Source organism: Mytilus trossulus, chromosome 7 (genome assembly GCF_036588685.1).
Source record: "Mytilus trossulus isolate FHL-02 chromosome 7, PNRI_Mtr1.1.1.hap1, whole genome shotgun sequence".
Classification (NCBI taxonomy): domain Eukaryota; kingdom Metazoa; phylum Mollusca; class Bivalvia; order Mytilida; family Mytilidae; genus Mytilus; species Mytilus trossulus.
The window spans coordinates 62,824,390-62,891,216 of NC_086379.1; the positions used below are offsets into that span (position 1 = coordinate 62,824,390).

Consider the following 66,827-nt stretch of genomic DNA (forward strand, 5'->3'; position numbering starts at 1 on the left):
ATAGAATTAAACCAGATATGTCAGAAACTTCCATTATAAGGTTATTGCTAGTTTTATTGATTTGATGTTATTAGTTCGTTCACCAAGGAGGCTGGTAGGACAGCTCTAATTTTCTACTGGGTCTATTTGAGAGTATTGCAGTTCTTGGCAAATCAGCCATCACATTTTTTTCGTTTTTTGGGTATAAGTTTATATTAAAACGTTGATAAGTATGCAAAAAGATCTTCTAGAACCATTCATTACAAAAATTTCATGTCGATGTTGAATAAAATCTTCTTGTGAACTGCTACAGCAATGAAACCAAACCTTCCAGTATCTTGTTATATACGAGACTTCAACGCAAAATATGTAAATAAACAATTTGTTTTTATAGAACTGTGTACCAGTGAATGACTTATTATGAGGGAGAGCCTGTGGCTTTGTGTTTCATATTTACAGTGTCTTACAGACAAAAGCTACACGTCAGTTCTAGTTTAGAAAAAAAATGAGCTGTAATGAGAATTATCACCACCACTTTAATTTATTTCATCAAAGGTAAATTTAACCAATCCACGTCTTGCAGGCAGATTTAGAGATTAAGTGCACCATGTTATTCTCATCTGCAATAAAATATTACATTTAGTGGAATTTACAATAAGTCAAAATAATAGCATCCTTAAAAAAAAGTACTTAGTAAATCACTAGATTTAAATACTGTCAGAAATACTAACTATTCTGTTCTTGAAGTAACTATTCTATCTAGTACTTTAAGGCCAACTGTTGACCTCAAATAAGGTACACACATGTTTTCATTCGAAGATTTAAAGTTACACTGAAATAGATGACCATATTCAGACTCTTTTCGTCTTTGAAATTATTTTATTTCAAGAGTAATTTTCATTTTTCTCCAGAGGAAAATTTCATTATGCAATGTTATGGAAAACCCTAAGCCGACCGACAACATAATGGCAAAAGTGGAACAAAGGTCTGTGTTGTACCATTTCAATTGTCATTTGTAAAACTCAGTACTTACTATGAAGATAAAGTACACTGTCCTTTACAATATTGCTATAATCTTATAAAGTTTTTAGGTTGACCTTTTTAATTATCGTTATCATTTTCTTCTCATCGTTTTTGTATTTTTGACATTAAATTGTAAGGTGTTTTTTTTCAATTTCCCTTTGGCATCTTTCGTCTCTATTGATATCGGTATTGCTGTTGTTGTTTATCAATATAAGTATTTTACACAATATCGTTTTTCAGTTGAGTCTTGTTTGAATAAGGTTGTATTTCATTTTTTTAATTCGCAACTCGAGTTTTACTTACCGAGTTTTTTGGCATAGTCCATACGTCTGCAGTATGAGCATGGTCCAGCGTATGTATGGTGATCAGCACCGCATAGTAATTCGTGTTCTCTAGGACAGGTCCATAAATGCCCAGTGCCTCCTTCTCCTGCTATGGCCCCATGGGTCATATATGAACTACAGTCGAGCTACAAGATGTGATAGTAAATCATTGTAACTTTAATACATCATTGGCAACAGCTAGACTACGTCATCAGTAAAGGCAACATCTTTACTGCAATTTTTTCTCGAAAGAACATTCTGATTAGTAGTTATATGCTTTTAATTAAAAAAATAATAAAAACTGGTATCCACGTCTACTTCCAAAATTCACCCATTAACGGTCAAAATCAAGTACCTTTAAATCCGAATGAAAATGACATAGTTTTACTAGTTAAACTTCAGCTGACGTACAGTTAAAATACATATAAAAAGTAAATAAGGTTGTTCAGGAGTATGGAAAAGAAATCACACAAATTTCTGATACTTTGCCAAAATGAAGATTTTACTATGCTTTTTTTTTTAAATAATAAAAAGTGTGGGTCACCACGATAATTTTCAAGGTAAGAGTCGTTCAAAATTGCCAAAATTAGCCTAGAATGTACGTTCTTTAAAAAAAATAACATTTGTTTGCATAAACTGATAAAAAGAAATCTGATATACAGAATTTTGAAATTTAATATGAGAAGATCTATAAAATATTTTATGAAACCTAACTTGTTTTCTTGCTACTAGTAAGAAATGAAATATCATGAAAATTTCCCTGTATTTCCAGTATACATTTTGTACTAAAAGAATTATCTCCCCTTAAATGGCTTATTTGAAAAAAAATGATTCTAAAACACTAATATTAGGTATTTGTTAAAACATTTTCGATAGTGCAATGAATCACTAAGTTTTCATTATATAAATAAACAGTGTAACCAACAAATTGCAAATTGTTTTCCAAATTTACGTATGTGTGCAAAGATCTGCAAAGAACTAGACCGATTATGTACTGTGATTGTACAATGCAAGATGGCGGTATACTCCTGAACTACCTTAATTTACCGACCGTGCAAAGACTGTATAGCCAGTCAAGGTCGTTTAAAAATTCCATTTGTTGTTGTAACTACCTAACTAGAAAAGAGTCTACTTGTTTTCAGACTGAAACTAGGGACCTTATAGCCTACTTCTCTGTGGCATTTACAGATAATTTAAAGTTATCTACGAAGGAATAAAACACATTAAACCATCAACATTTGAAGAGGAGCTTCCTTTTTTTACACATTGAATGCAATCCAATTGAAAATGTAAGTTCTGACTGATTGATAAAAAAATACATAACATGTACCACCAAATTTGTTTTTATTCAGGAAGCAAAACCTTAATTCAATAGAAACGTGGGTCATTTTTTTTTTTTTGTGTGGGGAGGAGAACAGGGCCCTTAAATATTATTGCTTAGCTTGGGTGTTAGAAAAAGGATGTCGTCTTCCATTGCAATTGATGGAAAATCACTTGTTTTCTTGTATGCCTCGGTAACCTCAAATAGATAGTAATACAATAATAATAATACCTCAATAAAGGCATCTTCATTGCCAATATTGTTAAGTCGTCAACGACATTATTGACCCCTCTCCTTCAATAATATACATTCTGCAGCATATGTGCAGCTTTATATATTTTTTTAAAAGTTTGTATTGGTTAAATTATATATTTAAAATGTTCTATTGACTCGACAGTGCTTATATCAAAATACTTTTTGACAAAAATGAGTAAAAAAATTACTACGTTGACATTGATCAGGATTTTGGAAGAATCAATCATAAAATACCAAAATGATGGTTAAGGAAAATAAAAATTGATCCATATGCTTGTATTGGAAATATAATCATTAGCTAAAATGCAAATATTGGCATGACAAAAGATATCTGTAGATTTATCATATGAATTGTATGTGTAGAAATTAATGTTCAACTGGGTGAAAAAGTTTAGGAAAATAACACGATATTGAACTCCAGGAATGCATAAACAAATTATGTGCTACTTTTTTCACGTGTATCTTATATGCATGTTTAAAATAAAGTTTATCCTAACCATTGTTGTTGATGCATACGGGTCAGTCCCGTCACATGAACCATTATGTGCCATATGATATTTGTCTGATAAAGTACTAGATAGATGGGCGTATCTACATCCATATATGGCCAACATACAAGGATTCTCTGGAAATGAAAAAATACCAATACGATAAAAATGACAAAATAAAAACACTAAGTCTTTTTAATTATTTACGTTTAGCGTTAACAATAGATTGTGACCGCATTTCTTTCTAACCACAATTTTGTAACACGTTGTGTCGCGTTTGTTGTTGTTTTCTAAATGCTACAAAAGTAGAAACAAATACATCGTTGAATAAGTCTTTATTGACCCTGTTTGAACTTTCAATATTGAATGCACATGTTTTTGGTAAACAGACTTTTTACAAACTTAGAAACAAATACTAACTTAAATCAGGTTGAAGTTAGAAATGTTGCGTTTGTAATAAGAAACGACAAATTGCAGATGCATTTTTAGCGTGTGCACAGTTTGTCAAAGTTTATGCTAACTTTGCAAACGTATGCTTGAAAGGAATGATCAAAACCGGTGTGCGCTAAGCTGTTTGCATCGTTTGTGTTAGAAAAAAATGCACCCTGTATTTCATTATTTTTCCTTTTTTTTTGGTGTTTTATATTACAGGTATAATCAAAATGTATATTTATATTATATACAGCACAAACAACATTTTCGAAAAGACAAAAATGATGAAAAGGTATATTTGAACAAATAGCATTTGACTAAGAGGCCGAACAACTGATATTCTTAAACCCTGCTGACTGCCATTTTTTGACGATTGCCAAAAAAATTGATCCCAAGATATAACAAAATGTTTAATACCAAACAGAAAGAAAAAAAAATGCGGAAAAGATGTTATACCACAAACATGAGGTGCAAAAATAAACCCCAAGTCTAAATTGTAAACAAAGTTCAAACCTATGCCTATGATTAAGTTTGATAACAACCGCAATGTTTTATTCGTGTGCATATAAAACAATTTTCGTTGTAGAGTGGTCCAAAAACATCAAAAACATCATTTTCCAAAAAGACCAAAAGAGTGAAAAAGTATATTTTATCAAAACGCATTTGACTAACAGGTCATAACCACAAGGCATAACAATATGAATATCTATATTAATTTAATACAAAGTAGAAAACACAATAAACTTGTGGCAAAGAAGGTAAACCACAAAAAATGAGGTTCTAAAATTTGTACACCATATCCGGTTTTCGACAATCAATGTCTCTTCATTGATGTTACTGATAGAAAAGTACTTGGAAGGCAATTTAATTTACGTCAATTATGGATAGACTTGAATTTTAAACAGTCAAAATAGGATGAACGGATTTTTTTTATCTGGAGTGAAAATATAATACAATCCCAAAAGAAATAGATATAAACAAGTCTAAATTGCAAACAACGTTAAAACCTATGATTGCGTTAGATAAAAACCGAAATTTTCAAATGGTGCATATAATGAATTTCGTTGTAGAGCGGTCTAAAAACAGCATAACCAAAAGACCAAAAGACCAAAGAGAGAAAATTATATTTTTACAAAACACATTTGACTTACAGGTCGAACAACTGATGTTCTTAAACCCTGCTGACTGCCATTGACGATTGCCAAATTAAATTGTCCACAAGGTGTAACAAAAAGCATCTCTATATCAATTTAATACCAAGAAGAAAACAATTAACTTGTCACATAGATGGTAAACCACAAACATGAGGTGCTAAAATGTGTTCACCATATCCGAATTTCGACAATAAATGTCTCTGTAGTGATGTTAAGGATCGAAATGTATTTGGAAGGCCATTTATTTTGTCCCAATTAAGGATAGACTCTTGAATTTTAAAAAAAAGTCAACATAGGATGAACGGATTATATAATCCAGAGGGAGTATATTATACAAGCCCAAACGAAATAAATATAAACAAATCTAAATTGAATGATTGCGTTTGATAAACACCGCAATTTTTATACGTGTGCATGTAACACATATCGTTGTAGAGGGATCTAAATACAGCACAACCAATATTTTTCAAAAGACCATAAGAGTGAAAAAATATATTTTAACAAAACGCATTTGACTAACTGGTCGAACAAATTTGGTGGAAGTCATCAAACTTTTTTCAGTGCTCGGAGCACAAAAATCATGCTCGAAATATGAAATCCTACATTTTGATCGTTTAATTTTGGAGTATGAGTACAAAAAACCGACTCAAAAGTTGTATGACTTGAAGGCCTGATGTTTTTAAACCCTGCTGACTGCCATTGACGATTGCCAAATATATATATCAGCTAATGTAGTTTTTTACCTGGGAAAATCTTTTGATATTTTGTATATTTTTTTATATATACATTGCGTCTAGTTTGAGGCTACTTACTATATGTGACATTGCCTGTACTACACACGGGATCTAAGTGACTGTCGCAGGTGTGTGGACAGGTTTTGTCCTTTTCAGAACATTCACCAGAGTGAGCATAAACAACATGATCTCCAGTTTTAGTTGCTTCGCAATTTGCCAAGTTTAAGAAACATCTATTATCTGCAAATGTCAAAAAACATAATCACATCAAGTTTATGTTTGCATTGATATATCCAATCTACATTCCTTTTTTGTTAAAATTGTCTCCTCGTCAAATTAATTGATTTTAATATTCAATAAAACAAGTTGTCATTGTAGAAATTGATAGCTCTAAAAAATCTGTAATCCTAATCAAACTGTAGCAATTCTATCCCTAACTGAAAATTGAAGTTTGAATGAGATTGTTCCATTTACTAGTACCTACTATCCATTGTCGTGACAGACCAGACTATGTAGAAGATTTGTGTCAATAAACAAAATCATTTTTCTGTCGAAAAAGGTGTATGTAAGCTGGAGGGATTATGTAAATAAACGCTTTTTAATATGTAGCGGTACAAGAAATGCTCTTTAAGTCAAACATTGCGATTTCTTTATAATTGAGAAAATACCAAGAAGAAATTAAACATATTCAATTACCCTAGTAACTACCAAATGAATTGTTATGTTTTAACCCACTTATATGGTATTTTGAACGGACTGTCTATTCTTTATTTTACGGTTTACTCCCTCTTACTTCAACTCGTGAATTCTCGTTAACCTATTTTGACTAAATTAGAACCCCTCGCTTCACAAATGGATACAACTTACGGTATGTGTTTCCATCAGTTCCACATGTTAGCTGCAATTCTTCATCGCAGACTTCTTTACAGTTGTATGATGAATGAATTGGTGGTCTGATGGTAACGGCGTGACTACAAGATCCACGGTGTGAATAATGTAGATTAATTCCTTTTGCCTTAGAATAACATATTGCAACACTTAGGAGACATTGATTGGCTAAAAACAATAATCCATACATCAAAAGAGAGTAATTATTTGAAATACAGATTAGATAAGGGGGTAATTGAATTAAATTTGATTTCGAATTTCTTAGTACTTTTTTTTTATTCCAGACATAGATTACCATAGGCGTAATTTTTTTCATTATTTTTTGGAACTCAATTTTAGTAAACTTTATACTTGTTTAGTTTTCTAAATATTTTTATCTGTGCGTCACTGATGAGGTTTATGTAGACGAAACGTTCGTCTAGCACATCAAATTATAAGTCTGGTACCTTTTAACTATTAAATGCAAATAGGAGCAACAATTAAGCGACGTTCGTGCAATATGGATTTTTGTTTGTGTGTGTATTTACGTTTCTACTTACTGTATGTTTTGCCATCTGATCCACACACGGGTGCGTACTGGGAAGTACATACTCTGTGGCAATTGGTTTGTCCTAAAGCAACATCTGAAAAAGAATTGCTAGTGAAGAGTATTTTTAAATATTGATAAGTTGATCATCGTTATATGGTGATAAACTTGAAGAACGCCATGGCGTTGTCTGTTTATTTTTTATTTATGAGTTTGACTGTCCCTCTGATATCTTTCGTCCCTCGTTCACAGAGGCACTCCTTATTAAACTGAAGTGTTAATTTATTCTATGAGACAGATTTATACAAAAGCTTCATAAAGGAAATTAAAAGAAGCCATCATTATCGTTTAACTTCTAGTACAAAGGATTTCCTCTCCGTGAGTTATTAAATGTTTGCAATTGGTGGCTAAGCTGATCACATCTACAAAAGATAAAGTTCAGTCTGCTCATATGTTGACTTACATCTAGGAATTGGCAATAAGAGTCGGTTGTTACTATTTTTTACGACAAAAGTAGTAACTCCAGTAGCACCTTCATATGGAGGTTGTACAATATTCCACAGCTTATATTTACTATTTCGATATCCTTGTTATTTGCTTCTCATAAGCTTACGGTAGCCTTTGAATTATAAAGACATTTTAGTTCTAAAATTAAGTCATTCTTCCCAAAGTTTTATGCCGTTATCGAGATCGTGTTGAAAACTAAGGATACACGTTTTCGTATTCACAATCTAGTCCTGGATTTTGAGTCACCGAATGCTTATTATTTAAAATTTAAAATTAACTTGTCATTACCAAACGTGAAGAAGAAGGCTTGGGTTAAACATGAACCCGAATGTATCACTGGTTTTCGGTGGCGTCTAAATGAGTTGGTCAATAGTTTGTTTTGTATGTGTATCGTTTTGTGTAATGTTGTTTGTCTTTTTGCTGTCTTTATTTTAATAGAGTTATCTTTCTTCTTTTTTGATTGACCCTTGGTATCTTTTAGCTATTCATTTATAGCGTAAAAGTGGAAGATCTTCTAAATGATGGATATCATATACAATGTGTATATATGAATGACCAAACAGGAATATGAGGCATACTGATTAAACATGTAATTCTTATTATATTGTGTTAAACCCTTTAACAACACGGAGGGTCGCGAAGAGCATGTAAGAAGAACAAAGTCCACACAAATTTAATTGACATTCGTGGATCAGATATGTTTGTGCATACAGAAGTTGTTGACCCTTAAACTGATCACCGACAAAAGAGGGGCATATTCTAAAGTCTAACATTTATTTCTTGTATATTTTTTTTATTATTTTTGAACAATTATCACTTTATAGAAGTGCTCATCGGGCTATTAAATTAGCTATTTAGAGCGTAGTCAAAAGGTAAAATCACAAAATTACTCAGAGGAAAATTCAAAACGGATAGTCCCTTATCAAATGGCAAAATCAAAAGCTCGAACACATCAAACGAATGGACAACAACTGTCATATTCCTGGCTTGGTGCGGGCATTTTTTTGTTATTATTTCAGAGACTACACGAGCTACAACAAAAGCAGAAGGTTGCATTCTCAAAAAAATAATAGTTGTATGACATTTGATGGAATAAATGCAATTTGTCATTTTTAATCGGAACAGGCAAAATAAAACCACACAAATACACAAACACAAACTAAAGATCATAAATTAAACTTATAACCGGGGTTTATTAATGAATGTTGACTTACCTATGACAGCAAGAAGTAAAATTGACCACAACATGGCGCCTGTCTTTTCTGTTCTGGACTCAAGCTTATCTCTTTATCTTTACATATACTGGAATCGTGACTATCCATATTGGTTAGGTTATTTGAATTATTGACAATAATTTATTATATCTCATTACATACAGTTTATCAGAAAAAAAGGACATAAGACATGTTAGAAGGCTAGCAAAAAACAATTTAGAAATACCTTTGATACATTATATAAACGTGTATAAATTTACAGAAGATATGATGTGAATAAAAGTTGTTGAGATTTTATTTGCAGGTTTATATAAAAAGTCTGGTAAGTTGGTATTTCTAGGTTTAGATAATACAGGAAAAACTACTTTACTATATATGTTAAAAGATGATACAATTTTACAGCTTGTTTCAACATTACATCCCAGTGAGTTAAATGTGTAGCACAAATCGTAAGACATGTGAAAATCTAATTTAGAATTTGAAAGAGTCGTTTAATTCCAGTTAGGAGACATATAAAACATTTAAAAATAATCTGTTATGAAATGTAAGGGACAGAACAACGCTAGGAAATAAACGATAAGCAAAAGATACAAAATTTGGAAAACAGACTGACAATACCATGGCAAAAAAATGAAATGTGACCAAAAGATTAACAACAATATACAAAACACACAATAGAAAACTCAAGACTGAGAAATACAAATCTCACAGAAAAGTGTTGATGATCTCCAGTGCTCAGAAAGGACATGCAGATCATAGAATCAGTTTATTAAATATGAATAGATAAATGCTTATTAGATCATCAGCTATATTCATCAATAGTATGTTAACAATACAATTTCTGTAATATTTTATTATTTGTAGCATCTGAAGAACTAACCATGGGTGGTATGAGATTTACAACTTTTGATCTAGGAGGTCATCAACAAGGTATGATAGCTAAAAATTGTTTGAAAGAAAAAAATATAGAAAAAATGATCTATCCTTATGCATTGTACTTTGAGACATATAATGAGTCGTTTGCTAAATGTCCTTTTGTGTTTTATATTTATGTCGTGTACATGTTATTATTTTGTACAAGTTATTACTTGTACAAAATTTTCATACAAGTAATTACTTACTTGTATGATGCTTCCATACAGGTTATTACGTGTATGAATATAATTATACAAGTAATAACCTGTACAAATTTTGTGGAGAAAAAGGTTATAACTTGTACAAATCATTATTTTACCTTGGCCTATTTGAAGTTCACAACAAATTGTTTCTCTTTTAACACTCATTCATTCATTCATTACTTTGCCTAAAGGTATAAACTCTCAATATGTGAGTACATTTAATATATCAAATGAACAAAACTGTCCATTTAAGTAGTAAAAACTAAATTGTTAAGATGGAAAACAGTATAGAAAAGAAATTTCATGATGAAATAATTAAATTGTGTGATGACAATAAATCTTCTAGTAATTCAATATTTACACGTGAAAGATACAGAGAGATTATTGGGAATGTAAAGGAAGCAAAATTAAGTTCCAAAAAGACTGCTCTTCAAAGATATTTCTTGAGGCAATATGATGTTTTGAGTGTAGCAGGCATTGAAAAACTCATTCGCAAAGGTGACGAAATCTTTTACTATTGTACAGTAGATGAACTTTATCCGTTGATTAGAACTGCACATTCTGGAGTTAGCCATGGAGGCATCCACAAGACATATAAGGAGTTAAAAACAATTTGCCAATATCAGCAGAGAAACTATCAGAATTTTCATTCAGATGTGTGAACAGTGTATATTGAAGAAAAGTCGTACTGAAACCACAAAATTAGTTGTTCGTCCTATCACTTCTACAGACTCTAATTCCTGTTGTCAAGTATACCTTGTTGACTATCAGTCATGTCCAGATGGAGAATACAAGTGGATCATGCACTACCAAGACCACTTAACCAAATTCAGTGTACTGCGCCCTTTGAAGACAAAAAGAGCAGCTGAAGTGGCTTACCAACTCACTGACATTTTCCTACTTTTGGGAGCTCCATATATACTGCAAAGTGATAATGGAAGGGAATTTACGGCTAATGTTATTACAGAACTTAAACTCCTTTGGCCAGAGCTGAAATTAGTGCATGGTAGACCACGTCACCCTCAAAGTCAGGGGTCTGTCGAAAGAGCAAACGCTGACATAAAGAGTATGATGATTTCTTGGACACACGAAAACAACATCACACACTAGTCAGAGGGATTGAGATTTGTGCAATTCCATAAAAACAGGTATATATTTTTTTAAAGTTAAATTTTTGTTTAATCATGTAAAACAAAAAGAGCCAAAAAAAAACACCCCAAAAACAAACAGTTTTAAAATAATATAGATTATTTCTAAATAAATGGTTGACACAGAGGTATGTCTCATCTGTTCACCTTAAATTAAGAAAGGGAATCGGATGGACAGCATCATTGCTTATTAATACATGTATAATGTTACTAGAAAATAATTTCGTCGACAGTGGCTTGGAATTATCTGAGATGAACTGATTGTATTGCAACTTCATACACAATATCACTGATCGGTGATTATAGGTAGTACATATCAAAGTAACTTAAGCAGTAAAATCAACTTTGAAATTTACTAATAAATTCAAATTCACTGACTTATGCAGGGTCTCATAATAGTCGTCAAATAGATATGTAATGATGTTAAGGCCACTTCATACAAAATATCATTGACCAGTCACAAGTAGTTCATACCAAACTGACTTTAGCAGGAAACTAACATAAATGATTCAAGTTGTTGTTGTACTGGTTGTTGTTTATGTTAGATATTGAACTATTTGCACTCCCTAATTATTTTTTAAAAATTTCCCAGGTCACACCATAGAACAATTGATCTGAAATTGAACAAATACTGATTTTAGAAACCTTCAAAGCTCCAATTCATCAATGTATCCTTGCTATAAAAAAGAAGTGTGGTTCCATTTTTTTTTAAAGTTGAATATTGCCGCCCTAAAACAAATCCTATAAATTCAGAAATTAATGCGTGCATTTATTATTGTGATTTTAACATTTTAAACAAAAATGCAATTTTCATTTTTGCGATATTGAGAAAAATCCTGTTTAATGTACTTACTATATGTTTGGACAGCTGAACTACATATGGATGCCCAGTGGGGTACACGTTTTTTGGTTCTGTTACATTTGCTTTGTCAAAACGTAAAATCTGAAAAGGAGCAAAGCGTTGGTGAAGAGTATTATGAGTATTTGATATTGATGAATTGCAAATTGACTATTTTGTAAAAGCTTTTCATTTATGTAAAAAGTTTTATAGTTTTGTTATTTAAGACCCTTTGTCTAACATTTAACAAATTCAACATTCTGAGTATAACTTGAACATGACCTGGTGCATAACATTGCACTGAACCATACCAACCCCCTCCCCACCCTCCCCCACTCCAGTTTCAGTTGGGGCTCGTTTTGCTTATTTCTAAGTTTTCTATTTTGTGTTTTATATATTGTTAGTTTTTTTCTTTGATAACCATATCGTTATCCGTTAGTTTTCGACTTTGAATGTCCCTTTTGTATCGTTTGCCTTTCGTTTAAATCATATAAATTCCAAAGAATGTAACTTTGACAAGGTAATAAGTGTTATAGTAATATATCTTTTATATTAAGATTCTCACAATATTCCACATTCTATTGAAAATACCCCCTTTAAAAAAGAGGAGCTTACCCAAATCAGGGCACACAAGATAGAAAAAGAAGTTTTGAATGCACGAGCTATATAACAAGATAGATGCAAATTCGTTAACTTTATAAGATATGTTGAAATAATATAATAATAATGTGTCTTATCTTTAATACGACACTTTTATTTAAAAACCTTTTTCTGGCAAGGAAGTTGGAAAAAAAACTTGCACAAATGGTTATCATTAGTTTATTAGTTAAAATCATATGAAATCTCAAATTAAAAAAAAATGCATATGTTTATATGACTAAATGGATAGTTTTCATTATATAACTTATGTACATATACCTTTTTCTGCAGACAATTCTGTAATTTGTCCACATTTCAAAGAAGTTTACTTTTTTTAAATGCTTGCTTCGTCGAAAGGAAGCAATTCGATGCCATATGTTCCGTATGCATTGTTACCTTAGCGTAACACTCCTCGTTAAAATCCGGTGATCTCAATACGCATGGCTCTGTCATTAAAGTAAACAATTATTTGATTGTACATCTTTAACACGTGCTAAATACCCATGCTTTTTGTTGATTTGTTACTATAAGGTGACAATTGGTAAACTTCGGCTTCATAACACGACATTAAATGAGCTAGCATATTTGTTAAATCATGACAGACAGAGAGAGAAACAAATTACGATTAAACGATATATTTGAGTAAAAAATTATAAATTAGTGCACATAAGTCTTAGTTATAGACAATAACTGTTTAGTGTCTTTAAATACAGCCGATATCGTCTTTATCCTGCAATTAATTCTATATATTCATGATATTGTTAGCGCTTTAAAAGACACAAAAAACTCATTTTTACATTAATTTTCGATTCCTTGAGTACTATTATAATCACAGTTACTTGAAAACGGGTTCGCGAAAAAAGAATCTCAAATGGTCAACAATATGACATTCACCTAACATGTATGCTGAAAGTGACATGTTTGATTTTGTTACACATGTACACATTCATGTTTTTTAATCGATGATTGTCGTCGTAGAAAATACTGCTGTTTATTTTGTAATCAGAAAAATGGTTTAATTCTTATTGCTCTATAGAAATGTTTGAAAACAAACAGAACGTATAAAAGTAATCATAAGTTCGCATAATGTCAAACAATACCTCATTGGACAAATGTTGGAATGCAACTGAAATATAAATTCTGAGGTCATGCAGGTTCATACAACACTCGTCAACAGCAATACACAAACGCATTCCGGCAGTGGGTGGGGTTTTAAAGAGATATCCGTATAGTATACAGATACAGTGTATAGTATACAGATACAATGTATAGTATACAGATACAGTGTATAGTATACAGATACAGTGTATAGTATACAGATGCAGTGTATAGTATACAGATACAGTGTATAGTATACAGATACAGTGTATAGTATACAGATACAGTGTATAGTATACAGATACAGCATATCGATATATGTAGGGCTGTATATGTACAGTAAGACACCTAATTACAGGATAAGATGATATATACATGAATTGGTTCAAGAATTAGATAAACATTGTTTTTCATCAGTCACTCGTTTCATAAGACTTTAAGCATTTCGAGGAAGTGCAAGTTCGAGGGATAAAACAAAATACTCAAACAAACACGAAACTAAAGGTATTTTAACAATACAAATCCTACATAAAACTAGGTAGGGTATCATTTTGAATATGAACTTTACTACAACAGCAAGAAAACAAATGTACTACAACATGGTGACTGATTTTCTGTTTTAGCTTATCTCTTAACTTTTATATATACTGTAATCGTGAAAGTTCACGAGAAGACCTCATTTTGTGTGTCGCTTCTTTTCCTTCCACGATAAACTAATCATCATGCCTCTGTGTTCTATAGGTAACATGCATAATCGCATTTGTCATCCGTTCTTATGATAATTCAGGTTGAGTTATTTTTGGAGAAAAACGACAAAAAGGGAGTCCGGATATTGATTCCATCTTCAAACTGACTTTAAGCCATGGATAAGACTTCCAGTTTGAAACCTGCGCAAGTGCAATCAATCGTATGATAGATAGCAAAAATGAAAAATAAATGAGCTGAGCCAATCAGAACCATATCATGGTGGTTAGATTGCAAGAACCACAACTATTATATATATTTGAGAGGAAAATTATTTTTCGCGTTTATCTACATGTAAACTACGATTATACTACTTTAATATATATATAGAGACTCTCTGTATTCTGTCTACATTTTTCTTTGAATCGATAACTATTGAAGGGGTCATACCAGTTGCATATACCAACCGTGCAAGGGCTGTATAGCCAGTCAAGGTCGTTAAAAATTGCCATTTGTTGCATATATATTCAAATATTAAGTAAAACATGTGAAAACAATAATGTGTCTATAGTACACGAATGCCACATCGGCACTATATTTACTAAGTTTCGAGTTAAATGGACTTCAACTTAATCAATAACTACCTCGACCAAAACCTATAACCTGAAGTGGAACAGACGGACGTACGACCGAACGAATGGATGCAAAGACTAGAAAACATAATGCTCATGAATGGGACAGTACAATTTATAATTGAAAGTGAAAGTAGTGGTTTGGCAAAAATGAAAGCAGGATACATATTAGAGGGAGGCAAGACCTTTTTCGAGACGTCCGTATCGGATATTTTTAACCTCGAGATTTGGGGATTGATCCTTACAGGATTCGGGAATATATTTTTCGATTTCGGTATTTCAAGATATGAATTTCTTTACATGCTGCATCTTGTGATTTCATGTTTTTAAGCCCGGGATTTTGGGATCAGGACCCCTCCGACCACCCCTCAAATTAGCCTTAGTCGGTCTTAGTCATTTATACAAAATTCATATCCTACCATTGTCATGTTAATAAGGCTCTCAAAAGAAAAAGCACTGATGGAATGTCTAAGCATATTCTTTAGACAAATAATGGTCTATATACAAGCAGTTACATTTATTTCATGTTTGAAGCGGTGCACATTTCTAATTTAATTTGACTTTTACCAAAAGATGAATTGTAAGAAAGGAGTCGAATAATTGTGGTCTGAGACCAGAAACACGAAAATAATTGAATTTAACAGAAAGGAAACAAATATCTGACTTTAGAAAAAGGGAGAGGGCTTTTGATACCTTTTATGAAATTCTCCATACATATATCTTTTACAAAAAAATTATCCTACAACAGTTCGCTAGCCGTTTTTGTCCGCGATTTCGCGGATGTGTTCTAGTACTTATAATTTATTGAGATCATGAACAATAGTATCTTTCTTGGTATTCAATGAGTTGTTTTATAAAGAAACTGTCACATATTATGGTCATTGGAAACTAGAGGCTTAAAATAGCCTATGTCGCCCATTTGAATCTTCAACAATAGACACTTTTTGGTAAAAATCACTAGGTATTGAAAGGACAATAACTTTATAAAGAGTTAACTGACAATTTCAGTCATGTTGAAAAATTTGCAGATCTTGTCCAGCTGATCGTGATTGCTTATTTAACATATATGTATGTACATCTATGACAGTTTGCAAACAAATTGGCAAAACATCAAAAAGCATCTTTTAAAAAAATAACTTCAATAACGACTATACCAAATAATTTTGCTACACAGTTTTTCACTTGTCTTTTTACTATGATCAATTTACTATGTTATATTTCTATCTAAATATTATAGTTTTCAAAATAATATGCAAAGTTCAAAAATAAAAGAAAGAAAAAAATCGTCATTTAATGGTTATACCAACAGGGAGTCAATTATATACTTTTTTGTTCTTCGGAAATTAGGTGTAAATCACGATTTGTTGATTATTTAAGATTGAAAAAAATGCTAGAAATTAGTAAAAGTCGTTATGAAATAGCAAGTAATTTATTTCTGATTCATGATTATTTTAGTCATTTGACTTATCGGTAGATCTGGTTGATCTTGTCTTGCTAATTATTTTAATTTCTCTGTCTCTATATTATTGGTATCAAAATAATAGCAAAAAATAAGAAGGAATGATAAATTTTGACATTTAAGGACTATAACCCTATAAAACGTCGTGAAGAAAACACCCACACCAGCATTTAGATTTCAAGATTCTTTTTTTTTTGAAGTGGTGAGTAATTTATTGCAGTCATTAAGTCACTTATCAAATGTGTAAACTTTTAAACTTATAATAATCAAATATTTCTGGTAAGTAATAATGAAATATGTTAAAGAGATCAAAGAAGGAGCGATTGACCCCTGATCTTGATTGATTTGTAAATTATTGATTGATTGATTCTTTGTTATTTAAATACTGACTGAAGTATTTATATCAGGTCTAATTCTCATAAAAAATAAATGTAATCAAGGTTTCAATATTTTCATCTGAAATTTTCTCAAAAATAGATTATCTGGACGATATAACATTTGTGTTTCAATTTCATTTTTTAGAACTGACAACATGTTCACAAATTTAGTTCTCTTTTCTGATAAATAAAAACATTTATAAATCACAAAACAAATCATTGTTATGACATGATTAAGTGGATTATATTCAATATCTTCAATTTCATATCCAAGCATTTTTAAGACAGAAGACATGTTGGTCTACATTAAAATACATAAATATGTCATAAGTTGTTGACCAATAATTTTTTACCCATTTACACTCAAAGAAAAAATGATTATAGTTATCACATTTGGAAAAAATCACACAATTTGGATTATCAGATATTTTCCAACGGTGCAAATTAAGATTAATTACTGTAATATTATGCAGATTTCAACCATCTTAACATTTCTGCTTTCTGTCGGAGTTTGTTTTCAAGATTATAAACAAAACTATCTTTTTACCTTTGCGTTCTATTTTGAGACTATTTAGTCATCTTCGCTGACAGATAGTGTCATCCAACATAATTGTCAAAATGAGATACTCAAATTATGATTGTGGTCATCTTTGGTTAAATGTTTCAGAAGACGACAGCCGACGGACGCCAATTCACGGGAAAGGTTTACTTTTTTTTTGGCAAGCCAAATAGAGTACTCGGGTATTTTCACTCTGATCATATGAAATTAGTTATCAAAAGCACCAGTATTATAGTTTAGTACGCCAGACGCGCGTTTCGTCTAGATAAGAATCATCAGTGACGCTCACATCAAAATATTTATAAAGCCAAACAAGTACAAAGTTGAAGAGCATATGAAAAATATGTAATAAAACTTCTACAGAAACGACCAATTAGTTGAAACTAGATATGTCAGATGTTTCCATTGTAAGGTTATAATTTTAGTGCTTTGATATTATCAGTTAGTCGACCAATAAGGATTGTAGGACAGCTTTAATCTTCAACTGAGTCTGTTACAGTCTGTTATTAGTTCTCTGCAATCAGCAAACACACTTTGTCATATTTTGGGTATAAGTTTGTAATAAAACGTTGGGAATTTATATAGAAAGATCATCTATAACCATTTGTGACCAAAAATAGCAAAAAAGCTAATGTTGATTTTAAAAAAGAATCCTCTAGCCAACTGCTACAGTAATGAAACCAGGTATTCCAGTAATTGCCTCATAAGAAACTCCAATGCAAACTATGTTGAATAAGTTATTTTTATAACAGTGAATGACACATAGTTAAAAAGAGCCTGTTGCTTTGTGTTACATATATAAAGACATAAGACATAGTTTATAGAAAACATAAGATGTTATGGTCATTATCGCCATCAGTTTTTATTTATTTCATCAAGGTTAGTTTAACCAATGAATGACTTGCAGACAGAATTGGAGATTAAGTGCACCATGTTATTCTCATCTGAAAAAAAATTACACATTTAATAACATTTACAATAACTGAAAAAAAAATCTCATCCATCAGAATAAATACTTTGTAAATTACTAGATTTAAAAACAGTCAGAAATCATAACTATTTTTTTACTCTCGAAATGACTATTTTTTCTCTCTCGAAATTACTATTCTATCTACTGGTATACTATCTATTGATCTCAAATCATGCACACCCATTTTTTTCATTCGGAGATTTGAAGTTACACTGATATACATGTAGATGGCCATATTCAGACCCTTTTCGTCTTTGACATTATTTTATTTCAAGAGTATTTTGCATCTTTCCCAAGAGGAAAATTTCATATGTGAAACCCTAAGCCGACTGACAACATTATGGCAAAAGTTGAATATAGGTCTGTGTTGTCCCTTTTCTATTTTCATTTGTAAAATTCCGTACTTTATATGAAGATATATTTTGTCTCTATTGATATTGTTTTTGCTGTTGTTGCTTATGCAATAAGTATTTTACACATGAATCTTGTATGAATAAGGTTGTCTTTGATTTTCTTGTTTCGCAACTCGAGTTTTACTTACCGAGTTTTTTGGCATAGTCCATACGTCTGCAGTAATAGCATGGACCAGGATATGTATGGTGGTCAGCACCGCATAGATATTCGTGTTCTTTTGGACAGGTCCATAAATGACCAGTGCCTCCTTCTCCTGCTATGGACCCATGGGTCATATATGAACTACAGTCGAGCTACAAGATGTGATAGTAAATCATTGTAGCTTTAATACACCATGGAAAACAACTAGACTACGTTAACACTAGTAAAGGCAACATCTTTACTGCAATTTGCTCGAAAGAAAATTTCTGATTAGTAATGATATGCTTTTAATTGAACGATAATAAAATATGATGTCTCCGTCTACTTCTACAATTCAGCCGTCTACGGTCAACAATTACGTACCTTAAAGACACGTACAAACAATTTTAGGTTACAGAAAATTAGGTGTCATGGTTTGGTTCATTACTGTCATGGTTTTAATTAATGTTGGACATGGTTCAGTTATGAGATTCCTGACGTGAATGAAAGAGATATTACGACCAAAATAAAGAGACATTATGTACAACTATTAAAATACTGTTTAACAATATTTTTGCTGATGATTTTTTCGTGTTAAACCTATTCTATCCTATTTTGAGTCAATATAGTGCCGTTTTTTTCTTATGTTGTTATTTTGTTCCCAGACGAGTAGATCTATGTTTTAGATATCAAGGATGATCTTCTACTAGAAAAAAATACACTGCTCGAGAAAATAAATTAGCTCAGATATTATCATTATAATTATCATAATTAAAGCACGTATAAAGAGATCACAAGAGTAATAAATGAATGAATTTTAATCATAGTAAATTTCTGTAAAAGTTGGTGTATTCTGAAGTCGATTATGACCTAAGAAAGCACATAGTAATATACAATTAGTAAATACAGTATGATTTCTAATGAGACAACTACATTTGTATCAACCCTAGACCAAATAACATAAATATTAGGTCACTGTAGTGTCACAGATGAGTCTTATGTAGACGAAACGCGCGTCTGACGTATCAAATTATAATCCTGGTACCTTTGATAACTAACTAATACAACTAACAGAGCTCATACCACTTAGCAAGTAATTAAAGATGAAGCAATTCAAATAAGAAAACGTCCAACCTGACTTATGTTCAGAACAAAAAGCAAAACATTAATATGACATACAGGAAAAAAACAACAGCTAGTGCATCACAAAATGTAGTCTTTAAACAATGTCATACAGAATATGTCGTGGTTAAAATGTTTGCGGGATCCCAACCAGTCCCTTGTCTTAATGTCCTCAATCTGGGCATACAGGTCACCGCACAACAAACTATAAATAAATGATTGAAAAGGACTTGACTGATCAGATCGATACAGAGCAAAGTAATCAAGGAATAAACAAAACACCAAAGAAAAAACTGATCTGTGAGTACATTCCAAGCCAATAACAACTAAGAAAAAGACATAAATCTAAGACAGCAGTTTCTTTTATTTATTTCAGAATGGAATACTGTTACCAATATTTATCTTATTGTCTGTGATTTCTCGCCTTGTCGGGTCAGAAATGAGGCTGAACACAGTTTTAAATGTACTTAGACTAAGCACAACAGTTACAGTACGTGTATCAATGAATTTTTCGATTATGTTTTTCAATCATATTTGATAATGTACATTTTTAATACTTAGTCGATATCGTTTATTTGATTTTATAGTTGAGTTATTGTATCATGACGGTATCATTTCCAAGTAGGTGGTGGACTCTGTCGGGGATAATTACCGTGGGAAATGATTAATGACGTCTACTCAAGGCCCAAGTCCCACTATACCATGATCGCACCACACTCACCGCGATCTAAAATCAATTCAGATCGTGGTGGGGTCGAGGTATGAGCGGCATACATTTTCGTTTCTTTCACATTGTTACTACGTCCTTATTACACTGCTACAGCGATCCCGCTACGATTATATCACGTTATCATCGCGCTTATTCTGCGACCTCACTACGTTTATCAAAATCTTTCTACGCTCATTACGTTCTCACTATGACCATACCACGAGATTAAACCAGCAACATTTAAAGCGTAGCTTACATTTTGTACACATTGAATGTAATCCAATTGAAAATGTAAATTCTTGATAGTGTTTAAATCAAACTTGTTTTTGAAAAGACGAGTAGTCTCTTTAAAACATATAGAAGTCTCTTTATGAGAAAAATATTCACAAGATCATATATTTATCACAGAGACTTCCGAAAAGAGAAGACTTTGAGGTTTTCCATTTAGATAACTGAACCTAACAATCAAATGAAAATCTTAATAAAACAACAACGATCATCGGCGTTTTCCGGTGATTAAAATCAAAACATCCGATGTTATCTTAAATATAGCAAATTGTATTCGGATATTAAACTCCAAGAATGCATGAAAAAGTTATATGCTACTTTTCTCTTGTGTATCTTATCTACATGTTTATAATAACTACGTGTATCCTTACCATTGTTGTTGATGCATACGGGTCTGTCCCGTCACATGAACCATTGTGTGCCATATGATATCTATCTGATAAAGTACTAGATAGATGGGCATATTTACATCCATACATGGTCAGCCAACAAGGGTTCTCTGTAAAAAAAAAAAATTCCAATACAAATAAAAATAAGTATATTAAATTATGTATGTTAAGCAATAACAATAGATCTTTTCTCGGTTTTTTTTTCTCTTTCTTACACGTTTTATAATAAATGTACAATGACGATATACATTTATATATGATAAAATCTTAATTGAAAACAACGTTCAAACCTATGATTGCGTTGCATAAAAACCGCAATTTTTATAACGTGTGCATGTATCAAATTTCTTTTTAAAGGGGTCTAAATACAGCACAACAACATTTACCAAAAGACCAAAAGAGTGAAAAAATATTATTAAAAAACCGCATTTTACTAACAGGTCGAACCACTCATGTTCTTAAACCCTGATAACTGCCATTGACGATTGCCAAATAAATTGATCACAAGGTGTAACAAAATTTCTATATAAATTTAATACCAACTAGAAAACAAGAAACTTGCGGCAAAGATTTTAAACCACACAAGAGGTGCTTATTATTTTTGAAAAACACGATCTCCGGATTTCGACAATAAAATGATGTATGTCTCTTCAGTGATGTTAGGATAGAAAAGTATTTGGAATGCCACTTGATTTACCTCAATTTAGAACAGACACTTGAATTTTAAAGAGTCAAAAAAAGGATGAACGGATTATATAAGCCGGAGGGAATATATAATACAAGCCCAAACGAAATAAATATATATATATATATCCAGCCCCGGCGCCGGGGAGGAAGTTACGAATCAAATCTACTCTAACGTCGTTATGTTGATTTTCTAGGCACTTTATCGACTTTCCCTGGGAAAATCTACTGATATTTTGTATATTTGTTATACATGGCGTCCACTTTGTCGCTACTTACTAAATGTGATATTGCCTGTACTACACACGGGATCTAAGTGATTGTCGCAGGTGCGTGGACAGGTTTTGTCCGTTTCAGAACATTCACCAGAGTGAGCATAACCAACATGATCTCCAGTTTTAGCTGCGTCGCAATTTGCCAAGTTTAAGAAACATCTATTATCTGCAAATGTTGAAATACATAATCATATCAAGTGTTTTGTTTGCATCGATATATCCCTTCTGAATTTCTTCTTTGTTAAAATTGTCTTCCCATCAAACAAATTGATTTGATATTCAATAAAACAAGTTTTCATTGTTGAAAGTGACTGCTCATGAAAATCTGTAATATTATTCAAAGTTTTAATTGTATTCCTAACTAAAACTAAAAGTTGAAGTTGGAAGAAGATTGTTCCCATTACTAGTATCTAATATCCATGTATTTTCGTGGCAGGGCAGACTAGATAGAAGATTTTTTCAATAAACAAAAGCATTAACAGTCGAAAAGGGGCATGTCAGCTTAAGGAAAGACGTAAATGGTTTGGTTTAGTGTGAAGGAAATGCTCTTTTAGTCAATCACTGTGATTTCTTTACAATTGAGAAAATAATTTGAGCAGAATATCATGGAGAAAGTTAACACATTTAATTGCCCTAGTATCTTTATCGACCACTTGTATTGTAGTGTTCATTTATACGAAAAACTAAGGATTTTCTCAACCAAGACATATATAACTTTAGTTGTATTTAACACAACTTGTTTTAATAAAGGGTCCTCAATGCTTTTCAACTTTGAACTTGTTTGGCTTTATAACTTTTTTGAACTGAGCGTCACTGATGAGTCTTATGTAGACGAAACACGCGTCTGGCGTATTAAATTATAAGCCTAGTACTTTTGATAATTATCGACTGTCTAAAATGGGTGGTTTTACTTTATAGTTAACTCCCTGTTACTTCCATTTGTGATTTGTTGTTAACAAATTTCAACTAAATTAGAACCCCTCGCATCTCAAATTGAACACAACTCACGGTAGGTGTTTCCATCAGTTCCACATGCTAACTGTAATTCTTCATCACAGACATCATTACAGCCATAATGAATGGGAGGTGTGTGGGTAACGTGACTACCACAGGAGCCACGGTGTGCGTAATGAAGATTCATTCCCTTTACCTTTGAGTAGCATATTGCAACATTCAGGAGACACTGATTGCCTAAAAATAATGATCGAAACATCAATAGAGAGTAACTGTTTTAAACCATAGATCACATTAGGAAATAGTCGAATTATTTGAATAAAAATAGAAACATTACAAGTAAGCAACGTTTGTGCATTTTTTATTTTTTGTTTATTTTTGTTTTGTTTGTGTATTGATATTTCTACTTACTATATGTTTTGCCATCTGTTCCACATACAGGTGAGAACTGAGAAGTACAAGTTCTGTGGCAGTTGGTTTGTCCTAAAGCAACATCTGAAAAAGCAACAATTGCTAGTGAAGAGTATTTAATATTGATAAGTTGATCATCGTTATATGGTGATAAACTTGAAGAACAATCATATCGGAGCTCCCTCTTAAAATTGAACTGTTATTTATTCTACGAGTCAAGCTTTATACAAGAGCTATCATTATTATTTACCTTCTTGTACATAGGATTTCCTCTCCGCGAATTATCAAATATTTTTAATTGGTAACTAAATTGATCGCATCGGCCATATATAAAGTAAAGTCTGCTCATATGTTGACTTACATCTAGGTATTGGCAATGAAAATCGGTTGAGAACTATTCTTTACGACAAAAGAAATTATTTTTCTTTTCACAATTATGAACATTCCGTTTAGTAACACCAGTATCACTTGTAAATGGAGTTGGCATAATATTCTAGAGCTTGCATTTAGCATGTCGATTTCCTTTGGGTTTTGCTTCTTATAAGGAAGCCATTGAATTATTATATAAAGACATTTTATTTCTAAAGTAAATCATTCTTCCAAAGATTTACCGTGATCATGTTGAACATTACGGATATGTGTTTTTCGTATCCACAATCTAGACCTCTATTTTGAGACACCGAATGTTTATTATCTGATGTTTACTTGCCACGGTCAAACGTGATGACGAGGGTTGAAGTTAAACTGGAACATACCTTTTTAGAGTTCGCCCCTTGTTTTCGGCGACGTTCTGATGATCTGCTCAATGCTTTATTTTGTGTAGTGTTTTGTGTACTTTTGTTTGTCTTTTCGCTGCTTGTTATGGACATGATGTTATCAGTTTTCTCTATCTTAAAAGGTTTTAAATGACCCTTCAATGGTATCTTTCAGCTATTTATTTATAGCGTAAAAGTGGTAGATCTTCTTAATAATGGTTACTATATACAATGTGTATATGTTCCGGACCATATGAGTATTTGGACCATACGCGTATGGTCATGGCCATATGCGTTCACTCATATGGTCCGACCGTGCGCGTATGGTGGTACCATATGAGTATATACTCGTTTGGTTATTAACGGGCCAGACCATACGAGTATTTGGACCATAGAGGTTTTTTTCTCTCAATTATATGCTTTTAAAAAACTTTATAAAAAACAATGATTGCTACATGACATTGTATTATTTATAATTCATATAGCATTAAATGTTGATGCCAAAGTTAGTTTTCATCGCTTATTGTATCCTTGCATGTATGCGTAGGGTGACATTTACTTCCACACGATACAATAGTTTTTCTTGGGTCCTGCACGTGTCATTCCCATGTGTCTACGGTGTTTTAAAAAGGTCTAGATCTCCAAAATCGTAACAAGACTGAAGTACATCATATCACCAGACAACTTCGAAAATTAAACTAGGGTCCTTGCCGGTGACGTCATTTTAAAAAAACAAAAAAACGTATAAGTATAAAAATTCTGAGTATTGCACTGCTGAATAAATGCCAATTATATCAAGTTTCAAAAGTAAGCAAATTATAAGACTCTTTTTCCTGTCGACTTAACGTCAGTTTATAGTAAAACAGTTGATTTCTTGTAAAAAAAGTTCATTAAGATATTTTGGGAAGTTATATTCACAGGTCGACATTTTGCCATTCACTCGTAATAACATCGGGAATGAAAAAAAATGTGATTACTGTAGTTTTGACTGGTTATGAAATTTACTGTGTGAAACTGCTAATTTTATTTTTGTTAATCTTGTATTAATTTTTTTTTATAGATCTATAATCTGGTAGTGTCTTTTTAATTACTAACAACTAGAAAAAAAAACTGTCAATTACCCCGACCATATAAGTATAATATACCCATATGATCATGACAATACGCGTATGGTCCAAATACTCATATGGTCCGGAACATATATATATATATATATATATGAAGCCCAGGTGGTCGTGTGGTTTAGCGCGCCGGTTACAGTGCAGGCGATTTGGTGTCACGATATCTCAGTAGCATGGGTTCGAATCCCGGCGAGGGAAGAACTATATATATATACAACTCGTCTAAACATCAACCTAACAATGTTAGATCTGTAAATTTGCTTTTGCAAATTTTTTGTTCTTCCCTCGCCGGGATTCGAACCAATGCTACTGAGATATCTTGACACCAAATTGCCTGCACTGTGGCCGCCCCGCTAGACCACACGACCACCTGGGCTTCAAAAATAAAGCTTTCAGTATTTATATATGAATTACCAAACAGGAATATGCGGCATATTGATTATACATGATTGTGTTACTTATTCTAGTGTATGTAATAATTATTAAGAAACTAGTATTGTAAACCCGTTAACAACAAGGAGGGTAGAGAAGAATATGTCAGCAGATCAAAGACCTTACAAAAACAATTTACATTTAGGAAATTTGTTGGTATAATTTTTATACCCTTATGCTGATTATCGATATCAGAGAGGAATGTTTAAACGTCTAACATTTAATTCTTGCATTTTTTTCATTTCTGAAATTGTTTCTTCAAGTAAGTGCGCATCACAACTAAAGATATGTAAGCATCATAAATCCTACCAATAAAAGGGTTTTATAAATGACTATTAACTTACCTACAACAGCAATAAGTAAAATTGACCACAGCATGGTGCCTGTTTTTTTCTGTTCTGGGCCTCTACCTTATCTCTTGACCTTACATATATTAGAATCGTGACTGTTCATATTGATAAGGTTGTTAAGATCACTGACAATAATTTAATATATATTATTACACACAGGTTTTCAGAACTGTTGGCAATCAATTTTGTCCCCGATGAACTTCAAAAATTCATCACACTGTAACAGTTTGAAAACGGATTCAAGCTAGTATGTTATAAAGTCCAAAATAAAGGCCAGAGTCATATTTTGGCAGGAGACTATTAAAACACCAAATATGAACCCCTACACTATTTTCGATGTTATGTCATTTAATACCAGAAAACTCGGACGAATACTTAAATGTCAATATAACCAAAACCATGGGACGGATTTGCCATTTTTTTTATTATTGTAAATCAAGTGTGTTGGTCCCCATATATATATACGATGTGACCGTGGTAGCACAACATAATTAGTCAATGAAGTTTAAATGTAGTTTAGATTGACCTAGCATTGACGGTAGGTTGTCCCACTCTCCTAGATGTAATCGTATATCAATCCCAAAGATGTTTTCGTATACAGATCCTCTAGATGTGTTCGTATACCAAATTACAATATCGTAGTTGCAGTTATTTGATAGACCTGTATGTGTTTTGGTTATCTTTTGTTATCGAGTTTTAAATTTGAACTCTGTATGACTGTGTTTATCTTATTTGATTGGTATCTGTTTGTGTTTTAGCCATCCTGTGTTGCATAGTTATTTGACCGACCTCTGTATGAAGTTTGGTTATCTTGTGTTTCAGAGGCGTGTGATTCTGTTTAAAGCCATTTTTTGTTACTGGTTTATTTGATTGACCCTTGTACCTTTGTACTTTATTTGGTCTTTTTAACTTTTTTGGATTCGAGCGTCACTGATGAGTCTTTTGTAGACGAAACGTGCGTCTGGCGTATATACTAAATTTAGTCCTGGTATCTTTGTATGTGTGTAAGACATTTTGTGTTATGGATTTATTTGATTGACTTCTGAATGTGTTTTTACACATCATGTGTTATTAATTTGTTTGATTGACCTCTGTTTAGTTTTTTTTTTATTTCGTTGTTCAGAGTTATTTGACTGAATTCTGTTTTTAGTTTAGTAAGCTTGTGGTACAGAGTGATTTAATGACCTCTGAATGAGTTTATTTTTATCTTGTGTTACAGATTTAATTGATTGACCATTGTATATATATTATATATAGATTCTACCACTGCATCGAATGTAATACGATATTTATTCACTTGAGACAGTTAAATTTTCAAATCTAAAACGCGAGGCTTGACCGAGCGTTTTAAATATTCAAAATTTAACTGTCGAGAGTGGATAAATATCGTATTACACGAGATTTGGTGGTGGAATCTCTAATGATTTTCTAACGTTATGCCGTCAAACTTATTCCTTCTTTTCGAATGATCTGCAAAAAGATGTGTTCTTTCTATTTGACGTCTTCAGGCATGGTCGCCCTTTTTCATGCCGTCACAATAGGAAATTCAGAGGGAAGCAAGGAAATTCGACGTCATAATCGGATTTTAATCAATGAAGTACTGAGATCAAACGAATCACACGTTAATTAAATTTTTTTATACAATGGGTGCAGAAAGGGATAAATTGACGAAGACTGTTTTACCTTTTAAGTCTGTTTGTTTTGTTCACACATCATTGTCAAATATAATGGAATTGTCATACAAGTGAGATGTTTATCTAGCTATAAAACAAGGTGTAATCCATCATTTTCTGCATAAGAAAATGCCTGTTACCAAGTCAGGATTATAAAAGTTGTTATAAATTCGTTTGATGTTTTGATTTCGCCATTTGGTTGGGGACTTTGAGTTTTGATTTTCCTCATGGTTCAGTATTTTTTCTTTTAATTCATACATCATTTACTTAAGACTCTTTAACTTTTACTCATATAAGCAGGCAGTTTTAGAAATAAAAGTAGGAAGGAAGAATGGATGAACAGAAAGGTAAATAAAATTGAGAAAGGAAATGGGGAATGTGTCAAAGCGGCAACAACCCGACCATAGAGCAGACAACAGCCGAAGACCACCAATGAGTCTTCAATGTAGCGAGAATTCCCACACCCGTAGGTGTCCTTCAGCTGGCCCCTAAAAATATGTAAACTCCATCAACAACAATAGACTCCCCCCCCCCCTTCATATGGTACTGGGTATAAAAACAAACTCGAATTAGAAAATGAATATCACTGTTATGAATGGCTTTCATAATCAATTATGTGAGGGAAAAAAATACAACAAACAAAACAAAATACCAAGAATAATTTGTATGATGCTTTTTTTTTTTTTATCAAATAAACAATATATATCATTAATACAAAAAGATGTTTTTAACATTTAAACAGTATTCAGATGTTGTTAAAAACAAAATTATAACACAATAAAACATTTATTTTACAAAATTCATATCGAGGCCAATATATGTATGAATTGCTGAACTGTTTCAAGGAAAAATGTGTTGTATGAATTGAAAGGTAATAAATATCATGATTTATAGATTATCGTTGATCATCTCTCTACCTCAAGCCGGTACGGGGATAGTGAGAAAAGCAATCGATTTGAGAATCTGTTTATCCCTATTTCACCAGTGATGACATTGTCAATTTAAATCATATCAATTTCATTAGCAACGCCACGTGCCACCTTAATTTCTAGCAATAATTTTCAAATCACTTGACTCTGCTTAGAAAGGAAAATATCAGTCAATAAGGGAAATGTCGTAAAATAGAGATAATTGGAGATATTGTAATAGGTTTGACTACAATTATGGACAAAGAAAGAGAGCTCTGATTTTTTGCATCTTTTTAGCAAGACATCATTGATAATTTATATACAGATACTAGATTCATGCACTGTGCAGGAGTTGTAATTTTCTTCACAAGTATGATTATACAAAAAAAAACTTTTTGTATTTACAATTTTTTAGCATAAATTCTTGAAATGTTCATGGTTAGGATCAATGCACTACGCAAAAGTAACGATAAATTTGGAAAATTGATAACTCTCAAGCCAGTCACAAGTAAATGCAATCTTTATCCCAATTAAAATCACCATCAAAGGGCAATACACTGTCAATTAACTTAAATTTATACGATACAATACAATATGCTTTATTTGAAAAACACTCTGTCACATTGACATGCATATATAAAATTAACGGTATCAATTTTCTTGCACCAGATGCGCATTTCAACAATACATTTCTCTTCAGTGATGCTCGTGGCCAAAATATTTGAAATCCAAAGCTTATAAAAAAGATGAAGAGCTATAATTCAAAAGGTCCAAAAAATATAGCCAAATCCGTGAAAGGAATCAGAGCTTTGCATGATGGAGATACATTCCTTAATTTATAATAATTTCTATAATTTTGTAACAGCAAATTTTAATAACACATAAAAAATCCATATTTTTATGCCAGTACTGAAGTACTGGCTACTGGCCTGGTGATACCCTCTGGGACAAATAGTCCACCAGCAGAGGCATTGACCCAGTGGTAGTAATAAAATTTACGGTATCAATTTTCTTGCACCAGATGCGCATTTCGACAATACATGTCTCTTCAGTGATGCTTACTTGGATGATCATCTTCCCAATGGTCCTATGGTTTCAAGGGATACAATATTCAAGTAGGTTTAGGACAATGGAGGCCAAGTAACAGCAATAACTCACATGATCCATTGTGACATGCAAGCTAATAAACAAAAAGACAATGAAATTACAAAAAATATCACAGTAACCAATAATTTCACATCACATATACACTAAATAATTATATTCTTGCTTACATGTTCCATTAATTTAAAATAAAAACAAAGAATTTAACATACTACAAAACATAACAATCACATAATTTGGTAAAGCACAACTAAAGGCTCAACAACACTGTAGAGGTTTCAGACATTGTTTTTGGTTTCAATTATAAAAACACATTATAATCACGGCTTATATAGAACTTGGTATTAAATAGGTAAACCTTAAAGGTATCATTTACATACCAAATTCATTACTGTAACATCTGTAAGTTAAGTATTATTTGAACTTGATTTTACTTTGCATGAACATTTTAAGAACAATTTTTAAATATTTAAGAAGAAAATTGTAATGAACCCTTTTGTTCTTCGACTAAAGGATAGTATACTGGATTAAACTTAATTCATGAAATAATGTAAAAATTTATAATAGGTAGTACCATTAAATTCTAAAAGAAAAAAAAATCCATCATTTAAAAAATGTCCACTATAGATATTATAATAGAGATTAATTTTCGCTGTCCATTCACCATGAGATAATTTTCAGATGGTATAGTGCTTATTTAAGATGGAAAATCGTATTTTACAGTTGCAAAGACATTCAATACATTCTTTTGTTGGACTACCATTTTACATCTGTATTTTTTAGTATTGGTGGAGCACTGCATAACACAAAACAATTAAAATACAATTTTCTATTCTGGATCATTCACATGAAAATGAGGTCAAGGTCAGATGACACCTGCCAGTTTGACATGTACACCTTAACAGTCCTTCCATACACCGAATACACTAGACCTATTGCTGATAGTATCTGAGATATGGACTTGACCAACAAAACTTCACCTTGTTCACTGATCCATGAAATGAGGTCGAGGTCAAGTGAAAACTGTTTGACGGGCATGAGGACCTTGCAAGGTACACACATACCAAAAAATAGTTATCCTATTACTTATCATCAGAGAGAATTTAACATTACAAAAAATGTTAAGTTTTTTTTCAATTAATTACTGAACCATGAAAATGAGGTTAAGGACATTGGACATGTGACTGACAGAAACTTCGTAACATTAGGCATCCATATACAAAGTATGAAGCATCTAGGTCTTCCACCTTCTTAAATATAAAGCTTTTAAGAAGTTAGCTAATGCCGCCGTAGCCACGCCGGATCACTATCCCTATGTCGAGCTTTCTGGGACAAAATTCACAGGCTCAACAATAAAACTATACAAATCTCAAATCAATATTTTTTACTCACTTCATTTTTCTTGTGGTTTCTTTATATTTGACAAAATGTATAAACTGGACCCTAAATTTCTAATTAACTATTTTATCAAGATTTGAGAGTTTTTTAAATGTTTTGTTTTAATCAATTGTAGGCTGTCTTTTAATGTTTAGTCACTCTGGTAATCTCATTTTCTTGATTCATATAAATGTCACTTTATGAGAATTATGGCTGGAAAGAGAAATAGCAGTCTTTGTGGTGTGTGGTTTTTGCTGCTACAAAGTGACCAGTTAAGTTGGTACCTAACACTGCAGGGAGAAAACTCTGTTAAATCAGCTTAACGTTTCAATTATGTTGTGTTGTTAAGGGAATATTAAGCTTCTCAATGATCAAAATTAGTGTTTGTTTAAATTTTCTCAATTTTTTCAATTTTTATTAAAGGGTCAAAGTAAATACTTTGTCAAAATTTTATGAAAATTAAACAAGCCAAATTAATTTAAGTGAAGGTTTTGGATACCACCTTAATTGTTGCTGAACTTTCAATCTGTCTGCATATAGCTAAAAGAACAATTGATTGATTCATTCAGTTATTGCACATTTATTGCACATGGATTTTTCTTTCAAGCCATGATCCTCGGACTACTGTGCTTGACACTTTAAATTACATGACATGCATTTTGGAATTAAAATTGGGGGAAAAGATTAACCCTGGTGAAGTTTAACTTGGAAACAATATATTGAAATTTGTCACAGTTTAAGGTTCCACTAAAGTCAAAATATAGGACACTTCATAAACATCTTAACTTTGCCTGTATTTTTCAACCTATAAGGAATAAAGTCATAAACTATGAGAATATATGTTCATTTAAACATACTTTACATATACACATTGTGTAAATTGTAAATAAACTTGAAATTGTTATATTGTGGCCAAACCGGTTCTTGGGGTGAACACTAAATTTTCAAAAAAATCTGCAGGCCTGCAAGACGACTTAATTTGCTTAAAATTGGTATGGACGAATACTGTTACATGTAATGCAGGGCAAGCGGATGCTGATTTGTCACATACATATGTTTTAATGGCATATTTGTCCAATTTCTGTATTGTACCTTCGATATTCGTTCACTTAGATACATGAAATTAACTGAAATTGGAAAATCAATACATTTTATAAAAAATCAACATCCGCTTGCCCTGCATTACATGTAACAGTATTCGTCCATACCAATTTTAAGCAAATTAAGTCGTCTTGCAGGCCTGCAGTTATTTTTGAAAATTTAGTGTTCACCCCATGAACCGGTTTGGCCACAATATAACAATTTCAAGTTTATTTACAATTTACACAATGTGTATATGTAAAGTATGTTTAAATGAACATATGTTCTCATAGTTTATGACTTTATTCATTATAGGTTGAAAAATACAGGCAAAGTTCAGATGTTTATGAAGTGTCCTATATTTTGACTTTAGTGGAACCTTAAGTTTACAGATTTCAATATTTTTTCTAGATTACCAGATTGTACATAAGAATCTTTATGATGTTTGTTTGTCTTTAAAACTGTAAGTTCCAAAATGCTACGGTTATATACTTTTATCATACATGTATCTACATGCAATTTTAAAATAATATAACATAACTATTGGTCATTTAAAGTTCTCTAAAAGTGATTGCTGCACTGTAAAAGTTCTGATGTACCAGTAGTAATCTGTTGCTTTCTGCATAATACATTTGATTGGCTTTTTAAGTTCAACTGTTCTATTCATGGTTCTACATGTATTTGATATGCGTTTGCATTTCAAAATCAAATCATGCTGTTTCTTTTTTTAAACATTTTAGTAATACTGAATGTGCACATTATTAAGTCCATATCTTGGTTCTAATGCATTGTGAATAATATTAAAAATTTTAGCCTTTGGTGGTGGTCTAACATGTACATTAATCAGACTATATTTGCACATTTAGTCTTTGTCTTAGTCCTAATGCGTTGTGAAGTATATTCAAATTTCTAGCCTCTGGTGGTGGTCTTACATCTATCTTGATACCTCTGGTCCGCAATCTAGCCAGGGATGCCTCTGTAATGTCACGACAGTCTCTTACTTGTAAAGCTTCTAAACATTTTGCATATTCTCCTAAAACTCTGAAATGGATAAAGTTACAACACTGAGTATTACATTATTTTCAATGTAGGTCCATACATTTGCTAGCCCAGAATCAACTTTTAAGAGAGTTTAATGTATACCAACAAACATGTTTCAGGTATTGGTAATAAGGTGTAAGAAATGGTCATTTGGAAACATATAAAAATCTTTGAATACATGGTCTTCATATAATACATGACTTTTTCTCCTTTCTTAATCATCTGTGCTTAAGGTTCCAGACCACTAATTAAGACTTGAAACATGGTATGAATACCTTTTAATTTAATTTTTTTTCAATCAAATGTTAGGAAACTTTTATCTAATAGTCATAATTGCCACAAAACACAGATCAAGTTTGAGTTTGGTTGTTGTCGCTATTACCATTATAGAGTTATTCCCCTTTACAAATGGAAAAATTGCTGAATTTTCGTTTCTGTTCTCTAACTTAAGTTTTCCACCAAATGTTATGAAACTTATACACATTAACCAAAAAACTCAGATTGAGTTCCAATTTGAATGGCATCCCTTTTACCAGTTTTGAGCTATTTCCCTTTATAATTCATATGCATGCTAGGGGCATCACCTGTGGGGCATCATCTGTGGTCCATGAACACATTCCACATTTGTTTACATGTAATTGCATTCGTATTACTTTGATGTTTAACTAACATCTCTTTGTATAATAATTTTGAATGCATCATGAGGTGTTTATCAAATTTTTTTTCAACCTTTAGTTTGATCAATTAGATATCAGTTGTTGGATTATTGTTCATCATCCCTTTTTAGCTCACCTGGCCCAAAGGGCCAAGTGAGCTTTTCTCATCACTTGGCGTCCGTCGTCCGTCGTCGTCCGTCGTCGTTAACTTTTAGAAAAATCTTCTCCTCTGAAACTACTGGGCCAAATGAAACCAAACTTGGCCACAATCATCATTGGGGTATCTAGTTTAGAAAATGTGTGGCGTGACCCGCCAAACAAAACAAGATGGCCGCCATGGCTAAAAATAGAACATAGGGGTAAAATGCAGTTTTTGGCTTATAACTCAAAAACCAAAGCATTTAGAGCAAATCTGTCAAAGGGTAAAATTGTAAATCAGGTCAAGATCTATCTGCCCTAAAATTTTCAGATGAATCCGACAACCCGTTGTTGGGTTGCTGCCCCTGAATTGGTAATTTTAGGGAAATTCTGTCCATTTTCACTTATTATCTTGAATATTATTATAGATAGAGATAAACTGTAAACAGCAATATTGTTCAGCAAAGTAAGATCTACAAATAAGTCAACATAACCAAAATGGTCAGTTGACCCCTTTAGGAGTTATTGCCCTTTATAGTCAATTTTTAACCATTTTTCGTTAATCTTAGTAATCTTTTACAAAAATCTTCTCCTCTGAAACTACTGGGCCAAATAAAACCAAACTTGGCCGCAATCATTATTGGGGTTCCTAGTTAAAACTAGAGGCTCTCAAGAGCCTGTGTCGCTCACCTGTTACTGTATTTACTGATGTCAGTCATCTTGGTTGGTAGGTGGGGTCATTAGACACTTTTTTTAAATAGATACCATAGTGATGATTGTGGCCACGTTTAGTTTAATATGGCCCATAGTTTTAGAAAAGTAGATTTTTTGTACAAGCTACAAAAATGACGAAAATTTGTTCAAAATTGACTATAAAGGGCAATAACTCCTTAAGGGGTACTCTTACAATTTTTATCATGTTGACATATTTGTAGATCCTACTTTGCTGAACAAAATTGCTGTCTACAGTTTATCTCTATCTATAATAGTATTCAAGATAATAACCAAAAACTGCAAAATTTCCTTAAAATTACCAATTTTAGGGCAGCAACCCAATAACGAGTTGTCAGATTCATCTGAAAATTTGGGAGGGGATAGATCTTATTCTGATGGACATTTAAATCTTGAAAGATTTGCCCTAAATGTCTTAGTTTTAAAGATATAAATCAAAAACTGCATTTTACCCCTATATTCTAATTTTAGCCATGTCGGCCATTTTGTTTGGTAGGTGGTGTCATCGGACACATTTTTCAGACTATATACCACAATGATAATAATCGCCAAGTTTGGTTTAATTTGGCCATGTAGTTTCAGAGAAGAAGATTTTTGTACAAGTTACAAAAACTGACGAAAATTTGTTAAAAATTGACTATAAAGGGCAATAACTCCTTAAGGGGTTGACTGACAATTTTGGTCATGTTGACTTATTTGTAGGTTTTACTTTGCCGAACATTATTGCTGTTTACAGTTTATCTCTATCTATAATAGTATTCAAGATAATAACCAAAAACTGCAAAATTTCCTTAAAATAACCAATTCAGGGGCAGCAACCTAACAATGGGTTGTCCGATTCATCTGAAAATTCTTGAGCAGATAGATCTTGACCTGATTAACAATTTTACGCCATGTCAGATTTGCTCTAAATGTTTTGGTTTCAAAGATATAAGCCAAAATATACATTTTACCCCTGTGTTCTATTTTTAGCCATTGCGGCCATCTTGGTTGGATGGCCAGGTCACCGGACACATTTTTTAAACTAGATACCCCAAGGATGATTGTGGCCAAGTTTGGTAAAATTTGGCCCAGTAGTTTCAGAGGAGAAGATTTTTGTAAAAGTTTACGGACGACGGACGACGGACGACGGACGCCAAGTGATGAGAAAAGCTCACTTGACCTTTCAGGTCAGGTGAGCTAAAAATGTGTGGCGTGACCTGGCCAACCAACCAAGATGGCTGCCATGGCTAAAAATAGAACATAGGGGTAAAATGCAGTTTTTTGCTTATAACTCAAAAACCAAACCTTTTAGAGCAAATCTGACTGTGGTAAAATTGTTTATCTAGGCAAGATCTAACTGCCCTGAAATTTTCAGATGAATCCGACAACCCGTTGTTGGGTTGCTGCCCCTGAATTGGTAATTTTAGGGAAATTTTGATGTTTTTGGTTATTATCTTGAATATTATTATAGATAGAGATAAACTGTAAACAGCAATAATGTTAAGCAAAGTAAGATCTACAAATAAGTCAACATAACCAATATGGTCAGTTGACCCCTTTAGGAGTTATTGCCCTTTATAGTCAATTTTTAACCATTTTTCGTTAATCTTAGTAATCTTTTACAAAAATCTTCTCCTCTGAAACTACTGGGCCAAATAAAACCAAACTTGGCCGCAATCATTATTGGGGTTCCTAGTTTAAAAAATGTGTGGCGTGACCCGGCCAACCATCCAAGATGGCTGCCATGGCTAAAAATAGAACATAGGGGTAAAATGCAGTTTTTTGCTTATAACTCAAAAACCAAACCTTTTAGAGCAAATCTGACATGGGGTAAAATTGTATATCTAGGCAAGATCTAACTGCCCTGAAATTTTCAGATGAATCCTACAACCTGTTGTTGGGTTGCTGCCCCTGAATTGGTAATTTTAGGGAAATTTTGATGTTTTTGGTCATTATCTTGAATATTATTATAGATAGAGATGAACTGTAAACAACATTATTGTTCAGCACAGTAAGATCTACAAATAAATCAACATGAACAAAATTGTCAGTTGACCCCTTTAGGAGTTATTGTCCTTTATAGTCAATTTTTAACAATTTTCCTGAAATTTGTAAATTTTTACTAACATTTTCCACTGAAACTACTGGGCCAAGTTTAATATAGATAGAAATAATTGTTAGCAGTAAGAATCTTCAGTAAAATAAGATGTACAAACACTTCACCATCACAAAAACATAATTTTGTCATGAATCCATCTGCGTCCTTTGTTTAATATTCACATAGACCAAGGTGAGCGACACAGGCTCTTTAGAGCCTCTAGTTATTAATGTGCATAAATCTACCATAATTTAAGAACACTTAAAAATTCACCCAAATTAGAGAAATGAAATAATCAAAACTTTTTAAATGTCAGTTTAAAATTTTCTTTGAACCAAGAGTAAGTATCCTGTTTATTCAGATGTTGTAGAGTTATCTCTCTTGATACATGCAGAATTGCTATTCAGAGATTTAATACCTCATTCACAACAAGAACATGCTTTGAACTAGACTTTCATTCTGAGCTGGATTTGAAAAAAAAGATCAGATTAGAAATTTAGAGAACTACTGATTAGAGACTGTCCACTTCTTGTAGTTTATGGAATTGCGTTGATTCTCTTCAGTTAGAAGTAAAAGAACTGTACAAGTGGTTGATGAATAAACTTTATAAAACATGTAACTGTATGGACATGATGGACATCCAATCAAATAAAAACAATGTAACTTGTTTTGTTAATAAAATGTTCAAGAAAAATATACAATATTGTTTTAATTTGACTCATTGTTAAAGGCTCTATGGTAACCTATACATGTAAGCTTCTACATCGGCTGGTTTCTGATGGAGATTTATCTCAAACCATCATAACACACCTTTTTATTTTTATAAGATATTTTTTGTTTACATTTTATTGAGTGTATTTAAAAAGGTGTTGAATACATTGTACATGCTATTCAAAGTCAGATTTTAATTTATCTAGTTTTATTGAAATACTTGTATTTAGACACTTTATGAACTACATATTTTAACCTATTGTCTCCATTATTGGGCATTAAATAATGGATTTTACAGAGTTATCTGCCTGAAATACTTACATTATAGAAGAATTGGTTATCCTCCAACAGCCCTGGACATTTAGATGCTGTAATGATAATGCTGTTTTTGACAATATATTTAAAGAAAAGTCTGTCACCCCATAGATCTTGGCTATAGATAAAAATTTAAGGCTAAAATGGAAAAATATATATATATTAAAAAGACAACATCAAAATTAAATTCAGTTTCAAAGAATATGAATTTCAAGTCTTTCTTTTTTGAGATTTGTTTTTCTTAATGTGATATTGTGTATGTTGGGTTTTTTTTCTTTGCATCAGTCATTTTCAATTGTCTGATGTGATTTGCTTTTCAAATAAAATACTATAGTCATGCAAAGCTATGTTCTTATATTACATGTAGCAAAGTATGCATCACATTTGTTGTTTTCATCAGAAAAATCTAGGTTTTTGCTAGTTTGATGCGATCTATTACAATGAAAATTTTTGGAAAAAACTTAAACATGTTAAAACAGGTTTTGGTGGTACATGTATTGGCATGTGGTAACATGCCCCTCTTTTTTAAATGAGCATTACATTACAGAGATACATTTTGTACATGTACATGTAGAACATTGGTATGCAGGTGGAGTAACTCATGATGTTAAGCTGTATGCTCTTTAGTTTCTGGAAAATTATCTTCTATAATGATATGTGCTGTCTTTTATTTTATAATTATGAAATGTCAACAAAAAAATATATTTTGAATTTTATTCCAACTTACCTTTTACAGACTTGTGCAATTAACGTAACAGTATCATCATTCAATAACCAACATCCTGTTAAATCAAGCTGTTTTAGATTAGGACAATTCATTAGCACCACTGTAATTCCAGCTTCACTAACCCAGTGACATTCACGTAGAGATAATGACGTGAGCTGAGAACATTTGATAGATATTGTGTGTAAACAAGCGTTACTAATTGAAGAACAATGTGTTAAATCTATTTTTTGTAGTTTAGAATTATGTTCTAATACAGGTAATAACAATCCATCTGATAACCAATTCTGAGCATTCCTGAGTACTAGAGACGTAAACGATGTGTTGTCCTCTGTCAGTATCACAAAAGCTTTTGCCGTAATCTGTCCAACAACCCTACATATATTGCACGTCTTACAGCTTCGGAAATAGGCACCAACTAGTTCCTTACAGTCTTTTGAGACAATTCGAAGTTTAAATTGTGTGGATATAGGCAAGCATGGCATAATATATCTAAAGATGATATCTTCCCATGGTAGATCAAATAAACCAATAACTTCAATGCTAAAAATAAATATTCTCCTCTACATGGTTATGTATATATACATTTTGTACTCATATTATGTGTGCATTATACAGTTGTTGTGCTGTCTGTATTATTGCATATGTTTATGATGTGTTGTACAGATAAGATGCGGTGACAACAGGCTATGCATGCACTATTGTATCCAAAATGAGCTGATAGACATCAACAAGAGTACTTATCTCAAAGGTGGCAACAGTAGAACTTGTGGAGGACATAAGTATTACCAACAGAGGGTCACCAGTGATGGCTACAGGAAATCCTTCTTTCCAAGAACAATCATGGAATGGAATACATTACCTGCCAGGGTTGCTGAAGAGGGATTGGTTGAAGATTTCCGTTAAGGGCTACAAACAACACATTAATACCAGACTGAACGATTGACGATTGTACATAATTTTACCCGTAACAACCTGTTTTATTGTAAATACTGTATATAGCCTTAGGGGACTAGATATGTAATATCACCATGTGTAGTCTTGTAGAGTTTAAACTTTTCATTCAAGGACCCCAACTCTTATATGGAAGAATATAAAGAAGAAGAAGAAAGAAACATTGACATAATCATCAATGCTCTTCAACTTTGTACTTGAACTATTTTGATATGAGCGTCATTGATGAGTCTTATGTAGACGAAAAGCGCGTCTGGCGTATTAAATTATAATCATGGTACCTTTGATAACTATTGACATAAAAATGAGGTCAAATAAAGTATTTTATGGCCTAAATTTAACTTATTATGAGAATCTATATGTACGTGTAATACCTTTCATCTTGATCTTTATCTAAATCTTCAACTGTACCTTCAGTAATTTCCTTTGACATATCTGTAATTGATATAAAGAACAATAAAAGTTTGACTTTCCAAATTTTTATTCATTTTTATATGTGTTTTTTTTTTTCAGTAACGCAAGTGTACACTTACAATATATTATTGTTTGCTTCTTTTCATACATAGGATGACTGAATTTGTCAAAAATATTGATGCTAAATCCATGACACAGCAGGTAAATGTAGTAATATTTGAGTAACGCGTCATTCAAATGATTTTATTAAAATCAATACAAAAAATGAGTATGATAGACATGATACCTTAGGTACTGTTTGTAAAGCAACATCAGCATATAAATATGAATTCATTTTCTAAAATTAACTTAGAATATCATGAGGAAAAAGCTTTTATTTAATTCACACATAGAATGATTAATAGACATGATAGATACATTTACAATCCAATGAAACATTTAATTATGTTGTTTAAATCAAATCATTAGTCTCTAATACTGGGGTTATTTTCGTTCTCCATCATAGGTGCATTTTTGCTATTGTGATCCGTTTTTCTACAGATTTTTTTTTATATTTTGGTGATCATGGAAATTAATTTTTTTGTGAATCATGATTGACAAAAAAATCAACTCCTGAATCCTGATTAGAACACCTACAAACCTGATGAATATACATGACAATAGATAAGAACGGCGCTTGAAACCTAAAACTGGAAGTTGAGTTGTAGAAATGTAGCAGAACTGTACACATGTTGTTGATATAATAGAAAATTAGAACCGAAATATAGGGTGTTTTTTTTTTTAATTATTTATAATCTGAGCGGTAATACATGTTTCTATCATTTATACATATTATAGCCTATAGGGCCATTTAATTCATCATAATTGGGGGGAAAAATATTCTTATTATATGAGGCCATTCTTGGGTTGGATCAACTCAGGACAGAACGACTGTGAAGGATCAACTTGTGGTCAGATTGACATCTACATCTACATCATACAACGATCCATCAGCACATTGATTGACAAGAAAGCTAAACCTGTACATGCTGTAGTTACATAAAATGTATATACAGTATAATATACTACAAATTATGGATCTGTATTTTATGTCTTTAAAAATTATTAATGTTAAGCTTTATAATTAGTCCTTTCAAAACCTGACAGCTGGTTAGATCTATTCAGAATTATATATGTGACAAAATCATACATACTATTGAAATGTAATCAGCATGATATTCTGATTAAAAGCAAAATCATCAATAGACAAAAAGTGAGACAAATAGAGCACCTGTCAAACACAAGTTATGTAAAGTGTTGATTTCATCTATTTATTAAAACCAATATATATTTTATGATTTAATTTTAAATTCACATGGAATTCGTTTGTTTACAAATAAACAAAAAAATATTACTTTATATGATTGATTTTTGTGTGCTTTGAAAGAAATTAGCAAAGTTGAATCAAATGTACATAATGTACCAACACTTTAAGATACAATTTAACAATATCCGGAAATTGCTGGAAACGACCACGAAACTTATAATTTGTTAGTCATACCTATGTTTAGGAGAAACACGTATTGAAATTGAAAAAATACATTAAGTTTCTTGTTGATTCCTTACATGCCATCATATTTGCTTCACATTTCAATTTGAAAAGTTTTGAATATACAATAGTAGATTGAAAATCAACCGGAGTTCACCAGTGGTAATTACGGATATCCGGAAATTGTAAAACTATTTAGTGTTTTGAAAAAAAAACCTGTCATATTCCTCGAAAAATATGTCCTCAGAAACATCAAAAGAACAGAATAATGATGATTTAACAGAACAGGTAATATATCGGTATTCAGAATGTTATTTGTCATTTTAGGCAGCAACCATTTGATTTTCTGAAAAGGGGGGGGCTATGGTTTTTTTTTTGAAAAAAAAGTTTGTTTCCAGTTTTTGGAGTTTTTGGAGTTTTCTGGAATCAAGTCTTTCACTGGAAAAGATCGTTAAGTGTGAAAATGGGAAATGAAGTCTGATAGGAAAAAGGAAATTACATGTACATGCGCTATTATGGCAACGAGAATTAAGCTGGACATATGTTCTCACTAAACAATTACTTGAATAACGGGATCCAGGGATTGGATACACACTATATCATTTAAAATCTGTGCCTTGTTGAATAATTTGGTGTTGATAAAATAGTGTAGTTTATGTGACGTCAAAGACTCTGAATAATTTTAAGTCTGCATTAAATGGTGAAAATTTGAACCCATATAAATTCATATGTTTGTGTTAAAAGTGTTTCAGCTGCGCACACCTTAATACATATTTTTGATAAGTTTGATATATTATATATAAATATATTATTATGAGATGAGTAATCATTTACGACAACCCCAGATGAGGGGTCAGTAGTAGCCTTCAATGGCCTATGAAGCAACCTGAAGATAAAGGTATAAGGTATATGAAAAGCCAAGTACTTCAGTTTCGTATTTATATCTGTAGCAGAAGTCAAGCATGTGTCAACATGGTCAAGTGATTATCAACATTAAACTAATCATTGTAATGTTTTATGACTAAAAGAGAGGTGAAAGATATCACATGGGCATTCAAACTCATAAGTTGAAAATAAACAGACAATGCCATCATGGCCATGGCAAAAAAAGAAAAAGACCAACAACAGTTCACAAAAAAAAACAAACATAAAAACTAAAGACAACAATTAAAAAAAAGTCAACCAAAAACGTGGAGTGATCTGTTAAATGTGTTATCGAACTGTTGGGGCATGCAAATTGGATTGTACTTTTTAGACGACCGCAAATTTTGAAAAAAATTTCGTCGTATATTGCTATCACGTTGGCGTCGTCGTCGTCGTCGTCCGAATACTTTTAGTTTTCGCACTCTAACTTTAGTAAAAGTGAATAGAAATCTATGAAATTTTAACACAAGGTTTATGACCACAAAAGGAAGGTTGGTATTGATTTTGGGAGTTTTGGTCCTAACATTTTAGGAATTAGGGGCCAAAAAGGGCCCAATTAAGCATTTTCTTGGTTTTTGCACTATAACTTTAGTTTAAGTTAATAGAAATCTATGAAATTTTGACACAAGGTTTATGACCACAAAAGAAAGGTTGGGATTGATTTGGGGAGTTTTGGTTTCTACAGTTTAGGAATAGGGGCCAAAAAAGGGCCCAAATAAGCATTATTCTTGGTTTTCGCACAATAACTTTAGTTTAAGTAAATAGAAATCAATGAAATTTAAACACAATGTTTATGACCACAAAAGGAAGGTTGATATTGATATTGGGAGTTTAAGTCCCAACAGTTTAGGAATTAGGGGCCAAAAAGGGACCCAAAAAGCATTTTCCTTGGTTTTCGCACCATAACGTTAGTATAAGTAAATAGAAATCTATGAAATTTAAACACAAGGTTTATGACCATAAAAGGAAGGTTGATATTGATTTTTGGAGTTTTGGTCCCAACAGTTTCGGAATAAGGGGCCCAAAGGGTCCAAAATTAAACTTTGATAGATTTCATCAAAATTGAATAATTGGGGTTCTTTGATATGCCAAATCTAACTGTGTATGTAGATTCTTAACTTTTGGTCCCGTTTTCAAATTGGTCTACATTAAGGTCCAAAGGGTCCAAAATTAAACTTAGTTTGATTTTGACAAAAAATGAATCGGTTGGGTTCTTTGATATGCTGAATCTAAATATGTACTTAGATTCTTGATTATTGGACCAGTTTTCAAGTTGGTCCAAATCGGGGTCCAAAATTAAACTTTGTTTGATTTCATTAAAAATTGAATAAATGGGGTTCTTTGATATGCCAAATCTAACTGTGTATGTAGATTCTTCATTTTTGGTCTTGTTTTCAAATTGGTCTACATTAAAGTCCAAGGGGTCCAAAATTAAACTTAGTTTGATTTTAACAAAAATTGAAATTTTGGGGTTCTTTGATATGCTGAATCCAAACTTGTACTTAGATTTTTGATTATGGGCCCAGTTTTCAAGTTGGTCCAAATCAGGATCTAAAATTATTATATAAAGTATTGTGCAATAGCAAGTCTTTTCAATTGCACAGTATTGCACAATGGCAAGAAATATCTAATTGCACAATATTGTGAAATAGCAAATTTTTTTTTAATTGGAGTTATCTTTCTTTGTCCAGAATAGTAAGCAAGAAATATCTAATTGCAAGATTTTTTTTTAATTGGAGTTATCTCTCTTTGTCAAGAATCAACTTAAATCTTTTTTATACAATATACAATGTATATTCACTTTTTACTACCAACTGATAAATTAAAATAATCTTTACCATTCAGTGATAACAAGCAGTTTTTTACATCTTAATATTTTATGATGTATTTAAATGAGTAGTTAATGTTGCAAACTCCATTAGAAATTTTAATTGAGATTAGTTTTGGAATAAGGGAAAGGGAAATGTGATTAAAAAAATTGGGTTCAATTTTCTCATTTGAAATTTCATAAATAAAAAGAAAATTTCTTCAAACATTTTTTGAGAGGATTAATATTCAACAGCATAGTGAATTGCTCTAAGAGAAAACAAAAAAATTAAGTTCATTAGAACACATTCATTCTGTGTCAACTATTTAATCACAATCCAAATTTAGAGCTGAATCCAGCTTGAATGTTGTGTCCATACTTGCCCCAACCGTTCAGGGTTCAACCTCTGCGGTCGTATAAAGCTACGCCCTGCGGAGCATCTGGTTAATCATTACTGAGATCTATGTCGTTATTCAAATTATTTATGCCTAGGTGAACCTTGTAAAAAGACCCTTTTTTTTACAGATGCTACGAGAACCCTATAAGTATATATGTCAGATTCCTGGAAAACAAGTTCGTACTAAACTTGCAGCTGTAAGTAGATTTACAAGAATTAATGCATTTTATATTTGTAAAGTGATTTTTTTACAAACAAGTTATCCAATAAAATGTAAGAAATAAACATTGAGTAGAAATAAAACATCAGAAAGACAAACAACACTGAAAAACACAGAAAAATGGAAAGCATCAAATCAAAAAAACATGTAGAAACTTTATGATTGAGCAATTTAACACAACTTAATTAAACTGGCAAGATTTAGAGCAGTTATATGTTGTCTCACCCTACTAACTTCTTTTCAGCTCAACTGCCTAACAGAACAAACATGACCAATATGACCTATTGTAAATGTTTTTATTTTTAGATAAAAAAAATAAACAGACGTACTGTCCAGTTTTTAGTTTTTAGCTTTCCAAACAGACTAGAGCTTTTTTTTAAGGTTATTTTGTAGTTTTTAGTTTCAGCTTAATATCAGTACATGGTTGACCTCGGCCTACATTAGACCATAAGGGTTTGTCTTCAGGACTCACTGTTGCATTTAAAAGAAAATACAACTGCATACTTCAACACAAGGAATACAAGCATCAATGGTTGCCCAAAATTGTGAGATTTCATTGTGCATGTTGTGTAAAGTTATCTTTACCAAATTTTCCATATAGATAGAATTAAAAAAAACTTTGGCACTTTGAAGTTGTTGGGTAGCAGTCTACATGCATTTGTAATCCTGTAATCTGCTTTCAGTTGGTTTTTTTTACTTATTAATCTTCCTTTTTTGTGAGCTTATGCCATCACTTGGTGTTCGTTGTCGTCTGTCATCATCATTCTGTGGTCTGTTGTAAACTTTTTCAAAAATCTTCTACTCTAAAACTATTGGGCCAAAATACCTTCAAACTTAAATAAATGTTCCTTAGGGTATCTAGTAAGTAATTGTATCTGAAGTTTTGATCCATCGACAAACATGGCCACCATGGCTAAATATAGAACATAGGGGTTGAATGCAGTTTTTGGCTTATATCTCAAAAACTAAAGCTTTTAGAGCAAATCTGACAAGGGTTTATATTGTTCAATTGGTTAAGATCTATCAGCCCTCAAATTTTCAGATGAATCGAAAACAACCCATTGTTGGGTTAATTACGTTGCTGCTACTAAATTGGTATTTTTAAGGAAATTTTGCAGTTTTTACAAAAATATTCTCCTCAGAAACTAACGGGCAAAATTTAACCAAACATGGCCACAATCATCATTTGGGTATCTAGTTTAAAACACGAGCCTGGTGACCTGGCCAACCAACCAAGATGACGCCATGGCTAAAAATAGAACATAGGGGTAAAATGTAGATTTTGGCTTATAACTCTGAAACCAAAGCATTCAGAGCAAATCTAACAGAGTCAAATTGTTTATCAGGTCAAGATCTATCAGCCCTGAAATTTTCAGATGAATTAGACAACTGGTTGTTGGGCTGTTGCCCCTGAATTGGTAATTTTAAAGGAAATTTTGTTGTTTTTGGTTATTATCTTGAATATTTTTATAGATAGAGATAAACTGTAAACAGCAATAGTGTTCAGCAAAGTAAGATCTACAAATATGTCAACATAACCATAATGGTCAGATGTCTTCTTATGGAGTAATTGCCCTTTATAGTCAATTTTTACCAATTTTTTCATACATTTTTGTAATATACTTGCTCAAATTAACCATACTTGGCCACAATCATTATTATGGTATCTAGTTTAGAAAATGTGTCTGGTGACCTGCCAAACCAACCAAGATGGCCACCATGGCTAAACATAGAATATAGGGGTAAAATTTATATTTTGACTTATAACTCTGAAACCAAAGCATTTAGAGCAAATCTTACATGGGGGGGTTAATTGTTTATCAAGTCAATATCTATCTGCGCTGAAATTTTCAGATGAATTGGACAACTAGTTGTTGGGTTGCTGCCCCCAATTGGTAATTTTCAAGGAATTTTTTCTGTTTTTTGGTTATTTTCTTGAATACTATTATAGAAAAGAGATAAACTGTAAACAGCAATAATGTTCAGCAAAGTAAGATCTACAAATAAGTCAACATGATCAAAATGGTGAGTTGACCCCTTAAGGAGTAATTGCCCTTCATAGTTAATTTTTAACAGTTTTCATTAATTTGGTAAATTTTGGTAACGAAGTTTTTACAAAATATTTTCCTCTGTAACTAAAGAGACAAGTTCACTACAAATAGACCAAATTGTAAGTAGCAAGAATGTTCAGAAAAGTAAGATCTACAAACACATCACCATCACCAAAACACAATTTTGTCATGAATCCATCTGTGTCCGTTGTTTAATATGCACATAGACCGAGGTGAGCAACACACACAGACTCTTAAGAGCCTCTAGTTTTTTTAGCTCAAACAATAATTAAGAATGTAACCTAGTGTAAATCTATCACATTGCATTTTTTTCAGTTTTATTGTTTATGTTGTTTGTGTCAAGTTTCTTTTTCTTGGGCAAAGTTTTTCAAAAATTTCTATTGTGGTTACATATATATGCATGCATTTGATAAGTATTTTTTGTTATAATTGTAATAACACCTTTTTTGCAGGCATTTAATTGTTGGTTGAATATACCACAAGACAAATTGGCGATAGTTGGAGAAGTTACACAGATGTTACATAATGCTAGTTTATTGTAAGTACAATCTTAATAATAAAAAAAATATTGTCATTCAATTTATGGTACTTGGTGATTTTATCTTATGTTTCTTTCAGTTTTATGTTAATGCAATGTTGCATCTCATAACTACACTATATAATACATAAAAAGAATAACAAAAATTACCAAAAATGTTTTGACAGTACAAAAAACCTGCCAAATACTTACACCCAACTTTATATGTTTGTTTTTTCCCCAAAAATTAATTATACAATATAGTTTGCCAATAATGTGAAATTTTCAATTTATAAAATATACCTCATGACAAAACTGGCTATTGAATGTTATTTCTTTTATTTGTTGTCCATAGAATAGATGACATTGAAGATAATTCCAAACTGAGAAGGGGTATACCAGGTAATACAAATTATTATAATATAAAGTTATTGGTTATGTCGATAGATAAAATAAACAAGCACTGTTTTGTATGACATTCCTCTTATTACATAAAAGAAGATAAATATTTTGCTCTTTTGAAGAAAACAAGGTCTTTTAATTTATTTAGGACTATTTAGATAAACTGTCAAATTTTCAAACTTTTTATCTTTATTACACAAAAAAATGGAAATTAAACAGCATCATTGTAAAACGTGTTTGCACATCTGCACATCAAAACTAGATATTGTCTACCTATAGGATAAGTGTTAGAAATAAGGAATGATTTGATTTCACTTTAAACATGAAAGGGACAACATCCCTAAGACATTTTTTTGCTTTAATTTTGAACAGGCACATATCATGATCATGGCTAAGTTAGCTAATTTATCATAACTTTACCCCAATTTAAAACCTTCATCAGTTGAAAAATTTAATATGAACACTATAAAAAAAAGTATAAATTAAAAAAGTTTTTTAGTTCAATGAGTTTTTCATTACAGATTACTGTAAATTCAGAAATAATTGCGTGCATTTATTATTGCGATTTTGTCATTTTACACTTGAATGCGATTTTAATTTTTACGATTTTGAAAAAAGTCATGCTTAATTTAGTTAGAATATTACAAAATGTGAGTTTTAATTATTGCATTTACAACTCAGTCGCATTATTCGCAATAATGAAAACCTCGCAATAATTTCTGAATTTACAGTATCATAACACTATGACATGACAGAGAATCATGATTTAAACTGTATCAATGAATTCTCACATTTACTGATATAAAGCCAAAAGTACAGCTGCCTTCATACACTTTCAACATTTATACAATGATTATTTATCTTTTTCAGTGGCACATTCCATATATGGAGTAGCACATACCATCAATTCTGCAAACTACATCTATTTCTTGGGTTTACAGAAAGTTTTAATGTTAGAACATCCTGAAGCAACCAAAGTCTTTACAGGTTAATATTCATTCTGTTTGTAGAATTTGTCTATTTATATAGTTTTCACACCTGGTAGGTTAAATTACCATTTTATGCATTTGTACTTAAAAAATATGTTAACGTTTAAGTGATTTATTAGGTTTAAAGAGATGATTAAGTTTTTAAATGGATAAAAACACTATTTATTGCGTATAAAGATATGTTTAAGTATTTTTTAATGGATAAAAGCACTATGCATGCTATAAACAAGAAAAGAAAATTAATATTTTTGTTATCTCCCTTGAAATGAAGAATCGGATTCAATGATTATGTATGGTCCTTTAAAAGAAATGAAGATTACCAACCAGAGCTTATTCATTAGTCTATTTGCCATTTTCTATTTTTTACTCTTTGACAAATCTTTACAAAGTTTATTTTGATTTAAAGACTATGAGGTTAGAAGATTCATATTTTTTTGGAATTTGATGGCATCATGAATTGCAGCTGTGATATCTTCTGATTTATTTCAATTAATCCTACAGCAAATAACACTTTTGTCTAATTCTATAATGATGTTACCAATCTTAACAAGCTTTAGATGGATTAATGTTTATCTCAAAATTTTCAACAAAGTAAATTTTACACACAAAAAAATAAACATTTTTGGTTTGAAAATTTTGTAAACTTGCTCACCTTTGTTTTTTAAGATCAACTTTTTTTTGGCATAGGCAGACATATTTTGGATATAGAGAATTGCTGTTCTGGCAGCCAACATTTAATTCACATGTCTTTCTTCTGAGAAGATTGAGCTAAACACCTTTTCGCGACATGGATGAGCATGCCAGCTTAGTTGTAATTTAATGAAGAAAAAATTAAAAAATCCTAGTTCAATCATTCAAAAATTAAAAGAAGAATTCAAATAAAGTAGAAAGAGTTTTTACCCTTTATATGTGTTAAATCAAAGACTTATTGCAAGAATAAACAAATACAGGACACTACACCAAACACCACCAATAAATTAAAATATAACCAATTACATTAACTGAGACCAAAAAGGGCTATTGGATCACCTACATTGTATAGATACATTTTGCTATTATTTCACAAAACTCTTATTATGAAAGAACAGGAACATTTATAAATACTTGATGAAGGCAACTTATGTACTTTGTTTCAGAGCAGTTATTAGAGCTTCACAGAGGACAGGGTATGGATATATACTGGAGGGATTCTGTAGTGTGTCCAACAGAAGAGGAATATAACATTATGGTTATAAGAAGTAAGTCATTTTTATACGACCGCAAAAGTTGAAAATGTTTTGGTTGTATATTGGTATGATGTTGGCATCGTTGTCGTCATCGTCCGAAGACATTGGGTTTGCACACTATAACTTTAGTAATTGTAAGTAGAAATCTATGAAATTTAAACACAAGGTTCAGGACCATAAAAGGAAGGTTGGGATTGATTTTGTGAGTTTTGGTCACATCAGTTTAGGAATTAAGGGCCAAAAAGGTCCCAAATAAACATTTTTCTTGGTTTTCCCACAATAACTTCAATATAAGTAAATAACTTTAATATAAGTAAATAGATATAAATCTATGAAATTTTAACACAAGGTTAATGACCACAAAAGGAAGGTTGGGATTGATTTTGGGAGTTTTGGTCCCAACAATTTAGGAATAAGGGGCCAAAAGGGTCCAAAATTTAAATTTGTTTGATTTCATCAAAAAATGAATGATTGGGGTTCTTTATTATTTATTATATGCCAAATCTAACCTTGTATTTAGATTCATAATTTTTGGTCCTGTTTTCAAATTGGTCTACATTAAGGTCCAAAGGGTCCAAAATTAACCTTAGTATTGATTTTAACTTAAAATGAATTCTTGGGGTTCTTTGATATGCTGAATATAAAGATTTTTTATTATGGGTCCAGTTTTCAAGTTGGTCCAAATCGGGATCCAAAATTAAACTTTGTTTTATTCCAAGAAAAATTGAATATATGGGGTTCTTCAATATGCTGAATTTAACCATGTATTTAGATTTTTAATATTTGTGCCCAGTCATCAAATTGGTCCGCATTGAGGTCTAGAGGGTCTAAAATTGAACATTATTTGATTTCACCAAAAATTGAATTCTTGGGGTTCTATGATATGCAGAATCTAACCACGTATTTAGATTTTGGATATTGGACCATAATAGGTAAATGTCCAATTTAAAATTTTAAAGTTTTTAAGTTTAAGTTCTTAGACCACATTCATTCTGTGTCAGAAACCTATGTTGTGTCAACTATTTAATCACAATCCAAATTCAGAACTGTATCAAGCTTAAATGATGTGTCCATACTTGCCCCAACTGTTCAGAGTGCGACCTCTGTGGTCATATAAAGCTGCGCCCTGCAGAGCATCTGGTTAGTTGATAATATTAAATATGAAAATAAGAAGATGTGGTATATTTGCCAATAAAACAACTTGTCACAAGAGACCAAATGACACAGAAATTAAAAAAAAAAACTATTTATGTCTAGGTAGGGTCTCCAACACTGACCTACAAATGTATGTAATATATAGTTTACTTTTGTGTTTATTTTAGTTTAGACACCATCTAATGTTTCACTTTCTTTGTTGAAATTCTTTTCCTTTAAATAACTGAACATGCACAGTTCATGCATTATCCATCTGCAAAGAAAGGAGTTAAATTTAAGTTCATATGAATATGGATTCAGTGAGGTCCAATTGTTTACTCGCAAATGAATAATAATTCATCATCAATGTTTCTTAGCTTATTTTGAAAATGATGAACCTTACTGGCCACTAAATGTGAATTATTATTTCACTTTTATTGACTTAAAATTTGTTCAATTAATTCATTCTGACATTCTTAATCTTCAAGTCAAATAATTTTATGGTGACTTAATTAAGATTTGGACTATTTATTTCAGAAACTGGTGGTTTATTTGGACTAGCTGTAAGATTAATGCAGTTATTTAGTGAATGCAAAAGGTGAGAGAAGTGCAAAAGTATATTTTACTTTTTAAAAATGTTTGAAAACTAGAACTGGAAGACATGATAACAGCAGGCTCATAGCTTTGGACAGGTACTTAAGGATGTTTGCTTGTCATGTTTTGGAATTTTTGTCAGATTTTCGGAATCTTCTGGTTTTATCCAATTGAATGCCTTAAAAAATTTTGTCCATTGACCCACATTTTCTCTTTAAAAATCATTTACATGTATAATTATAAGCTGTCTGTAAGAGTTAAGTATAATCTTTATTTCTTAAGTGTTTTTGAGAACTTAAACTTGTTAATGATAAAGCTAAAGAAAAATCGAAAGAGAGAACATTTTCCCGCCAAAATGTCAATCAATAATATCTTGAAAAGAAGCACATTGACCTTTATATTTTTTTGGCTTTTTTGGTTCCTTTATTAATCCCCTATCACATGTATCAATATAAATAAATGTGATGAAAAGTTTGTTATTTTGAAACTGAGTAGCGAACTTCCATGAATTATTTGTGAGATGTACATATTGAATCACAAATTTTGTTGATGATTTATGGTAATTGTATCAGTATTACCAGTGCTACATATCTTTTACTTTATAACTGCATGTTAAATGTTCCATTGTTCTGTATCTTTCTTAATATTTCTTGGGGCTGTAAGATAAAAAATATTTTGATTCTGCATCAGTTAAATATACAACACACCAAATATAAAAATATATGCAGTGTAACCTGTGTATCCGACACACTGAGGAACCAGAAACAAATATTGGATTAAACAGGGTGTCTGAAAACTAACTTTTTTCCAGCAAGGAAAGGCAAATTTTTGGACCATAAAAATATGGTGTAAAAGCAGGATGTTGGAATACTCAGGTGTGAGATAAGGCAAGTAACACTGTACACAGTATAAAAACTGTTTGAAGATGTATAAAACCAGTGTATTATAAAGTTGAATCTCACACACATAACATGCAATAAAATCTTAATGAAACATTTAAAATGAAGTAAAACATTGTTTACCTGTATAAAAGTTTCAAATAAAGGCTGACACAGAGATTTTTTTGTGCCTTGAAGTTCTAATATTTAAAAAAAAAGTTTTAATGATGCTGAAACAGTTTATAAATTTGAGGTATCATCATGGTCAGATAGACCCTATGGAAGTTTTTCTGCAACAAATGCAGTGTTAAGTTCTAATCTACTTACAAAAATTATATATTTGCAAACATGAAGATCTATAAAGAACAGATTAACCACCTGATTGTTTAAATTATACTAGTTAGGGATTGATTCCAAAGTTTTTCAAGGGTGTCACCAAACAAACTTTCAAAATATTCGATTTTTACTTAATTTATGTTTAGATCATTATTAAGGTAGCATTAACAATGATAACACATGTACATGGTTTACAAAATTGATTCCAATGTTATTTTCATTGACCACTTGATTTCAATGTTTTATTTTAGACATAAAATGGTCATCCCTCATCATTATTTTTGTTTAATGTCTGTGAGCAAAAGTGTAAACAATCACAGCAAGATCTAAGTGTAAATCATACTTTACATGCATCAGTTTTTATCCATTTAGTCATTTCTCACCCTTTAGTCCTAATTACATGCATGTATATCTCAAAGTTTCAAGAGGTAAACATTTAAAAACATGTAAAAAAATAAAATTTGACAGAGATTTGTAAAAGTTTCAGTATATGATTTAGGATGTTAATTATGAATATAATGACAACATGGACACAGCATTTGTATTTTTTCATCACAGTAGCCAAAATATTGTTTGTGAAAACTTGAAAATAACGTTTAAACATAGAAACATAAATATATAAAATTGAAGAAGGAAAAATGTTCACAAATTGAAAATTGTCTCTTCAGTTTCACACCTCAACATCAAAGGAACTGAAATAGTAATTAATGGTCATGATTTATTGTATAAAGATACATGTCAAGGTACATGTTTAATGCCTCAAGGTAAATTGTTTGTATTGAAAATAGAACGACAAGCATATAATTAGTGATAGACTTATTGGTGAATTAATCAAAATTTAAATTATACTCTATAGGGACAAAATATTTTGCCAACCTCAAGAGGGTTGGGAGGAGGGGGAGGTTGTCAAGTGCCCCCAGTGACATGCCAATGTATCTGCCTCTGCTTGTATAAGTTTTCTATAAACATGGTTTAAATTTTATATGATATTTCTTTATTTCAGTGATTTTAAACCTTTATTAGACTGTATGGGTTTATATTTCCAAATAAGAGATGATTATGCTAATTTGATTTCTAAAGAGGTAAGTCTAAAGGTTTATATTAGATCAGACAACATAAATTCAATATGCAAAAAGTTAGAGAACAACATGCCATAAAACAAGTCCATGTTCTGAAATCTTTACATGTGACATCAGCAGTGTTGATTTATGAAACCCTTATACTTTAGATGAGAGAGAAAATTATAATTTATAATTTTATTGTTTATTTGTCTCATCGAATCTGTATTTCCTTTTCATTATGAAGCAAGATCCCCAAAATTTACCATCATAAATCCAGTAAGTATAGATGCTTTTAAAGTATCAGTGTTAAAAAGTAGGTCAACTGCTTTTGTCACTTTGATCTTTACTTCTTTGTAAATAAACTCATCATAGATATAATATGTTTCTCAGACAATCATTATTTGACCTTGAACTTAATCCCATGGTTAAATGACTCTTGACAGGTCTTTATGATTACGTTCATTTGTTAATAACTATTTTGATACATCTAGTTTACATTAAAGTTGATTATGAACTGTTCATGTTAGTATGTCATGACATTCGGCAATTTGATGTGAATACAAAGTATTTAAAAGGCAATGTGGGGTGTGTATTTATGCATACAATGGAGACAGCAGCTCATCAACTTAATAAGACTAACAAAGATATCTTAAGGTCTTCATATTGTCATCAACAGTAGACACATGTACAGTCTTGCATCACAACTATTCTCAATAGAATGCAAGATGCATATATGTTAAAAGGAGGGAATGTTATACTGGTTTACCTATCTGTTCATCTAACTCTGAAAAATAATTCCGTCAGCAACTACAAATTCCAGTAGCCCTTTTCACAAAAAATCTTAAGTGTAAAAATAATCTTACGATAAAAATATTTAGTTGAATTGTTAAGAAATATTTTAGACTTACGACAAATTTTATACTTTTTGTAAAAAGGGCTACAGCTTCTTGGTATATGGAGTTAGGCTTCAGATAACTTTTCATTTTCAATACTGTTTATTGACTATTAATTGATTGACTGAATCTATTGACAATAGGCATGCTTGTTATAGGTAATTGTAAACATAAACAATACCATGTACATTACTAGTAGTCATTCATAGAAATCTGCAACAGTAAGCTAAATAAAAGCAGTTAATTTCACAGCTTTTTTCTTATTTCAGTATGAGGCAAATAAAAGTTACTGTGAAGATTTAACAGAAGGAAAGTTTTCCTTTCCTATAATTCATGCCATCAGAAGCAGTCCACATGACAATCAAGTACTAAGTATCCTTGCCAGATGTGCTACAATTTCTACTGATGATGATCATATGAGATAGCACTTATTTGTCATATCAGTTTTTTATTACCCAATTGTTGTGGAGGGGCAATAAGTTTTACCATTTTTTGTCTGTTTGCCCATCTGTGTGCTGAAATTGGTTTCTGTTCTCTTAATTTGTTTTGCCTCAACCAAATTATAAAACTTATACACAATGCTGATAATGGCAAAACTCAGATCAAGTACAAATTCTGGTGTTAGTTATACCTTTCTTGAGTTGTGTCCCTTTATAACATTACATGCTAGTGTTGGGCATCACCTGTGTCTCATGTACACATTCCCAATTTATTTAATGTTATTTTAATCATTAAGAAACAGTAATTCTTTTGGTGACCAGACCTTGTGTATCATGCATGATATACATCTTTTCGTCCTGGTGAGTAACTCTGGTTTACAAGGATTGCTATATATGTGATACGAATTATGATTGTTATGAATATTTTAAGTTAGTTATTTGAAAAACATTCATATATCTTTAAACAGACTTATCACTTTTATGTGGGGACATAGTATTTTCAGGAATAGCCATGATAATTATTTCTAAGTTTTAATCAAGTAGAATGTTAGTGCTATGTGAATAACTAAAAATGCTTGGTATATTTAAATACATGATCTTCAAATTGTTGTGTTCCTGGGGGAAAAATGACATCTCAAAGCAAATATCTATATATCATAATGTCAAATAGTGTGTTTTCCCCAAAATGACCCTAGAAAAACCATGTGAGTTCGTGGTCTAGTGGTTAAGACCGATGGCTACAGTGCTGATGGTCCCGAGTTCGATTCTCACTCGGGGTGCTAAAAATATCAGTACATCAGAAGGGTAATTTTCACCCTCTCACACACATCTCTGGTACCCAGACCGGAGTTTAAACTAGAATGGGTACTTTGGAGGCCTCGGTTGGTCAAAGATGTCCCCTACTTTGACCTGGAGATCAATCTTCTGAAATCTCTCTGGTTTGTCTGTTTCCACCGAGTGGCCTGGTGGTTTTCTCCCGAGTTCTTCGGCTTCCTCCACCATAATAACAGACTTCCCTGTGTCTCCTAACACTCCCTCTGTGTTGGGTTGGGGATTGTCCTGGTGGTGGGTTGTATATAAGTTAGTGACACATCTCCATTAATCCTGATAGGGAGTGTACACAGATTCCACTGTACCCTCGCAGCAATTGAGGGGTGCTCCGTTCACGGAGGGATCTTCATACTTACATACATACATACATGGCAGTTCATTCATAAAATCGAAATTGGAATCTCTTGTATGAGATGGTAAAAAAAAGTATTTCAACCAGAAAGATGTCCTTGAGTCTACATACAGATATTTGTGAGAGGCAATTGTCTAAGTAGATTTATTTATTTTCAATTTCAACATGGCAGAAATTGATAAAAATGTGTATATATCTGCATGTAATAGAACATAATCTTCTTAACTGGGTCACTGTACTTTTAAAAGTGCTGTTTACACAAATTACTTGTTTATCTGTTAAATACGGTTTACAGGAAGGAAATATATGTTTTAGTATGACATTTTAATTTAAAGATGTAAAAGTCTGCATATTTCATTTTTTCAAGCATTGATAGCTAATATTTACAAAAAAAAGACTCTCTTTTTTCTATTTCACAATATTTGATAAATATTCAGAAATGTCTTTCTTCTGCACATTTTCTTAGCTTCCTTAACTATACAAGGTATTATTAGACAGAGAACTACAGACCACGATGTGAAAAAATACTGTGTGGACTGTTTAGAAAAAATTGGATCTTTTGAATATACAAAGCAGACATTGATTAAACTTGAAGAAAGGTGAGTTAACAATTGAAAGTTTGGTGCTCATTAAAATTTTTGAAAATCCAACATCAAACAATGTGAAAACAATGTTAATACCATCTTCATGGAAATGGCTTTACTGATTAAAGCAGTATGTTATTGTTATACCCATAATATCCCCATTTTGTAATACTATGTCTGTCTTGCTGTCTTTTCTGTGATGAGTTGTAATGTGTGAGCATTTCGAGTTGGAAGCTAAGGGGGTTGTATAAACATGGCTTCTTCAACAATGACTGAATTTTACATTCTAGCTTGGTTTTATGGGACTATTATTGAACAACAATATTTGTATCTGTGAGACCTACTTTTCTGTTTGCTGAGATTTTGAAAATTTCAATATCTTGAACAAACTTTGAACATTTTTCACAGATTTCTTTTGTACTACTTACCTATTGACTTTGTATACAGTCAGCAGCTTGATGGGTAGTAAAATGTGAATGCTTTTAATAAGATCTTTCCCATACCTATTTCCTGTTTAGCTGATACTTTATGATACAAGAAGTATAATCTTTTAGTAAGCACAACAATTTTGTGCATACTTTTTGATAAATGGATCTTTCAATGATTCTTGGTTGAATTATGTGTTCTTTTATTGGAGTTTAAAAGCACCTATGAAAATTTAATAACAATAATTGTTATTAACCCATGTGAAACGCTTTAAGTTATGAACTGAACTTGAATGATTCAGTATCCTTATTATGTACATCAATAGCCTAATGTTAGATAAACTAATTCAGTCAAAAATCAAACGAAAAAGGTGTATTTGCATGTGCAGCTTTGAGGTGGCAGACCATGTGACCTAAGATAAGTAAAATTTTACTGTTAACTGGCTTGTAAGCTTGAAGTTAATGTCCAGTTCTAATGTACATTGTAAGATTTCGGTTTGGAAACTAAGATGGTTGTATAAACATGGTTTCTTCAACAATGACTGAATTTTATATTCTAGCTTGGTTCTATGGTACTATTATTGAACAAAATTTTATAAAACTAGGTGCTTTTATGCATCTTTGGGAATATACAACTACCCACCAAAGATAGGTTTAATTGACTGACATTTTGTTTAAAGGACCTAGGTAAAGTTTTATTTTCAAATTCTCACATTAGATACAAAGTAATGTGCAGTCATTTAAAGGATGAATAAAGCATCAGGGAGGGACCAGTATAAAAATTTGTCCTTCTAGCAATATAGGCTTCATTGACTTATATTTAGTGTTTAGTTGAGTAATAAAGACTGAAAGTCGTCAAAGTATAGACAGATTTTCAGATATGATGACTTAGGTGTACAAGTCTTTTACTTTCTAAATAATGGAAACGTGTGTAATGCAGTGTATTTGAAAATCAAAAGTTGAATTGTTAAAAACCATTAAAAAATAATTTACCAAGAAAGCACCTAAATATGTCTTTATGGTGAAGGGGGTTTGACTTATTAACATTCAATGTTGTGTTTCCAGGTCAGATGAGGTTTTGATATACCTGGGAAGTGATAATTTATCCTGGTATTTAAGGGTTTAATGCATCAGATTTTAATTTTCTGGTGAAAGCAAAGCAGACAGGATATCTCCATGAAAATAGATTATTTTATCTTGGAATATAATTTATTCATTTGGATGTTTTTACTCAATCCTTCATAGGACTTATGTATATTTTTTTTATATTTTTTTGTTTAGATCCTTAGAGTTGATAGAGCAGCATGGAGGAAACCCTATTCTAACAAGTTTATTTAACGAACTCAAGAAAATCTATCGAAATGGTAATTGATGATTGTGACTCATAGGCATTAAAATGGCATATTTATGAACAGTGGACCATTCATTATTCGTCTTATTTCATGTACATGTGCAATAAATTTTTTAAATAATGAGTTTGATTTTTGTAATGCAACAATATAGTATTAAACTATTGTTATTGGTGTGTACTTTTTCGCATTATTCATAATTTGGAACCTTGTATAATAAAATCTTTATCTACATGTTAGAGATATGGATATAAGGAGTACTGTTATAGAGGGCAACAAATGGTTTTACAAAGTTAAACAGTTAGATCCCTTACATATATAAATTATATGGGAAATTACTGCTCTCACAACATCTTTTCTGTTCAGAGTTTCCTCTTAATGAAATTCTGTGTTAAAGGATTACATCTTGGATCAGATCCCAAACATTGCCTGTAGATATAATACCAGGCATATAATTTGGTATGCCAGATACATGTTTTATCTACATATGACTTTTAGTCATCGCTTGAATCAAAACTGTCAGGAAGCCAAATCATATACAAAGTTGATGAGCATTAATAATAGATTATATTTAAAAGTTGTACAAATTATATTTTACACAATCTTTACACAGGATTAGAAAGCCTTATATAGTGTTTTGAATATTTCAACGTTTTATAAACAATAAATATTTTCAAAAAAGGAAGAGATGTTAGAGATTCCAAATTCGATAAAAAAAAAATAAAAGTGACAATGCAATGGCAAAAAACAATAAAAAGACAAACAACAATATAAACAGAAACAACATTGAAAACTGAAGATTAGATTAACACGAACTCCACCAAAACGTGGGAAGATCTCAGTCAGCTCTGAAAGGATATCAGATCCTACTCCACAAGTGACGTCTCCTATGTTGCTAATTAAAGGCAACAGTAGGATACCGCTGTTCAAAACTCATAAATCCATGGACAAAAAACAAAATCGGGATAACAAACTAAAACCGAGGGAAACGCATTAAATATAAGAGGAGAACAACGAAGAAGAACTGCTAATATAAGTACCAACCTGCTGATAAGTCTAATTTGGATTGTCACATTCGTGGATAAGAGGACGGAGTTGTTATTACGATAATTTGAACATATTCAATAACAGTCAACATAATCATACTTGCATTCGTCAAATTATCGAAGGGACGATTTGAACTTCACCACTAGGAACTCTTAATTTAATAGAAAACTTGTAAGCAGAAACCCACTATCATGGAAATCAAAGAAGTGCATGTTAACTCTGAAATATCGTATCAAATGGCAGATTAATACTCAAAATGAAGGCACTACAAGAATGCTGCTGCGTAGATATAGAAAGTCCAATATTTGGAGGCTGCAATCATCTCATCTTTTGCCATTAAGTTTGTTCTCAACCGACCCTCATTGTCCATTTGAAAATGTAATAATTCAATTTTATTGAAGAAGATAAAATTGAGAATGGAAATGGGGAATGTGTCAAAGAGACAACAACGCGACCAAATAAAAAAAAACAACAGCAGAAGATCACCAACAGGTATGCCAATATTTGAATTATTGAGTAAGAGGACATCATCTATATAGTGAAGAGTGAAATTCACGGATAATACTAGATTATTTTCATTGTTCATAAGAAACCGGTATGAAATCATTTCAAATCACTATTTACCTTGGACGGATTCAGACGGGGGTGGCGGGCGTGCGCCCCCCCCCCCTCTAAAATTTGCCAATCATGGATTGTCCTCAGCTTTTTAAAGTATATTTAGATAATTTTGCCTCAAAAAGAATTCGGTATTTTTGTTCTTTTACTTTTTACACATATTTTGCGTGTCATGGGTACTGTATTTTCTGAAACTGACAACCAATAAGAATTGGTTCACATCTCTGATCTTTTTTTTCATTTTTAGGCATGGCATTGTCAGTTTTTGTTTTGATTTATGAGTTTGACTGTTCCTCTGGTATATTTCGTTCCTCTTCTTTAATAAGAAAGAATGGTGCTTATATATATAAGCATTACTAAAAACATTGAAAATGAGTCAATACAATAATCTAACAAATCATTTAAACACATATTTTGAATAGATAATTGACCAAATAGACTTGTTGATTTGTTTTTAAAACAATGGAAATGAATCATAAGAGTGTATACTTCTTCATTAAGATCACACATGATGCAGTAAACTTTAGTTATTTGAATCACTGTACTTTTGATAATTAATTGAAAGTACATGTATATTTTTCAAATATGCTTGTCAGATAGGAAATTGATGTTTTTGGTATAATCAATTACTTTAGCATTTTTTTTTTTGTATAAAGATGAACAAGTTTGTATATATTTTAAATTTCAACAGCATTGAAAGCAAATATTTTATGTATATTTTTACTATCTTTTGTCGGTAGCACATTAAATGATTAATTTTACAAATATTTTTCCTCTTACAATGCACTTTATATCATCAAATATATAAGATATTACTTTCAGAAGTACAGACTAAAAAGATAAAAAAGAAAAGGAAAGCGACATGGTTTGTCCGACACTTTCATAGATTTACCTTTATCAGGAACGCCCAAAGCAGAATATTTGAAAGCAAAGGATGCATAAGAATCGAAACATAGTGATGAGAAAAATTTGGAAAAAAATGTATCCTTTGAATACATGTATACAAAAGAGACATTAATCATAATTGACAAAAGGAAACAACCATTGTATTTTGAACAGTTGTTCATTTATACTTTTCATTTCATTAATTTTGGTTTTGTCAATGGAAAGTTTGGTGCTGATTCAAATACATCAAACAATTTGAAATAATGTTATTTGTATTTTCATGGAGCTTCCTTCATAGATTTAAACAGTATGCTGTTATTATATTTCATCTCTGCAACCACCTGGTTCATTCGCGAACTCTGCAATCATCAAATCCATTCGTCAACTCTATAACCCCCTTGTTCATTATCCAACTATCTGCAATCACTTAATCCATTCGTCAACTCTTTGACCATCTTGTTCATTCGTCAACTACGCAATCACCCAATCCATTCGCCAACTATTTAACCACATTGTCCATTTTTCAACTCTGCAATCAACTAGTCCATCCATCTAGTCATTTGTCTGAAAAACTTTTTGTCACCCTTTTTTGGGCAGACGAACTTTATATTTAGTCGGTACCTTGTCCTTGGCACTGATAAGTTGTAAATATACTTTTGTCATCTGTCAGACACCTACTTTTGTTTGTAAAAACTTTAAAAAATTCAATATACTATGTCTTTTTCACGATATAATTGTTTTTTATGTTTTATGTTTTATGTCTACTTAAGTACACACGTGCTAAACAGTATGACATCATTTTTTATCAGCAGTTTATCATACACCAAAAAAATGTTACACTTTTGGATTTTTCGAACACCTTATTAGTGTATTTTTTACACTTCGGATTCAAAGGTCAAGTATAATGCAAAGCACAACAAAATGTGGATGCTTTTTGATAGATGGAATCTTGTTTGGATTTTTCTGGAGCTGGGTCTAAACTTACAATTTTATTTCAGTTGTTAGATTAAATTGTAATGCAAATCCAAAGTTAGCATACATGCTGAGGGTTCCATAAAAGGAACATAACATGACTCATTTTTACCGTTTTATAGCTTTTTTAATTCAAGTCAAAGTTCAGTTATAAGTTTGAAAAAAATAAATAACAAAAATACAAAACTCTGAGGAAAATTAACCAGACGACCATATCAATAGCTCACACACATCAAACGAATGGAAAACAACAACTGTATCACATTATAGGTACAAGCATTTCCATCAAGTAAGCCTTTATCGTTGCAGAGTGCACATCTAGAGGAGAATGATAATCTCCCCATCTGACATTCATTTCATTCTTTTTAAACAATAGCTAAATGTTTTATCGCAGCTCCGTTTAACATTATACTTAGTCCAAACATGGACTATCATTTATAAGGTCACTTTCTGTAAATTTAAGATTTATAGTATGTTGAAATATGCAAATAGTTATCAAAGGTACCAGGATTATTATTTAGTACGCCAGACGTGCGTTTCGTCTACATATGACTCATCAGTGAAACGTTGAGGATCTCTGCCTCTAGATATTGATTGCATAAACACCAACCTCCAATTTTATATGCCGAGGATTTATTAATATTCGTTGGATACCAATTGTCGTAGTTTTTGCAGGTACATATTGAACACTTATTTAGATATTCAACGAGTTACTATTTTATTTTTAAAAGAATATATGCAGACTTTTTCAAAACAACGAAATTAAACGAAAATCCACAACAATTGGTCCCCACGAAAATAAATGAATCCACAATGCTCTTGAATTACCGACCTTGAATGATGGTGGAATTAATGTTTAACATACATAGAAAGTGATATTTATTCTGGTAATTAAGAGTATAATACATCAGATTGTTAATTACCAGTATATTCAAAGCAGAAAAGACATCTCCTTGTATCTATAAAAATAAAAGTGTTTAACTCAAAAATATCATTTCTTCATCTAATAGGATTTAAACTGTCATTTGCTGTGTCCAAATGACTCTTTGCAACCCTTATATTTATTCTTTTTTGTTTTTGTTAAGCCCCTAAGATTTGATGGAGCTGCATGGATAAAGTCCTATTCACCCAACTTTCTCTAATGAACTGAAGACAATCTATCGAGGTGGTAATTGATGATTGTGACTCTTAGGCATATTTGTGAACAATGTACCATTCATTATTCATTTCATATAATGTTCATTTTTTCAGATACTAGTAAAAAAAAATATTTTTGATAAATTAAACGCTTGAAAAGTTTTACCACATTGTGTAAACTTAACGGCAGTTGAAGGCAACTATTTCATTTCATAAATACAGCAATATTAATTTGTCTTAATACATCTGACGCATGGTCCCGGTCAAAGAGACAGCAACCAAATAACGGAATCGAATTGTCCGATGGATAATGCATTAATACGAAAAGATTTTTCCCCTCGCTCGTCGTTGAGTATTTTTTCATTTGTATTCAACATTAGAACAAAATGTAAATCTTTTGCTGAATTAAGGAGAAATGTTCAATCATGATTCTGTTTTAATTAATGATAAAACATTTCAGCTTGAAGTTTTTATGTAATCATGACTATATAAAACAGACTGTGATATATGTTGCTGATACTTTTCGACACTTTTATGGTAAACTAATAGTTATCTCGCCTCGATGAATTTATTAAGACCATATTTGAGGGTGTTGTTTCTGTAGGTAGCATTCGCATCATCGATTTAGTAAAGTTTTTGATCAGGTCACTTAGATGAGAACCACTAAAGGTTAGTTATTGATTTTGTATGCAGTTGAATGAGCGTTGGCATATCTTTTGTCATGGGATTATTTGGTCTTGCCCTGAAGTCGTTGTCTAGTAATAGTATTATTTAATATGAAACTTTTGCTTTGAAAAAAACAAAATCACATAAGTACTGAACTCCGAGGAAAAATCAAAAAGGGTGTCCCTTATCAAATGGCAAAATAAAAAGGTCAAAGACAGCAAACAAATGGATAGCAACTGTCATATTCCTGACTTGGTACATTAATACATGTTAAAATTTGTCATTTTGTGATTTTTGAAAGGTGTACCACTTTTGATAAGTCAATGATATTTGAAATGCAGTTGTATTGGCACATATCAATTCCATGGAGATTATTTCGAGTCCCGTCCCCTCAATCAGTATCTACCGAGTTTAAATCTTTTACATAGTGTTCTTTTTGGAATTGAATGTATTGTAAATTTACATGTTAAAATATTTTCTTTTAATTTCAAAATTTGCATAACTATCAAAATAAAAACAGGAGATAATTGTATCTGTGTCAACAAACTATTTAATGTGCAAGTGTGGTTTTGTTATAGAGGACTGAAACGGCACTTTTGAACCAGGTTTGTATTCACATATCGTTACTACCACGGCATCGGAAAATACATGAATAGCCAATCACAACAGAGTAGTATAAGGGGTATAATCTGAAATATATACTCATTTGGTTATATACTTTTTAAATATGCTGATTTCCAACTGTATTTGACATACCTTCAGTAATATGATCAATTATACTTAACCTTGAAAATATGTTTCCTGACTACTTCCCCATTTTTAATGACATATATAAAATACGTGTTTCCTAATGCTGATGTGGTGAGATAAATCCCTCTTAAAATTGTTGTTAACTTCAGCTGTTTCCGAATTTTCCTTGTTCTTGTTACATACATGTCATAATTGTGAACCTAAATATTATATAATCAACTTGAATATATAGATTTATTAATTAGAGAATTAAAAACCCGTATACTATTAGTCCTGAATATGAGGACATGTAGGTCTTGGTATATATTTATACAATGTATAAATATAGGGATAATATGCAATATAGCATGTCCCAGAATAAAGTAACCATGCATGCTAAAAGTAGATTCACAAAAATACTGAGCTCCTAGGAAAGTTCAACTCATTTTACAAAAAAAAACCATGTAAGTAAAAATACTCGTTTGTCATTAATAGTTCGTATAACAATTTTGATTGTAAGCTATTTTTCTTAAGTTAACCATCATTGTTAACAAGGGTGAATGAACTACGCAGGTTTCGTCATAGCAATACTATATATCAAATGTATTTGATTTTCACATACTTGTGGAAGTAAACATATTCTTTTATTGGTTTAACGTCTATCTCTGGATGTAATGTTGAGAATGTCTGATCTATATGCAAATCTAGAGACATATATACTATAAATGTCTCTGCAATTCTTTTTTTCATTTCGAATTTCAAGTATTTCTCTTGTATTCAGTTTTACGTTATTGCAAGGAAAATCAGTACACTGAACACGTACTGAAAAAGAGACCTTCAAAAGGTTATGGATTCTCGTATGATTATCCAACACAGACATCGCAAAAAATAAAACATTGGAAAAAGTTGTATTAAGTTATGAATGATAGTGTTGTACTTTTAGGAAAAAATACATTTAAATACATACGAATATGCAGCATTGGGAAATTTTATACGACAAATATAAGTATAATCAAGGATTTTATAATTTTTTCCTCTCAGGATGTTCAGTCAATGTCACACATACCAATTTTTTTCTACAGGTTAATTTTAACGAGAGTAATTTGTCACGTCATCTATTATGTTTTTTTTGAAAGGGAAAAATATGAATATCAAAAGATGATCTATGGCTGCTTTACACTAAATCCATCACTTTCAAAATTAAATTTAATGCAGAATACTATATCTACAATCGTAAAAGGACTTATTTTCTATAGATCGTTACTGAGGGATGAAATGAATACAATCAAAACAATATAACGATGCATTAAAAAATCGATATACAACTGTTTTTCTTGTAATGTATTTCAAATCCTTCGACTTGAATTTTGTATATTTTTTTGACATGTTTTCAAAAACGTCGACCATGATAACGTTACACTACATCTTCAAAACTGCTTTTTTATATTGCACAAGGGCCATTTTCAAAACAATTTAAACTTCACTAAAATTTACTGTTTTATGGTTCGGTATATGTACAA

At 31.6% G+C, this 66,827-nt stretch overlaps 4 protein-coding genes across 4 annotated transcripts; 1 reads left to right on the forward strand and 3 right to left on the reverse strand.

Moving 5' to 3' along the window:
* Positions 1–505: 505 nt before the first annotated feature.
* On the reverse strand, positions 506–8,969 carry LOC134725514 (four-domain proteases inhibitor-like). Its single transcript, XM_063589387.1, has 7 exons — positions 8,845–8,969; positions 7,137–7,220; positions 6,577–6,765; positions 5,788–5,949; positions 3,399–3,526; positions 1,306–1,471; positions 506–599 (listed from the first exon to the last, which is right to left on the reverse strand). Exons 1-7 carry the CDS (start codon positions 8,876–8,878, stop codon positions 541–543), a joined length of 822 nt encoding a protein of 273 aa, XP_063445457.1. The 5' UTR covers positions 8,879–8,969; the 3' UTR covers positions 506–540.
* Positions 8,970–18,120: 9,151 nt separating this feature from the next.
* LOC134725515 (ovomucoid-like) lies at positions 18,121–26,516 on the reverse strand. The gene is made up of 7 exons (XM_063589388.1): positions 26,385–26,516; positions 23,733–23,816; positions 23,376–23,558; positions 22,372–22,533; positions 21,391–21,518; positions 18,908–19,073; positions 18,121–18,340 (listed from the first exon to the last, which is right to left on the reverse strand). The coding sequence occupies exons 1-7, from the start codon at positions 26,416–26,418 to the stop codon at positions 18,282–18,284; spliced, it is 816 nt and encodes a 271-aa protein (XP_063445458.1). The 5' UTR covers positions 26,419–26,516; the 3' UTR covers positions 18,121–18,281.
* Positions 26,517–32,869: 6,353 nt separating this feature from the next.
* LOC134725516 (F-box/LRR-repeat protein 15-like) lies at positions 32,870–41,570 on the reverse strand. The gene is made up of 5 exons (XM_063589389.1): positions 41,491–41,570; positions 40,258–40,318; positions 38,933–39,472; positions 38,212–38,343; positions 32,870–33,573 (listed from the first exon to the last, which is right to left on the reverse strand). The coding sequence occupies exons 2-5, from the start codon at positions 40,314–40,316 to the stop codon at positions 33,381–33,383; spliced, it is 924 nt and encodes a 307-aa protein (XP_063445459.1). The 5' UTR covers positions 40,317–40,318; positions 41,491–41,570; the 3' UTR covers positions 32,870–33,380.
* A 202-nt stretch (positions 41,571–41,772) lies between these two features.
* Positions 41,773–59,382, forward strand: LOC134725517 (geranylgeranyl pyrophosphate synthase-like). The gene is made up of 11 exons (XM_063589390.1): positions 41,773–42,113; positions 45,082–45,150; positions 47,698–47,783; positions 48,118–48,164; positions 49,035–49,151; positions 50,290–50,391; positions 52,051–52,111; positions 54,325–54,403; positions 55,545–55,647; positions 57,383–57,497; positions 59,189–59,382. The coding sequence occupies exons 1-11, from the start codon at positions 42,063–42,065 to the stop codon at positions 59,277–59,279; spliced, it is 921 nt and encodes a 306-aa protein (XP_063445460.1). The 5' UTR covers positions 41,773–42,062; the 3' UTR covers positions 59,280–59,382.
* Positions 59,383–66,827: the final 7,445 nt, after the last annotated feature.

Coding starts and splice junctions, on each gene's coding strand:
- LOC134725515 (XM_063589388.1), bottom strand. CDS start 26,418: ATGCTGTGGTCAATTTTACTTATTGCTGTTGTAG. Junction 23,817..26,384: donor TTTACTTATTGCTGTTGTAG/GTAAGTTAATAG, acceptor TTGCTTTTTCAG/ATGTTGCTTTAGGACAAACC. Junction 19,074..21,390: donor CGTATGCATCAACAACAATG/GTAAGGATACAC, acceptor CACATCTTGTAG/CTCGACTGTAGTTCATATAT.
- LOC134725514 (XM_063589387.1), bottom strand. CDS start 8,878: ATGTTGTGGTCAATTTTACTTCTTGCTGTCATAG. Junction 6,766..7,136: donor ATCAGATGGCAAAACATACA/GTAAGTAGAAAC, acceptor TATTGTTTTTAG/CCAATCAATGTCTCCTAAGT. Junction 600..1,305: donor GGACTATGCCAAAAAACTCG/GTAAGTAAAACT, acceptor ATTTTATTGCAG/ATGAGAATAACATGGTGCAC.
- LOC134725517 (XM_063589390.1), top strand. CDS start 42,063: ATGTCCTCAGAAACATCAAAAGAACAGAATAATGATGATTTAACAGAA. Junction 50,392..52,050: donor TAACATTATGGTTATAAGAA/GTAAGTCATTTT, acceptor TATTTATTTCAG/AAACTGGTGGTTTATTTGGA. Junction 55,648..57,382: donor ACATGACAATCAAGTACTAA/GTATCCTTGCCA, acceptor TAACTATACAAG/GTATTATTAGACAGAGAACT.
- LOC134725516 (XM_063589389.1), bottom strand. CDS start 40,316: ATGTCAAAGGAAATTACTGAAGGTACAGTTGAAGATTTAGATAAAGAT. Junction 38,344..38,932: donor ATTGCACAAGTCTGTAAAAG/GTAAGTTGGAAT, acceptor TTTCCATTTTAG/CCTTAAATTTTTATCTATAG. Junction 33,574..38,211: donor ATAACCAATTCTTCTATAAT/GTAAGTATTTCA, acceptor TATCCATTTCAG/AGTTTTAGGAGAATATGCAA.